The 72,089-nt window shown below is 38.3% G+C and overlaps 1 long non-coding RNA gene across 1 annotated transcript; it reads right to left on the bottom strand.

Annotated features, from left to right (window-relative positions):
* Window positions 1-7,012: 7,012 nt before the first annotated feature.
* Window positions 7,013-26,643, bottom strand: LOC103889959 (uncharacterized). The gene is made up of 6 exons (XR_654315.4): window positions 26,585-26,643; window positions 25,488-25,517; window positions 25,240-25,315; window positions 23,992-24,546; window positions 10,138-11,149; window positions 7,013-7,808 (listed from the first exon to the last, which is right to left on the bottom strand). It is a non-coding gene; the product is annotated as an uncharacterized LOC103889959 (long non-coding RNA).
* Window positions 26,644-72,089: the final 45,446 nt, after the last annotated feature.

Below are 72,089 nucleotides of genomic sequence, written 5' to 3' on the forward strand. Positions count from 1 at the left end.
AGTTTTTCCAAGAACTGCTAAGTCAAGTTTAATTCTTTCTTAAATATTATTACATATCCCTATCCCCTCATGTCTGTGCCAATGAACCAGCTGTTTTTGAGACGGCAAGAATTTTATCTCTAGATTTTATCTGAACAAGTTTTCCAAAAGAGATAGATCATTGTAGAATGAAGCATACCTGCTGGTGATCTCTTCATTTCTAAGAGAAGAATTAGAAATATTTTTTTGTGTGTGAATAAACAGTGGCTGACAAGACCTACGTCGTTGCTGAAATCCATTGTTTCAAATATCAGAGCAAGGCCTTATGGGTTTCCTTTCTGGAGGCACAGTACTGCCAGTATCATTTCTTTCTTGAGCACTAAGAAAGTCAATTTTCTTGACTCTTAGAGCAATAATTTTGGAGGATTGTGAACCTTTTACGAATGTGACGAGAAAAAATAGTAGGTACAAATACAACAATAAAACTTTGGAGGATTTCCAGGCTTTGGACAGTACCTTGAATACAGCATGCATTTTTAAATATGTACAGACCAATTGTCACAAAAAGAGAGAGACAGAAGAGGTTGTTTCTGAAATTCAGTTTTAAGAACATACCTATATTTTTATAAAACTGAAATAAAGGGCCTGGCATGGTGGCTCACACCTGTAATCCCAGCACTTTGGGAGGCCAAGGCGGGTGTATCATCTGAGGTCAGGAGTTTGAGACCAGCTTGACCAACATGGAGAAACCCCGTCTCTACTAAAATACAAAAAATTTGCCGGGCATGGTGGCACACGCCTGTAGTCCCAGCCACTCGGGAGGCTGAGGCAGGAGAATCACTTGAACCCGGGAGGCAGAGGTTGCAGTGAGCCGACATCTTGCCACTGCACCAGCCTGGTGACAGAGCAAGACTCCATCTCAAAAAAAAAAAAAAAAAAAAAAAAACTCACTCTCAAATAAAGACACATACATACATTTGTTTTATTTATTTATTTATTTATTTATTTAGATACAGCATCTCTCTCTATCACCCAGGCTGGAGTACAGTGGCATGATCATAGCTCACTGCAGCCTCCATCTCCTGGGTGTGAGAGATCTTCCTGCCTCAGTTGCCTGAGTAGATGGGTCTGCAGGGGCATCTGACCACACGTGGATAATTGTTAATTTTTTTGTACAGACAGAGTCTTACTATGTTGCCCAGACTGATCTCAAAGTCCTGGCCTCAACATATATTTAATATTTTAGGAAACCTTTTCATTTTAAGTGAGTTCTTTTTTGAAATACAGATAGTTAATTTGTCTTGTTTTGAAATTTTGTAGAATAAAATATTTTTTTAAAAAGTATACACACACTTTAACCATATATGGAGTGATTTTTTTTATATTTATTTATTTATTTTTAATTAATTAATTAATTTATTTATTATTATACTTTAGGTTTTAGGGTACATGTGCGCAATGTGCAGGTTAGTTACATATGTATACATGTGCCATGCTGGTGCGCTGCACCCACTAACTTGTCATCTAGCATTAGGTATATCTCCCAATGCTATCCCTGCCCCCTCCCCTCACCCCACAACAGTCCCCAGAGTGTGATGTTCCCCTTCCTGTGTCCATGTGTTCTGATTGTTCAATTCCCACCTATGAGTGAGAATATGCGGTTTTTGGTTTTTTGTTCTTGCGATAGTTTACTGAGAATGATGATTTCCAATTTCATCCACCAAATGTCCAACAATGATAGACTGGAATGATTTATTAAAAGGAAAAACCCAGTTTAGAAATTATGATTTTCAAGCTCCAATGGGTAGAAATACACAACACCTCTAAAATGGCATCAGTTTTCATGAAGGGGAAAAGTGATAAATGATTTCAATAACTCTTAGTCTATTCTTTGAATATTTCATGAGAAAAGGTAAATGAAGGTTGGGAAGAAATTGTCCTTATGAGTCCAGAAGGGTATTGACAAATACTTATTTTGTATTTGATTTCTTTTGTTCTATTTCCTAATTTTATAAAACCATCTGGAAGAGTGCTGCTAAGGTAAACTGAAGAGTTCTAATGATCTATGTTGTAGTTTAGATATCTTAATAGTCACCATAGTTGTAACTTAAACCAACTGAATTTTAGCTTGAATTTCATGCTTTTTGTTCTTATATTTCACTAAATATCTTTAGTTTTTTTAAATGTAAAATTCCTTATATCTTTCTATGTTTGAGTTCCTCTCATTCTAGATTATTTAATTTTCCCCTTTTATATAGTGTAGTTCATTTCAGAAATGAGATTTTTTTCTTTTTTTTTTTTTTCTTTTGAGATAGAGTCAAGCTCTGTTGCCCAGGGTGGAGGGCAGTGGCTCCATCTCGGCTCACTGCAAGCTCCACCTCCTGGGTTCAGGCCATTCTCTTGCCTCCGCCTCCCAACTAGCTGGGACTACAGGCGCCCGCCACCACGCCTGGCTAATTTTTTGTATTTTTAGTAGAGACGGGGTTTCACTGTGTTAGCCAGGATGGTCTCCATCTCCTGACCTCATGATCCGCCCACCTCAGCCTCCCAAAGTGCTGGGATTACAGGCGTGAGCCACTGCACCTGGCCTTGAGACTTTTTCTTAATATTTGTCTGATTTTCAGTATCCAACAGGTGCTAAAATTGCAAATTTGATCAAGAGAATAAGTGCTGTAGTATAAGGGGAAGTGTGTTTAGTATAAAATAATAACATCTTCAAAATAAGTCTATTTTATGACTATTAGTAAAGCTACCCTGATGTTATTCTCTATAAAAATAGCTTTTTCATTTTTAACCAAAGTTTACTTCATTTATTTTATTATAAAATAAAATAATCAATCATACTAAGAAAAACATGTAAAGAGTATTGTTAGCCCACATAAAAGGAATGAGCAGGAAATAAATGCAAGCAATGATAGATACCAAATTTAAAATGGTGATTCTTGGCAGGGAAGTAAGTTGGTATAATTGGAAAAAAGTACACAGGGCCTTCAATTATTTAGACAAAATGTTATTTCTTAAGTTAGTTCTCTTTGCAATACTGCATTTTGTATATATCCTAATATTGCACAAACTTGTAAACACACACACACAGAATCAGCAAAGCATGTGAAATTTAGAGTAGCTCTGATTTTGCCACATTCCTATGGTTAACAAGGAACAAAGCCAGACTTAGCAGTTAAAGACTGTGTAGCTTCATATCTCCTGCATGAGCAGGGGTGGCGCTGTTTGAAGGCAGTAGTAATGTTGCTAAAACCTAAGAGGCCACACCACTCAATATGGGATGGTTTGGACCAGTGGAGAAAGATGGGTTCTCAGTCAGCAAAGTGGAAGCACAAAAGGAGAGTTTATGGAGGTGGGACAGGGAAGTCTGAGTTGCTCTTTCTCTCCTGCTTTACTCTGTCAGGCTTGGATTTCAGAATGGATGAATGCCCTAGGTGGTGAGTGCAACATGTCACCTTCTATGGTAAACCAACCCAGGAGCTACAAAGGAGGGAATTACCTTATGCCATTCCTTTTTTTTTTTTTTTTTAACTTTATGGCAGGAATAATCTCTGTAAACATGTGAGATCCATTACCTAGTTTTATGTTACAGTTTGGGCTTATTTCTTTTTATTACCTAAAAGCCTATAGTAAGGTATTGTTTATTCTCTCACACCCTATGCCTAAAGGTGGGATTGGAGCCAAATCTTAGCATCCCTATATTATTTGAAGACTATTATGTCTCCATCTTGTCTAAATAAAATGGCTAATACGAACCCATTTACAAGAATTAACACAAATATCTTTTTAATAATTGTATTCCTTGAAAGTTGTGGATAAAGGAGATTTTTGTGAATGTAACTTTTTTAAATACACTGCACAATAGCATTATTTAATAAATCAAGGAAGAGTGATCACTATTTGTAAGGTAAATAATCATATCTTAATCTATCTTGTCTGCGAAATTTATGTTTGTATATATTTATTTTCAAAATGCTTTATAACTATGTTGGTGATGTTGACCCCAATTTTTGTGGGCAAGTTGCCAGAACTTGTCAGCGGAACTTCCTAAGGTAGTGAGCAACTCTGTAGTCAATTGTGTTAATACAAAAGCTTAACCAGTCATGCCAGCAGTCTGCTTTTACTGTGCATTATCCAGTCAGAAAAATCTATACTTTGTATGTAGACTGAACAATTGACAATTTGCTATTTTATTCTACCAAGTGGGTATGAACCCAAGTAGTAAGGATAGTAATTCTTTTCTGTTTAAAAGCTAGAATCCAAGGAGCAGCAAGTAAATTGGTGAAGAGACCACAATATAGCCCAGACCATCTGACCATTTCACTTGACCTCAGCCAAGAGGCCGACAAGCAATTATCTGACCATTTCATATCATTGAAATATGGATTATTCTCTCACCAAATAGATCTTGTGATCATATGCATTTGTTGTTCAACTGTCAAAAGAATTATATTTATTTTTAATTTATTCATTTTCTAATTAAAGTTTAGAAAAAAGCTTTTCTAAATGCTCATATTTCATGACGTAGGGTATTAGGCTGTGCTAATGAACTCGGAGTTAATCACATTTCTTAAAGTACAGAACTTGACTTAATAAAGTTTTTCTCTCTACCAGGCATTGTTATGAGAAAAGTCATTTTATTTTCATTCTTAAAAGGACTTCATGCATGAGATTGCCACTTCACAGAGTATTTATCAAACATGGACAAGCTTATTTTTAATGATGTGTTGAAAGGTAAGTTAAAGTAGCATATAACCTATACATAAGAAGCAAAATAAATATTCCAATTGTAACCTTACAGAAATATCCCACTATATAGGGCAAATGGTCTTCAAATGGAGTTTTTGCCCTTAATGGCTACCTATGCAAAGTGTCTAAAAAGTGTCTAAAAAGATAGCATCTTCCAGTTAAAATTATGGTACAGACAGTTTGTTGATATTTTAAAAGTAATAAATTACACATATCTAACATTTTAAAGAAGTTTTATCCTTCTTAAGCAGTTTTTGATTATGTCCATCTTATACATTTTAGTAATTACCTATATACACTGCAAGCATGAACATTCTTGTGATCAAAAATCCTTCAAAACTACCTCTTATTGTGATTATTTACAGAGAGTTACTGGAAACTGGAACTAGAGAATGATAAATTTAGGAAAACGTGGTGTTGTACATATCTATATGTAATAATACGATCAATTTTCACAGTTAACATAGTGCATCTTGTTATATGTTATAAATGTTAAAAACATTAATTTTCTATTAACGAGATTCTTGGGCAAAAAGTTAAATTGTAGAAATGTCATAGACATTCAAAACTTTCCTTTTTTACTTATGTCCCCTATTTACTCACATCTCTTCTTTTGTTATATCCATGGTTAAAAACACAGACTTTGGCTGGGTGCGGTGGCTCACACCTGTAATCCCAGCACTTTGGGAGGCCGAGGCAGGTGGATCACAAGGTCAGAGGTTGGAGACCAGCCTGACCAACATAGTGAAACCCTGTCTCTACTAAAAACACAAAAATTAGCCAGGCGTGATGGCGCTTGCCTGTAATCCCAGCTACCCAGGAGGCTGAGGCAGGAGAATTGTCTGAACCTGGGAGGCAGAGGTTGCAGTGAGCCAGGATTGCACCACTGCACTCCAGCCTGGGTGACAGAGCAAGACTCTGTCTCAAAAAATACAAAACAAAAAAATCCACAGACTTTGAGTCAGGCAGACAGACCTGGGTTCCAATTCAGCTCTTTCTGAGCTAGTTTCTTTACCACTCTGATCCTCTAAGTCTGTAAGTCTTCATCTGTAGAACATTAATAATAATGCCAACATCATAGGGTTATTGTGAGAAATTCCTGCCTGAATACATCTGAAATGCCTAACTCAAATCCTGCCAGGTAGAACACAGTAACAAGGGGCTCTCCGAATCATACTTTAGGAACAAAGACCCCCATCTTTAGGAAGACCACAGTGGCAGGGGCAGTCATTGTAGAAGAAGTTGGCAGCAAGGACAGTAGCATCACTTCCACCCCTCCTACCACATCAGGTGCTTTTTTCTCTACCAAAAAGTGTTCACAAGAAAAATTTCTGATATAATTCTGAGGGTATACATAATATATGGACTCAGGAGTAATTGCTATTCTCAGAGATATTTATATTTGAATGAGTAGAAACCGAAAGAATGACATGAAATTAAAAATGACATGAAAAAAATAAAAACCTAATATGGAATTTCAGGCATCAATGAAACAAATAGCCAAGGTACCCTGTAAATTCATGCTCTAATATTTCTAATTGTTTGCCTATTGTGGCAATCTTGGTTAGGAATTATTTCATTACAAAGAACAGAAAACTACACGTGATATCAAGAAAAAAATCAAAGGTAAGGGATTTTTTAGGAGGAATCTATGATATCTCATACAAACCAAGTGCAAGACACATTTCTCTACTCATATCGGTTTAATTTTTTCTTTATGGAATCTGTTCTCAGTTTTTCTTGGCAAATGGGCCAAAGATGATCATCCCTGTCCAGGAGTATTTTAAGATACTCTGGGAGAGTCATTTTTGGGAGCTTGTACCTCTCTCCTTCCATCTGCCACCTTGTAACAAAGCTTTCTGCCTTAGGTCACCAATTATCTGCAATAGTAGTTGAAGCCCATCTGCCTTAAATGTAAGACAGGCAATCCCAACTGAGACTAAATATTACATCCATTTTTGGCATACACTATAATCTTCCTGGGAAATAAGAAGCCACAAGATTTTATTTCTCTTAAGCTAGTCTCCTCTTTTTACATACTTGGCTTGGGGAGTGGTGTTAACTTTTTGTTTTACTCATACTATGTGGGTGTGTTCTCTGTAAAGATACCTTTACCTGTATTTGTATCTACATCTGTGTCTACACCTATATCTGTATCTATATCTAGGTCTATGTCTATCTATCTGTAGATCTGATGCAGGATTTTTTGCTTCTTAGTTGAGCTGAATCCGGGTTCTTGTCTCAAATCAGGAAAAATTAGGCATGTGGACACATTGACAGGTGAGGAGGGTGGAATTTATTAAGCGAAAGGAAAGCTGTCAGCAAAGAAAGGGGTCCTGGACACAGGTTTCCATCTCACAAATTGAATACCAGGCCACCACACACAAGCTGGAGGCCAGGCTCTTCCCCTGCATAAGGAGCGAATTTTTGGTGACTCTACCCTGTCTTTCCAATGTGCCTGCAGGCCCTTAGTCTGAGCCACTGTACACTGCATGTGTTAAGGGATGAAATTTTTCACCATGGGCATGTTTAGGCAAACCCCTGGTGCACAATGACCTGGGCGGGTCAGAGTTTCTACAGGGACACCCCTTATCTGCCTAGGCATTTGTCTGTCTCTTGCCACTATCATATCTACATATTTTAGTTCCAACTCTGGGGCTAGAAAATTAATCTTTAATCAAAGAACATACTGGCTTTCTGTTGCTTCTCAATGCCCAGGAAGACTCACCAGCCTTTGGGTCTGAATGACAATTCACCAGTGCGGCTCATGGGCCCATGTTGGTTCAGGGGTCATTCTTCATTCTAATTAACCAGGGACAATTAGCAGGGGCAGTGGGACTTAGACTCCTTAGGCACGGAAAGTGAGGAGAGAAGACTGGAAAAAAAATTTACACGAGCATTCTCCAAACAACAATAATCCTGCCACCTAGGACATCAGGATTGCATTTTCAGTATGCATTACCTGGGGCATTTGTTTAAAATGCAGCTTCCAGTGCTCCATCTTTTGACATGTTTGCTGATGTTGAAAAAATTAACATGACACATTTTTACTTGTTGGTAAGGTTCATACTCTTAACCTGGGGTAAATAAAAAGATATCTGAAATTAATCCTTTCAGTATAAAGAGGCATTTTTAGTAACATTTTCTGAGTGTTTTTGTGGAACTAACAAAATGAGAGTGGAAATTCCTTTTTTTTTTTTTTTTTTCGAGACAGAGTGTCGCTCTGTCACCAGGCTGGAATGCAGTGGTGCAATCTCGGCTCACTGCAACCTCTGCCTCCTGGGTTCAAGTGATTCTTCTGCTTCAGCCTCCCGAACAGCTGGGACTACAGGTGTGAGCCACCATGCCCAGCTAATTTTTGTATTTTTAGGAGAGACGGAGTTTCACCATGTTGGCCAGGATGCTCTCGATCTCTTGACCTCATGATCCGCCCACCTCACCCTCCCAAAGTGCTGGGATTGGAAATTCTTTAAAAAAATGATACATGAGGTTACACATTTGATTAAAGTGAATCATATAAGAAGTAACCCAAAGCTTAGTTACAGGGTTATTAGGATTTTATTATTCCTGGTAAATATTATTTAAAATTGAAACCATCTTTCATAAGATGTTTTCTTGAAACTTCGAGTTTCCCTTATTATAACCTAAGAGCAAGAATGAATTATATCTAGCTGTGGACAATAACCCAAGTAAGTCTTTCTGGTGGGTACTTTTCAGTGTCATCCTCGTATGACAGCTTGAAAATATTACTTGAAAAACATTACCTGCTTGTTATGAAAGATCCAAAAAAAAAAAAAGAATTACTAGCTCTATTTATTTCTGGTTAAGAAATATAGTTATAAAATTAATTATGACCATCACCTACATAAAGAACTAAAGGGATTCAGTAAAGTCAGTGCTAAAGTTACACATTCATTTGGCAAGATTAAACAATGAAAGATAATCTCACTTTCCAAAATATCAATAAGTTGCCTAAGATCACGCAGCTAAAAAGTGGTAGAGCCAGAATATAAACCCAGGCCATCTGCTTCCAAAGTCCATTAACTCTTCAGCCCACTAGGCTTTTTCGTGCATTTTTTTCCTCCAAATCCTCTAAAATCTCTTTCTTAGGAACTATGAAGATCCATTTACAACATTACTAGTTATTGAACAAACTTGGATAAATCTAGAGTCAAATCATTTATCCCCTGAAACATGACACATGGCTATACTTAGTGGGCCTTTGCCAAGTTGTTTCTCCAAGCCTCAGTCTCATCAACTGAAAAAGACGATAATAATGAGCTCTATCTCACTAAAATTCTTATAAGGATCAAATGTATGATATATGTGAAGTGCCTTGCACAGAGGCTGGCAGGTGAGAACCACTCAATAAATCTTAGCTACTACTTATGTACTTACAGAAGATAGACATAACTCAGTTAGCAATAAGGTGTTTAATGTGTGCTCTATCACAATGTGTGTTTTCATTTCTAGATGAATAACAGAGATTTATTTAAAAACACCTAGCGATGTCATAGAAACTTTGTATGTAGTTATGATTAACACTATTATTTCCCCTAATAATTTTTCTTATAGCTGTTCCTTTTCCAAGGATAACTAGGTAAACTAACAAGGAGACAGATGATGATCATGAAGATAGATAAGTAGATAGATAGATAATAGACACAGATGAAATAACAAACACATAAATAAATAAAAATGAATGCATACAGTACAATTTATAGTCATGCAACTTTTAGTGGAGTGTCTTATGTTTTTCTAGTTGTTTGCACACATTTTTTTTGAATGACAACTTGAGTCCTTTTCTAGTTAAAGGAGTACGCATTTCCCTTCTTAAAAAGGAGTGTACATTGTTTCTCTTCTTAAAAAATACATTTAGAGGCCGGGCGCGGTGGCTCACGCCTGTAATCCCAGCATTTCGGGGGGCCAAGACAGGCGGATCACAAGGTCAGAAGATCGAGACCATCCTGGCTAACACAGTGAAGCCCCGTCTCTACTAAAAACACAAAAAATTAGCCTGGCGTGGTGGCGGGTGCCTGTAGTCCCAGCTACTCGGGAGGCTGAGGCAAGAGAATGGCGTGAACCCAGGAGGCAGAGTTTGCAATGAACTGAGATCATGCCACTGCACTCCAGCCTGGGTGACAGAGCTAGACTCCATCTCAAAAAAAAAAAAAAGAAAGAAAGAAAGGAAAAAAAATTAAATTAGTATATTTATATATGCAGTCCTGCAACCTTCACCAGACCTACTTTAAATTTATTCTCTGACTGGAGCCTGGACCCTTCTTACAGCTGAGTAACCTGGAGAAATTTCTGCTTTCTGGAGGGAAGCACTGCTTGGGATATAGAATGTTTAAATGCTGTTACACCTCTCTGAATTTTTAGAGTTACTGGCTATTTAACACTTACTTCTCCCTGTTTCTGTGTGCTGTCTTCCTCTCCCCACACATCTTCTTTGAAGGATTCCTGAACTGCAACTCCTCCCCCATCCTCTTCTCCAACATTCTGAGGTGGATTCCCTATTATTTCCACTGCCAGCCAGCAGATTTTCCACTTGCAGAAAGGAGACGAGAAAAACTGAACCGTGGTCTAGCCAGCTTGCGTTCCCTGACTAGTTCTTTGTGTCTGATAGAAGGGAAACTTCTGTCTGCTATAGCATATTATTGTGGAATTGTGCTGTAAACATCCTCCTCCAAACTACACCATACAGAAACGCATCTAATGTTGACTCCAGTCTGTATTCCTTGGTACCTGGGCTGCTTCTTGGCATCACAGGTTGAGTTGACAGTGGCTTCCCTTAGTGGGGCTGAAATACATGGCAAAGAGTTGTCATGAGGACCATGTGTTTGGAGAGGGCTGTGTCTGCCTAGGAGTCATAAATGTGACATGTAAGCTCTAAAGTTTCCTAAGAAGTGTTAATATTTGAGAGTAAATCCAGGAATTTGTAAATCAGCGGTTTTACTTTGAACAGAACTCCAGCCAGTTGTGACATTGTTGAGTAAATTGGCAGCCTGTTTGCTGTTGTTTCCTCTTTTTGAAATTTAACCTCTTAGAAAAACAGCAGCTTGGGCTGTTGTATGTCTCAACACAGACCACCAAAATAGACCACTTAAAATTGTTTTTTGATCTGGAGTACCAGTTCCCCTCTAGCAACTTTCTTTTTCTTCTTTTAAATTATTTTGACAGGACATCTTTGCTGGGTGCAATTTCTGTGTCCTTTGAAAAGCTGGGGGTAGAGCGTTTACAATGGAACATCCACTCTTGGGCGTTTCCTTGAACTCACATTGCAAAGAAAGAAAGTTCTTCACATTTTCATGCCACGAATGGATACCTTTTTAAAGCCAGTTCCATGATGTTCCATACTTTTCAAATGTCAGACTTTTTAATGTTGTTTTCTGAGCACTTGAGGACTTAGAATTAGCTGTGTTTGAATGATTAACAGTGATAGAGGTAATGATTATAATAATTCAAGCCATTGTTATAAATAATATGTGTTTAATATATCACAGCTTTATCACTTTTACATTACAAACAAAAGCTTACCATTTGTTTTAAAAAGAAAAAAATTTATCATTTTTACATTACAAAAAAAGCTTACCATTTGCTTCAAAAGAAAAGTTCATAGGGAAGAAGTAGGCTTTGCAAAGAAATCAGTTCTAGGATATTCACACCCTGAACAATATGATGACTCCTGATATTTCTCTTGGATTAGAATTGATTTGAATCTTCCTTTACCACAAGCAACACACTATACAACTAGCCAGAACCTACATTTTTGGCTTCCTTTTTTGTCTCAAATATCAGTTGGTAGAATTCAATAGAAAAGAGATGTTTGAGACACTCAACCATGTTGGTAAAGTACTGTTTTGTTTGGAAATATTACAAACTGCTGCTTCAAAGTGCTTAATGAATGGGTATGTGTGTGCTTCTACATATTTTTAACGATGCTAGAAGACAGGAAATACAAACCTACAGATGAAAGAGCCATGCCAAATTAAGTGCTCTGTCCTTTTTTATAAAGAAATTCTCTGTCAGGAGTTTGCCAAAACCCTATGGCAAATGAACATCACAACTTCTCCTAAACAAACTGAGAAATTCCGTGAATGGATGCCCAGTGTTTGCATGTGAATTGCCAAGAAATCACTGCCCAGGGGATAGAAGTAGGAGAAAAAAAATACATTGAAATGTCTGTATATGAGTATACCAACATCCTGTAGTTCAGACCATAAAATCATGATGATCCCTCATTTATAAAGCCTTTAAAGAGTAGGCAAACAGTGGCTCAGACAGAGGAGGAATTTCATAACATCTAGTTTCTTGTGGAAAAAGAAATGGTATCTCTTTTCCAAAAACCTGGAAAAATATTTTTTAACTTATTTTTCTATCTAGAGTTAGTTCAGTTTCATTTGGGGGCTCAGAAGCTAGAAAATTCCAACCATTAGAATAATAATCTTACGGATTTTTATTTTTAAGGCCTAATGAGAAAAAAATTAGTAAAATATTTTTAAGCAGAATTTCATTGACCACGCTTGTGATAGGCAGTATGCTAACTGCCTTTAATATTAGCCAATAAACTTATTATTTTGGATCCTTATGAGCTAGGTAACTTAGTTCCCATTTTACAGCAACTTAATAAATTTTTAAGGAGTTCAGGAAATTTGTCTCAAATTATTTAACTAGCCAATGGCAGGTCTGGATTTTGAACAAAATTCTGTCTTACTCGAAATCCTGTGTTGCTGCTCTTCATGATTATATTCTAATGATTCCCTTATGTGAATAATAAGGAAAAGCATAATCTTGCTTAACTCCAAAACAGAAATTAAAAATTCTACTTATGACATAATTTTATCCATGGAACCAAATTAGCATGTATTTGAAAAAAAAATATTTTATACCTTCTTCTATAATCTCTCATGCTATTGTGGTGGCATAAATGCTTCTACGATCTTTACCCTTAATCTGACCAGAGGCCTACAAATATCAGGCATAGATGTGCTGCAACCTGCTTTCCCTTGCTCATGTCAGGCATCACGAGTAGAAAACAGCACGTCTTATAGACAATAGCCTCAGCCTCATACTTCTCATCACAGTGCTCCAGATCAGCATTACCAATAATCTGAGTTTGCACAATCCTCAAAAACATATTTGCCATTAAAGATCCATCTCATTCTGCACACTGTTATCAGAAGAATTCCCTCAAAATATTGCTTTCATAATTTCACTGTTCTGATCAAAATTAGTCAATGGATCAATACGGCCTACTACTTATAATCAGGTCCTTAGCTCTTCCAGATCTTTCCAAAAGCTTCTTCTGGGCCTTTCCTTCTCTTTTCTTTACTCTTATGCATGGATTTTTACCTCTCCTGCTCTGAAGTTTGCATTGTCTTGCCATTTGTGTGTTTATTCTTAAGTAAGAATGTTGCTTCGGGCCGCGCGTGGTGGCTCACGCCTGTAATCCCAGCACTTTGGGAGGCCAAGGCGGGTGGATCACCTGAGGTCAGGAATTCAAGACCAGTCTGGCCAACATGGTGAAACCCCATCTCTACTAAAAATACAAAAATTAGCTGGGTGTGGTGGCATGTGCCTGTAATCCCAGCTACTCGGGAGGCTGAGGCAGGAGAAACGCTTGAATCTGTGAGGCAGAGGTTGCAATGAGCTGAGATCATGACACTGCACTCCAGCCTGGGCAACAAGAGTGAGAGTCCATCTCAAAAAAAAATTTTTTTTGCTTTGTTCTTCTATAGTGAGAAAATCACACCAACAATTTTATAGTCAAGTTCCCAACTATTCAACAAAACTGATTTTATCTTTTCCCAAATCCTCAATATAGTAGAAATTCTCTAATTTGATGAAAGCAAGACCAGTAGTTGATTTGCCAATCAACTACAACAGCAAAAAAAAAAAAAAAAAAAAAAGAAAAAAGTGATCAGAGAAGGAATCTTAACAATGATACATACACTTTATAAATACTCCAATTTAAAATGTTTAAAACTGTACATTATTTCATTAAGCTTTTGATTCAGGGGCATGTTTTCCTGTGATTAAGAGTCTGCTAATAGGAATTCTACAGCATCTTGCATACAGTTCACACGTAATGCATCCTCCGTGATTCCCAGTCTTGGTTGATTTAAAATGGAGCAAGAACCTTCCAAGTATTGTGAGTGCGGAGTCTTCCTATAAATTTTTCTGATTTCTGCCCCTAATTTTTAAAAAGTTTTCTTGGCCGGGCGTGGTGACTCACGCCTGTAATCCCAGCACTTTAGGAGGCCAAGGCGGGCGGATCACGAGGTCAGGAGACCGAGACCATCCTGGCTAACAGTGAAACCCCGTCTCTACTAAAAATACAAAAAAATCAGCCAGGCGTGGCGGCGGGCGCCGGTAGTCCCAGCTACTCCGGAGGCTGAGGCAGGAGAATGGCGGGAACCCAGGAGGCGGAGCTTGCAGTGAGCCGAGATCGCGCCACTGCACTCCAGCGTGGGCGACAGAGTGAGACTCCGTCTCAAAAATAAATAAATAAATAAATAAATAAATAAAAGTTTTCTTGCAATATTTAATTCATTAGTAATTGTTTTTAGGCATTCATATTTAAAAGTCTTCATAATGCAATCAATTTAGTTTTCATACCAAAAAAACCCATACCTCACTTTCTGCACGATATTTCATCGATTTATGTTACATGATTTTAATAACAAGTGCCACTCACAGTTTGGAACAAACACACTTGGGCTGCACACTGTTCAAGTGGCTCTAGCAGAGGGGTGCACGCTAGCTCTGAGCAGACAGTATGCTATGACAAAGTTCAGCGTATTTGATGGGGTGAATGAAGAGCTGAATTTCTTCCAGAGTATTGGTTAAGTGGATGGTGAAGAGAGATTCTTCTCATTTATATTTATAGTCTATATCGTTACTCGACTTTGATTATATACTGCTTTTTGGGCGATAATTATCTTTCTCATGTAAACTGCTATAGTTGACTCCAGAGACATTGTTTACAATTCCTTTAGGGTCTTCCTCATAGCAAAGCAGGGTCTTCCTCATAGCAAAGCACAGCGATATTTTACAGAATATATGTGTAGTTATATATATAGTATTCATTAAATTTTTTTGGTCCTTACACTCAAATAGCCAGGTAGAAGTGAAGAGGCTTTTTAGAGCTACCCAGAAGAGAAATACTCCAAAGGTTCACAACTTGAAACAATATACCATAATTTGGACTGAGACAATCATACCATAGAAACTTTTAGGAAACTAAGGGTATGGTTCCTGCATTCAAATGTTGGATACATTATGGATATGATGTGGTGTCCAAAGCACACATCACAAAATGAATTAGTGGCAACTGGGGTAATTGTTTAAGTAAATACATAAATAAGATTTTTTTCTCTGCTAAAATGTGAATTAACATTCTAGGAGTTAAAAAATTGAAATAGTATTAAATCATAATTGAATTGAAATAATATTCTAGAAGTTAAAAAATTCTTTAAAACCTTTTTTTAATTGTCTAGTTACTGAAAAGTCACTCTATCATTTTCAACTTAATAAGAGAGAAATGGAAAGGCTGGGAGATTTGTCCAAGGTCACAGATCAAGTGATCTAAACATAGACAGCCAACCACAGGGTACCCAAAATGTTCTTACTCAAAAGACTTAATAGCTTTTACCAAAAATAACTACCTCAGTCAAAGAGAAAAGGATAATTGCTACTTCCACAGACAATATAACAAACCAGCATCATTTCAGCCCAGAAAGCAACATTAAATGACCACCCACACACCCCATCACATATTTATCCCCTCCAGCTGCAAGACCCTCTTCTCTTTGGCTTCTCATTGACCTAGAAAGAAGAACTAATGAATAAATAAAGTCTAAAACAGATGCAAAGGCAGTGTCTGCATAAAAAGTACACTGCTGTGGGTAAGCAAAAACGTAATCTCTGGGTCAGCTCTTTCTTGCTCACTACTGCTTTAGTCAAGAAGTCCAGCCACCTCTTGGCAGAGACTGTGGTGATGCCACATCTGCCAATGCAAATACCTGGCTGTGCAGGACAGGAAACCTTAGCCAGGCCTCAAAAAGTCCTCAGCTTACGCAACAGACAACCTTTGGCTAGCACTAATTTAACTACTTTTTTTTTGTCTGGACAACAAGCGGTTCCTGAGGCAGTCATGATTGAGCAGATGTGTAGTCATGTCAGATGCCCACACTTAAAAGAGTGCTCTGGCATGAGTGCTTGAGATTCATTCATTGTGGATGCATTTCTTTAAACCAGAGGTCAAGGGTCAGGCACGGTGGCTCACGCCTGTAATCCCAGCACTTTGGGAGGCCGAGGCAGGTGGATCACGAGATCAGGAGATGGAGACCATCCTGGCTAACACAGTGAAACTCTATCTCCACTAAAAATACAAAAAATTAGCCACGTGTGGTGGCACATGCCTGTAGTCCCAGCTACTTGGGAGGCTGAGGCAGGAGAATCGCTTGACCTTGGGAGGCGGAGGTTGCAGTGAGCCAAGATCGCACCACTGCACTCCAGCCTGGGCGACAGAGCGAGATTCCATCTCAAAAAACAAAACAAAAAAACCAGAGGTCAAAAACTGGTGGCTCACAGTCCTATTTAGCCTTTAGATGGACTTTGTGTGCCTGTATGGCTGTCTACTTATTCATTTTTTAAAAAATTTTAATTGCATTTAGATGGGCAGTTGTCAATTTCTGTGGTGTAAATACTCTAGATTTTGGGAGAGGTGCAGTATTTCTACCATACAGATGTGATAGAAATAAACTCAAATGCATATATAGTGGTCAAATAGAGTAACATAATTAGTGATGTGTTTTAAGTGTTACTTTTTTAAAATAAATGTAATTTCATTATAAGTTTGTATAATTTAAATTTTCATAATGGTCACGTTTAATAATCAGCTCTCAAAATTCCTGCAAATGTAACACTTGGCTCTTGTGAGTCAGGATAAGCCTGCTGCTTCACATGCTTGGATAACATATGACAATAGCAGCCATAGCATATAGTGGTTCAGGCTCTGGAGGCTGAATTTAAATCCCAGCAGTTTCATTTACTAGCTGTGTGAGCTTGTACAAACTACTTAACTACACAGAACCTTCAGTTTCTCAGATGGAAAAATAAGTTAATGTTTATTTTGAGAGTTTATAGTGAGGAATAAATAAAATAGTATATGTGAACGGCTTAGCACTAGATTTGGCACATAATAATCACTCAGTGAAAAATGAACATGTATTTATTTTAACTCTAGGCAGAAATTTCTTCATCAGATTCGTTTTGCTACTACCTCAAAGACCTAACTGCAGCGCCTCAAAGAAATGAGAAATTTCATGAGTAGAGGAAGGAAAGGAACCAAGGAGATCAGAAAAGACCAGGATGAAAGGTAAGATGAAGGCACTGAGAAAGAATGAGAATAAAATAGCATCAAAGATACAGAATTAGAATAAGAGAGAGTAAAAAATGCTGTTGTTTCTCCTTGTGCAAACCATGTCTATCCTATCCATTAGAGATTCATTCTCAATTTCTCACAAAGGTTTGTATAATCAATCTCTGCATAAATTACCAAAATCATTTCTTGAAAGAACAGCACCAAATACCAAACAATCCCATCCCATCTCTTTGGTTTGAATAATTAATGTTAGACATGGAACCCACACTTAACCAGCTAGATGCTCTTGTCTTAAAATTTGGAATTCATACCCAGAGACTGAAGTGAGTCAATGTTGAGTGCTGCCAGTTGGGCAGCTCTGACTGGCCATGAGCAAATGAGGAAAGAAAGCCAATCTTCAGAATTGGAGAGAAACAAAGTAACAACACACAGAAATGAACATCCCTTAGCCCCATACAGAAGAAAAGGAAAACAGAAGACAAATGATGACTTTTCTTTCCTGTGAAGCCTGGCTGTATCCTTTAACTTTGTTTCTATGAGATAAGCCATTTTCCTTACCATAAACTTCCTTTACCTAAGCAAGCTTGAGCGGATCTCTTTTCCTTATAGCCAAATGATTCCTGACCAGATCATCCGTGCTAGTTCCAAAGTTCTGTGAAAATATACAAAAATCACAGTATTTGTAAAATACCAGAAGCTTGAAGGCATGTGATTTTAGCTCCCTTGATTTACATATGATCAATGGAGTCCACAGAAATAAATGACTTGCACAGAGTCCATATTTAACTAGTAATTGAGCTATTCCAAACCTCAGCTCGGCTCAGCTGGGCCCCAGGCAGCGCCATACTCCTCTGCAGTAAAACGAAAATGGCATGGTTCTAATTTTGGAGTGGCAGCATGTTCAAGATGCCCTGACACTGTTCTCAAAGGCCAAATCCCATTTTCTTTTTGTCTGCTGTTTCACTTTATGAATAACATCAGAACAGAACAGAAGCAGGAAGCTGGTCTACTGAAAGACAAGGTTAAAACAAGGGCTTTGAGGTCAGATCAACCTGTGTTCAAATCCTCACTCTTTCCCTGACAGGCTGTTTGACTATGGGCAAGAGCCATGACCGCTCCAAGCCCCAGTTCATCTTTGAAAAATGGAGATCAATAAAGTTATCTAATTTATTTTTGTTGGAGGATTAAATAATATAATGCATAGAGGTCCCTCAATGTAGTGAACATTCACTGAATGTTAAATTGTTCTTGATCTTAGTATTGTCAGTGATAATTGGTCAGGCACGAGTCAAGAATCAATTCCAGTGGGTATTTTCGCCTTGAGGTTGCAAAGACTTCTTTCCTCAGTGTAAGTTTATATCATCAGTACCAACATCTACACATGTATTTTTTTGTTGTTGTTGTTGTTGTTGAGATGGAGTCTCGCTCTGTCACCCGGGCTGAAGTGCAGTGGTGCTATCTAGGCTTACTGCAAGCTCCGCCTCCCGGGTTCATGCCGTTCTCCTGCCTCAGCCTCCTGAGTAGCTGGGACTACAGGTGCCCACCACCACACCTAATTTTTTTTTTTTTTTTTTGTATTTTTAGTAGAGACGGGGTTTCACTGTGTTAGCCAGGATGGTCTCGATCTCCTGACCTCATGATCTGCCTGCCTAGGCCTCCCAAAGTGCTGAGATTACAGGCGTGAGCCACCACGCCCGGCCTACACATGTATCTTTCTACCTGTTACCAACTGGCCCTTCAAATATACTTACCAAACCGTTTCTTAAGGATGTGAATGACTTCAGTCGAGAATATCATTGGGATTTAATGTGCTTTGAAAATGGAAACTTTTACACTCGGTGATTAAAAATTTGGCACTTAATGTAATAAACCGTGAATGTTAACAGTCAGCATTAAAACACGCGATACCTATTTTGGAGCTTCTATAAGGCACAGCTAACAATAATCACCAGCCTAGCAGTTCAAATCAGGAAACACTGTGTAAGCACAGCTACACTTCATTAATGCAGAAGAACTAAACTGTTTTCAGCTAGAAGGAATGTATAATGCAACATAATTAAGTGGAGATTGATCCACCTACAAACTTTAATTGACATTATTACAGCTTTGAAATTCCGTGAAGCAGTGTTTATTAGCAAGATCAAGGTAATCGAGGGCAGTGATTCTCAAGCTCTTATGGCATAAGGATCAACATGAGGACCTTATAAAAAGTATCTTTTTCCAAATCTCCCCTCAAGAAATTCAAATTCAGTGATTCTGCAGTGCTGACCAATTACTTATATTTTTATCAAACTCTGCAGGTAATTATAACCCAAATAATCTTGGTAGAACTCACTTTGAGAAACACTGATCTAGAATCTCAGACTGAGTAACATTTCGCATAGGAAGGAAGAAAAGGCTTTGCAAAAGAGAGAGCTCTTCTCAGCAGGCTGGGATGGAATGCAGATCTAAGCCTTAAAGAAAGAAAAAAACCTAAACAACTCAAACTAGGCAGGTATTTTCAATTAGTTGTATCTTGACTCTCACTGAAACTTAGAGGGTAGGTTCTGTGGAAACACCAGGTGTTAGTGTTAGTTCAGTCTGTCCCAAGGGAATACAATGTCTCATGTGGAACAGCAGAAGGATAAAGGAATCCCAGTTTCAATAAATCATGCAGTGGACAAGAGACGTATTTTTTCAATAATCTGTAGATATAAATAATCAAACATACATTTCTGCAATAATGATTACCAAGTACTTATTTTAATAACATCTCAGAAATGAAGGGATTCTAAATTCCAGTGGTAATACATTTCATCTGATACACTGTTGTTGAGTCTACCCAAGTCAAGGGAAGCAGCAGTAAAGCTTTCTACAATAGTGGTTGGACTGGTGCTGGGGCATTAGAATTGTAATCTCATCCCTAAAACAACTAACTCTGCAATTTTAGGGAAGTCGTTTCACCACTCTGAATCTCAGAGTGTACTTGATATCTTGAAAGTTCCCCTCTCTTCCAGTGTTCTGCAATAAAGTGCTTTCTATGAGCTATGCACTGGAGCTAAGCATTCCACTTAGAAATGAACCTATTTAATCCTCACAATCATCTGATGAAGTATGTGCCCATACTTTAAACAATCTCCCTTTATAGACGAGCATAGTGAAGCACAACAAGGTTAAGTAGCCTGTCCAAGGTCATTGTGATGATTTATCTTATATGCCAACTTGGCTGGGGTACAATGCCCAGATATTTGGTCAAACTTTCTGGATGTTTCCATGAGGGTGTTTTTGGATGAGATTTATATTTAAATCGGTGGACTTCTAGTAAAACAGATTGCTCCCATAATGTGGGTGAGCCTCGGCCAGTCAATTGGAAGGAAGCCTCCAATAGCACAAAAGACTGCCATCCCCAGAGTAAGAGGGAACTCTGCTAACAAACTGCTTATGAACTCCAACTGCAGTTCTCTCCTGAGTTGCCAGCCTGCATCCTCCTCCATCAGATTTTGGACTCATCAAGCCTCCACAATCACGTGAGCCAATATCTTAACATAAATCTCTTTTTGCACTCTCTCTGTCTGTGTAAATCCTGTTGGTTCTGTTTCTCTGGAGAACCGTGATAAAAACAGTCACACAGTAGTATGGTGGTGGAGCCAGGTTTGGTCCCAGGCAGGCTAACTCTGCAGGTGGAAGATGAGGACTATTCTGTGCTTCCAGAGGTTAGCCAACCATCCCTTTTAAGAATTCAGATGCTCCAGTGAATATAGACTACTAAGTAGTATTTGTTCTTAATGGTTTTTCTCTGGCTGTCTGCACTGATGACATCATTCAATTGGGCATAATAAACTAATGTAAGCAGTGATTTGGAAGAATTTAATATCATCCATGTTTGATTACAGTAAATTATGTGTTTGGGGCACATCCCTATCTTTCAGAGTTAAATGTAGGAAGTAACTACTTTCTTACAAAAAGTCCCTTGTTGAAAGAGGAAAAAAAACTTTCTAGATACAAGATAGTCTGACTTAGTGTGGCAGTTTTTCTCTTCTTAAATGTTTACCTTTCTCTCCACTTAGTAGACACTGTTTTGAAACTCTTGCAATTCCTGTTTGTAGTGGGTAGATTTTAAAATACCATCACTTTAAAATCTTATCTGTTTTATTTCTATTTAATTAAATGATAGTAGGCTCTTTTGCTTCCTTTGTAATGTGTACATATATGTCAATACTCACTTTCCTTCTCAAGATCCCAATTTAATCCTTGACCCTTAGATAAAGGTGACCCTAGAAGCATGGCTGTAAACTACCTCAAAAATGGACATCTTCAACCAAGTCAATTAGCAGCAACTGTCCAAATATCCGGTAAGAAGGAAAAAAAGCTAAAGATATCCTGCATCGTTTTTTGTTGTTGTTGTTGTTGTTTTGTTTTTTGTTTTTTTGTTTTTTACTAGAAGTTAGTTTTGGAATCCCACAGAGAAGTCAACAAAGATTTAAGAGTCAAGAGAGGCTGGGCACGGGGGCTCATTTCTGTAATCCCAGCACTTTGGGAGGTCGAGGTGGGCAAATCACGAGGTCAAGAGATCAAGACCATCCTGGCCAAAATGGTGAAACTCCATCTCTACTAAAAATACAAAAATTAGCTGGGCGTGGTGGCGCATGCCTGTAGTCCCAGCTACTTGGGAGACTGAGGCAGGAGAATTGCTTGAACCTGGGGCAGGCGGAGGTTGCAGTGAGCCAAGATGACGCCATTGCACTCCAGCCTGGCAACAGAGCGAGACTCCGTCTCAAAAAAAAAAAAAAAGAGTCAAGAGAAGCCCCTGCCTTCAAGTGTACTCAGTGTTAAGGACTGCAGGGCCTCCCTGGTGGAGGTCAGCCGTGTCCATTATAGATGTGTCTAGTTTGAGCACCTAAAGGTTGATAACTCAGGAAAGGCAGAGTGTCTGTAAATGAAGGAAACACTTAGGAAGGTTCAAGATCAGTGAACTCTTTCTGGTTTTTATAAATAGGTTCATATGCTGTCTGTAGCCTCCTTGACCCAAACTATCAACTCTGAAATATGAAACAGTAGAGGAAGAAGAAGAGGAAGACTGGGTTGTTCTGTTTTAGACACAGGCTGAGTCATTGCAGCCAGATTCAATCAGTGCAAAAGAGAAGGATTTGGAACAATTTGGTTAGTTTCCTTCCACCCAAATGTCTAGACACCCAAAGGGCTGTGCAGCCCGGCCTCTCGCTATTCCTGTTAAAGGCGTCTCTTCATGGAAAATGTCATTGGTTATATGGTTTGTTTGTATTATCTTTGAACTTAATGTATACTATTCTACCTTTGTCAACATTCATTCCCATTTTCTGTGAGCTTTAAACTATCCCAGATGCTGAGTAAATGTGAATTTGCTGGAATGTGGCTGGCCTCTGTAATCTGGTTGCACAATCACTACTCTCCCTCTCCAAATTCTGTATAAAGTCAATTTTAAGTATGCATTGTCTGGGGCATTTATATCCTGTAGCTTAAGACAGATGCCAAAAGTGTAAAAAGGTAACCTTGATCTATTATTATTGGCGTCTATGCAACTTAAAAGGAAAATGGACTCTCAAGTATGAATGCTTATCTGCTGTTCTCAATCACTTAATGCTCCAAAGTGTATGCTCCGAATGTCAATTTTTTAGTTGGCTGTCAAGGTACTTCCCACTAGGCATTTAGCTTCCAGTATGTTCTGTTCAGAAAATACCCAGAGCTTCAAGGATGTCAATTTGGGTATCAAATATATGAATCCAGAGCAAAGTCATCTGATACATAGTTTTCTTCAGCACCATAGTGTGATCACCTTCCCTGTGTCCAAACTCTGCAGAGATAGAGTGTCTTGTTTCATAATATTGTGCTTGAAAAAATGACACCCTAAATTGACTATGCAATACTGACAAGACATGGGGATAATAAAAATGCATGGCCCATGTACCTTTTTGCTGAGATTTAGATATTCTTCCCCATCCTCAATCCTCTGCCATATTTTTAAATTTTTTTGCTTTTTTATATTAAGCTGTAAATATGAAAGGATGAGGAAAGTCACAACAAGGAAGAGCAAAGAGAACAAAGCTAATATAGGGAAGCATTAGCCTGGTCTCAGTAGAGGGACACAGTTTTGTGTATTGTTTATGAGTTACCCAGATAGGCTATGTTAACAGACCAAAGAAAGAAGATTTAAAGAAATAAATCTGATAACTTTAGAAAACATAAGGTGAGCCTAGGGAAAATATATTTGCTTTTGTCCAAAACAAGATCAATACCACCTTCTTAAAAGGAAGCTTTAGAAAAAAGAAAAATCTGTACATGATGTATAAGCTTTCTGGAGCTTCCCAGTATCAATGGCTCTGTCTTTATGCTGCCATTTTAATTGACTTTCTCTCGTTTTTTTTTTCCTTTTGTTCACCAATCTTTTTAATGAGCAATTTTGTGTAGTCAATTAGATCTAATTCTATTGATAAAGAAAACTGAAAATAAATGAAGTCCTAAAAGTTCAGCTTAAGCTGTTAAATCATTGATTAACCAAATAAAAACTACACATATTTTTGGTTTAACCACTTGTTTAAGTTATATGTCAGCCTTTCTTCTATAGAAGTTGAGAAACTTGATTAATGAAAGCTGTTCTCTGTGGAAAGAAGAAGTTAGTTGTTCCATATGTCATAGAAAGGCTTGATTGGAACTGAGCAGACTGTAATTCTTTCCTTTCTGGAGGGAAATAGGAAATTCTTTCTGCAGCTTTTAGACTCTGATCTCAAAGCTAAATTAATTATTTTTATCTTTAGGATTTTTCTTTATTTGAGACCCACCATAGCAGGTTGCACTCATGACTAGTGGAGGAGGCAGCTGCAAACCTTGTGTAAATTTCAGGATTTTGCACTTACCCGACTCCTCTGAGTAATACGCTACACACCTAAAACACCATTGTTAACAATGTGGGTCTTTAAATCTTCTGAGGCTTCAAAAGCTGTAATCAGTTCAAAACTGTAGCTTGATCAAAGGCTGTGTGTAAGGAAAAGAATGCTAAAAAAAGAAAATCTTTTGGAAAAATCATAATTTTGCCTCAGGCTAGATCTGAAGTACTAACCCACTGAGTTATACTTCTGAAGTTTAGGAGAGTGCTGTGTTTTCATCTTGGATATAGAAAGGTGGTGAATTGCCTTCGATTTCTCCTTCCTGGCTTGGAAACAAAGCAATTGTGAAAGTCTAATCCGATTGCATTCTAGCCAGTGCCCAGTGAGAAGATGCCCACAGGGCTCTTCAGCATCGTAGATTCATTCACGCCCTTAACTGGCTTGTTGAACAAGGAGGTGTGAGTTTGGCAGTGGGTGGTTAAAGTTAGTATATTTGGCACAGCAGAGAGTTGTCCATCACTGAAAAGAGAGATGATGAATATTGCTTCTAGGAATCTTCTCCCACGATACACAATGCAAGGAGGGCTGGTAATGGTGAATGAGGAATATGGCCAGGGATATGGAAGGCTGGACTACCCAGGACTTGAGGAATGGGCTATATCAGCCCATTCCTAATATATGCTGGGGATAAAAAGATGAGGGGACACACCTGGCTTAAATACTTACAGTATAGTCAGAGAGCTTTACATGCAAGCAGATGACTTTGCAAATAAATAAAACATGTACAATAATATTTGAACTAGGCCCAGAATTTAGAAGTAATACTGAGATAGGAGTAACGACTTCATTGTTCCGAAAACAAGTTCGAGTTTCCTATGCATTCAGGTAAGATGAAATGTTTATTCAGAATGTACAACTGACAAGAGATCTTCACATTAGTGTACTCTGTCCCTCTGTCCATTTTATTTAGACTCTAATTCCCTCATTTTCAAGTAGTAAGATTGTGTGTGTGTGTGTGTGTGTGTGTGTGTGTGCATGCATGTGTGTGTGCGTGTGTGTGTTTTAAGTGAAAAGGGTGGTGGAACAAAAGTTGTTTGTACCTCTGCTTCCCATCTCCTAAGAGAAATAAATTGTCCTTAGCTTTCTTTGCTATTACTTCCATTTGTTAGCAAAATTTGACTTTTACAGGCTTATGCTGATAACTAAGCCAGAATAAATGAAGTGAGAGCCATACAGATTCATAACTGAGATGTGTAAGGGATTTGCACAAAAGGATACAGTTTATGGTTTAATTCCTCAAGGAAAGTATCATAAGCAAGTGAGTCATTTTTGCATGACCTCAGCTGAGAAGAAGCTGGATTGAAAGAAATTCCAAAGACATGGAAGAATATCAGTTATTTTATAAGAGGTATTTGGAAAATCATATAGTTATTCATTCCGACACACACCAAACACTGGATTTCACAATGCAGGAGCAAATAAAAATAAAGAAAGAACAAAACACCAAAAAAGGAGTAGAATCTTACCTTAATAAGTAATGAATTATCAAGTGTATGCTACAAAGGAAAAAAAGGGAAATAGAACAATGCTGTTGAAAAAACTTTATGTGATGATGAAAATGTTTACACCAACACTATTCAATACAGTAGTCACTAGCCATATGTGGCTAGTGAGTGCTCAGAATGTTTCTAATGTGAATAAATAACTGAATTTTACCTTTTTCTCTAATTTTAGTAATTTAAACTTAAATAGTTACATTTGGCTAGTGCTTCTATCTTAGCCTGTCTCAAAAATAGCACTAAAGATGAGGAATACCAAATTCTTCTCTAAAATCTTTCACAATTTCATTGGCTGATCTCCACCAAAGATCTCCTTTGTATTTTATTTTCCTGTCTTTAAAATGGCACTTACAATTCATAGTCTCTAAGTAAAAACATTAGTGACATAATATGATTTAAATATAAGATTATTCAATATAAATGCCCTATTAGATTTCTATATATAGATTTCTAATCCAAGAGGTAAGATATTTGGAAGTTAATTTCAATTTGTATTGAATTACTTGGGGGTAGCATAATTACAGAAATGATTATGAAAAGTTGTCTCTGCTCAAAAAGCTTAAACAAACATAGAAAGATAGATGGTGGGCCAGGCGTGGTGGCTTATGCCTGTAATCCCAGCACTTTGGGAAGCCGAGGTGGGTGGATCACCAGAGGTCGGGAGTTCAAGATCAGCCTGACCAACATGGAGAAACTCTGTCTCTACTAAAAATACGAAATTAGCTGGGCATGGTGGCATGCGCCTGTAATCCCAGCTACTTGGGAGGCTGAGGCAGCAGAATCACTTGAACCCAGGAGGGAAAAGTTGCAGTGAGCCAAGATCATGGCACTGCACTCCAGCCTGGGCAACAAGAGTGAAAAAAAAAAAAAAGAAAAGAAAAGAAACTCCGTCTCAAAAGAAAAGAAAGATAGATGTTGATATTATTTCAATTAAGTAATAGGAAAATAGATGAGGGGGCAATAAACTCTGACTGGGAGAGTGTATTAGTCCATCTTCACACTGCTGATAAAGACATACCCGAGACTGGGTAATTTATAGAGAAAAAGAGGTTTAATGGACTCACAGTTCCATGTGGCTGGGGAGGCCTCACAATCATGGTGGAAGGCGAAAGGCATGTCTCACATGGTGGCAGACGAGAGAATGAGAGCCAAGTGAAAAAGGAAACCCCTTATTAAGCCATCAGATCTTGTGAGACTTTTTCACTGCCATGAGAACAGTATGAGGAAAACCACCCCATGATTCACTTATCTTCCACTGGGTCCCTCCCACAACACGTGGGAATTATGGGAGCTACAATTCATGACGAGATTTGTGTGAGGACACAGAGCCAAACCGTATCAGAGAGAATTGGGATATTGAAAGACAAAGTTGAATTTGGGCTGAGTGTGACACAGCAGGAAGAAAAGCCTTTCTAAGCAAAATAGTGTGGCATGAGCACAGGCATAGAGGGAAAGTCAGAGCCTTCAGTGCATGATGAATTAGTCTGGTCTGGCTCTAGGGCAGCACATTGCTAGTTAGGACTGGTGGGAAACGTAGGTTGAACTGATTTTCTAGGGGGCCTAAAATGCCCACTATGGATTTGTATTGATATTCTGGAGGCAATGAAGTGAAACTAGAGGGTTTTGGATAAATGAGAAACAAGATAAGATCTGTGATTTTGAAGAGTAACTCTAGTGTCAGTGTCAATGAACTTGCAGAGAAAGATGTGCAAGGATGAAGATTAATTGGGAGAATATAGAAAGTGGTCAAGCAAAAGGTGATAAGATTAACTAGGATCCTAATGAAGGATCAATAAAAAGCGACCTTATAAGGATCGAGTAAAGTCCACAAAATCTGGTGACCCAACTCACATGGGTGTTCAGGGAAGACAGCAAGACAAAGGTAACTAGGTTTTAAGTTTAGGTGGCTCAGTGATAACATTCATAAAACCAGGGAGCAAGGAGAAGTCTGGGCTTGTTGATTTTGAAGCATTAGCTTGGCATCCATTTAGAGATTAACAAATAAATACAGACATGAATGGGAGTCTTCTAATAGACATTAGGCTTGCATCAGAATCAACATGTCCAAACCTGAGCAAACATTTATTGGATGTCCAACTGGGTATTGGAAATGCAAATCTTGGGCTCAACAGAGAGGTCAGAAATAGATATCTGATTCATGTGAGTAGAAATGATACTGAAAGTTGTAAAGGTGTGACTTTAGTTAATAAGAGAACATTGTGTAGCTCACAAAAGAGGATAAGGGCAGGTCCTTGGGGGCAGGAGTCAGCAAGAGAGATGCAGAAGTAAAAATAGAATTTGAAGAACTCAGGAAGAAAGTAATCAAGTCAAGAAAATAATAGATTGTATATACTGGAATCTAAGCACCAATTAAAATGCAAACACAAAACATGTAGTTAATTACTTTCTGTAAATCACTTTCTACCTGAGCAGGCCCCAGAGTGGGACAAAGATAGGGAAACTCCATGTAAACAGGGGTTGTTTGACAGAAAGACCAATTTCTGGGGGTGGATAGGGTTTAAGAAGCAATAGATGCAGCAAAAGATGTGTTCCCTGCAATGTGAGATCTCATACAATTGAGGGGAAGATGGGAGTGGGGAGATGTTTTGGTGCTCACATCACACCCCTGGACCCACTTAATTAGGCAGTTGAGACTCTGAGTGAGCCAATGTTAGTTATCAGCAATGACAAATAATCAAAATAATCAATGATCAGCTGTTTCTTTCTATCTGGACCCTGAGCAAGTTGCATCAACTCTCTGGATCTCGGTTTCCTCCCATCGAAAAGAGGTTTAATTATAGGATTCATAGCAGTGAGGATTAAATAAGATGATGCATCTGACACAACTGGGGGTAAATTAATGTTAGTTCCCTTCCGCTTTTGCTCCTCTTCATGGTTTGCCCAGCCAATGAGTATTCCTAATGTGTCAGTGGAATGCAGTGTTTCCATGTTAGAAGAAATCTCAGGCCCCTGACAAAGGACAATTTTATCTCACCCGAAGCTGTTTCGATAAACACTTTGTTGCATAAATGAATGAATAATCACTGAATCAATCAATCAATCCTGTTCATTTAGCTCCCCCATCCAGGTCCTACACTCTTGAACCACCTCCGACTGCTTGGAAATCAGAAATTTTGGGGTCAGTTTCTCTCCATTCACTTTGAAGCTTATCAATTCTAGCTTTGGGGGCATACAATTTAAAAAGAGTGAAAAATAGACAAAAAGGTAATTACCTACATCAGACAATTTAGAAATTAACCCATTTTTATCCCATATGGCAGAGGTATTAATGACTATTTTCCAGGGTAACAGGAATAGGATGGGGTAGGGGTCAGGACTGAGAATTTTTTCAAGCATATGCCTGAATGGTCACACCATAGGGTCTATATAATCCATTGAAAAAAAAATCATGTATCCGAGTAATTTAAGTCAATCTGTGTACGGTGGTTAGGGAGAAGAGTTACAGGTTAGGCTGATCTATCAGTCTGATCTATATTTTATCACCGAAGGGGAAATATAAATATAGTTTTAAGAGGTATGTTCAAAGCTTATATCAGAATAGTGCTTCTCTATAATGAGTGAGAGAGTTCAAAATATATGCTCTACCTCAGAAAATTGGCACATACAGGAGCTAAATGAGGAGGATTGATTGAATGATTCACTGAGTAATTCACCCTTTTAAGCAACAAAGTATTTATTGAACCATACCATGTTCCACATTATTTACCAGGAGCTAGAAAAAACTGTGGATTAGATAAACAGGATCCCTGTTTTCACAGCGTGCAGTCTAGTAGGTAAGATGCGCACTGCATAAGTAACTGTAAGTAAGATCAGTTTTTTTTTGTTTTTTTTTTTTTTTTTTTTTTTTTTTTTTTAAGACAGAGTCTCACTCTGCTGCCAGGCTGGAGTGCAGTGGCACGATCTCGGCTCACTGCAACCTCTGCCTCCCAGGTTCAAGTGATTCTCCCGCCTCAGCCTCCCGAGTAGCTGGGACTACAGGCATGTGCCACCGCACCTGGCTAATTTGGGTATTTTTAGTAGAGACAGGGTTTCACCATGTTGGCCAGGATGGTCTCAATCTTTTGACCTCGTGATCTGCCCGCCTCGGCCTCTCAACATGCTGGGATTACAGGCGTGAACCACCGAGCCACCGTAAGATCAGTTTTATAAAGGCATTATAGACACACACAAGAAGGGACCCTTTACCTAATAGTGGGAGTATATTAACAACAATAATAATGATTAGAGATAACAGTTGTACAGTGTTTACTATGGACCAGGCACTGTTTAAAACACTTTACATATATCATTTTTAAAATGATTTTAAAAATCTACTTGTCAACACTATGAAGTAAGTACTATTATTACCTCATTTTAACAGATGAAGAAACTGAGTCCCAGAAAGGTTCAGTAACTTGCCCAAGTTTGCACGGTCAGTATGTGGCAAAGGCAAGATTTTAATCCAGATGTGAGGCCCAAAAGCGCACACACTTAGTAACTGGAATTTAGAAAAACAGACATATCTAAGCAATTTAATAAATTGATCTGTTTCATCTTGTGTATTTTAGGCCAGAAAGAGACACAGAGAAATCCATTTTTAACAACCTGATTTATGAAAGGTGTTATTGACCAGCTACTTTGGCAACTATAGTTGTAATACTTTTGACCTGTATTTTTATTGACTGCATCTAGTTTTAGTGTCTGTCTCCAACAGAAGCCTGATCAGGCCCTAACTATTGTGTACCTTCATAAGTCACATGGCTTGTGTTTGTTCTCATGGGAACAAGAACAGCAAGAACAGTAGCTGTTGCTCAGAACACAAAAGAGAAGATAAGCCCAAAAGATAGACTGTGTGAACTGAACAGGCTTCTTCACAGCCTTTCCCACACTTGCTGGTATCACAGAGGTGATGCAACCTGAGGCTCAAGCATGATATCAATGCCCAACTGATGCTGCATGAATTAACACTCACTCTTCTGTGGATACTGGAACAGATGCTTTTGGTGCTCACATTACATCCCTGGACCCACTTCTGAATCCTGCGCAGTTGTGTGGACAGTTCCATGTAGGCTTTTTGCTCTTCTGCCGCAGGGCTTTCATCAAAGTCAGGGCAGCCTAGTCAGCTCAGAAAGCGAGTGCAGAGGAGCTTTGCAATGAAAGCTAAGCTACCAGGGGCAACTCTCAACCCATGAGGAGTGGAGCTAAAACGTTATTTTAGTCTGCACAGTTAAGTCACAAAAGATGAAGCATAAAGACAGAAAGGCAAATATTAGGACAAAACACATAATCATCCAAAAATTGGATAGTGCCAGGGAAAGGAATGAGAAATGGAACGATATGTATTTTGTCATTGCTCATAGTAAGGAATTAACAGTCTTTCAAAAGAAATAGAGGATTAAGGATATTGTATAATGGCAATAATACAGAACAAATATGAAAACCTTTTAAGTCATAAGAATTAAGATAGCCACAAAGCAAAGCAAATACAGATCTTATAGAAAACCATACAAAGTAAGAATAAAAACTGAGATGAAGGTGGTGTAAAATATTACATATTTCTAAGATCAAACATTATTTTTGCATTAATAAATGTATTAATGGACAAATTTGCCTATTCAAAATCCCAAAAAAAGATTTTTTTTTGGAAATTGTAAAGCTAAATTTAATTGTAGGCTTTATACAACAGATACTTAAAACAAAAAAACAAAATAAGAAAAGTTATAAATTAAAATATGGGAAAATGCATGTGAGAAAAATGCAAGTAACAATTAGGAAAGCAGGGGTTACAAACTTAGTGTTAGAAAAAGTAAATAGGGGCTGCACGCGGTGGCTCACGCCTATAATCCCAGCACTTTGGGAGGCTGAGGAGGGTGGATCACGAGGTCAGGAGTTCGAGACCATCCTGGCTAACTCAATGAAACCCCGTCTCTATTAAAATACAAAAATTAGCCAGGCATGGTGGTAAGAGCCTGTACTCCCAGCTACTTGGGAGGCTGAGGCAGGAGAATGGTGTGAACCTGGGAGGCGAACTTGCAGTGAGCTGAGATCATGCCACTGCACTCCAGCTTGGGCGACAGAGCAAGACTCCATCTCAAAAAACAAAAAAAGGAAAAGAAAAAAAAGAAAAAGTAAATAGGGGAAAAAAGGCATTTGATGATACAATTATAGTCAACTTATATTGGTAAAGAATGAAATTTACAATGGTGTTTAGTAATTAGGAATAACCATATACCAAATAATGTAGCATTAATAATCATAAAGTAAATAGCACAGGAAACACAAAGAAAAAGGAAGAATCACACTGTGAGAAAGAGACTCTCACTATCTGTATTAGCCTGTTCTCACATTGCCATAAAGAAATACTGGGGACTGGGTAATTTACAAAAAAAAGAGGTTTAATTGGCTCATTCCATAGGCTATATAGGAAACATAGTGGCTTCTGCTCCTGGAGAGGCCTTAGGGGGCTTTTACTCATGACAGAAGGCAAAGTAGGAGTGGGCACACCTCACATGATGGGAGCAGGAGGAAGAGAGAGAGGAGGGAGGTGCTACCTACTTTTAAACAACCAGATCTTGTGAGAACTCAATAATTCACTATCACAAGAACAACACCAAGGGATGATGCTAAACCATTCACGAATAATCCACTCCATGAATCCAATCACCTCCTACTAGGCCCCTCCTCCAACACTGAGGATTACAATTCGACATGATATTTGGGGCAGGGACACAGATCCAAACCACATCATTCTGCCCCTGGCCCCTCCCACATTTCATGTCCTTCCTGATTGCAAAATACTATCATGCCTTCCCAACAGTCTCCCAAAGTCTTAACTCATTCCAGCACAATAATGACACTGAGAGATGATGCTAAACCATTCATGAAGAATCCACTCCATGAATCCAATCACTTCCTACTAGGCCCCACCTCCAACACTAAGGATTACAATTTGACATGATATTTGGGCAGAGACACAGATCGAAACCACATCATTCTGCCCCTGGCCCCTCTCAAATTTCACCTCCTTCCCTGATTGCAAAATACAATCATGCCTTCCCAACAGTTCCCCAAAGTCTTAACTTGTTCCAGCACAGACTCACAAGTCCACAGTTTAAAGTCTCATCTGAGACAAGCCTAGTCCCTTCTGCCTATGAGCCTGTAAAATAAAAAATAAGTTACTCCCAAGATGCAATGGAGGTATAAGCATTGGGTAAATACTTCTGTTTCAAAAGGGAGAAATTGACCAAAAGAAAGGTGCTACAGGCCCCATGCAAGTCCTAAACCTAGCAGGGCAGTCATTAAATCTTAAAGCTCCAAAATAATCTCCTTTAGCTTCATGTCCCACATCCAGGGCACTCTGATGCAAGGGTAGACTCCCAAGGCCTTGGGCAGCTCTGCCACTATAGCTTTGCAGGGTTCAGCCCCCACAGGTGTTCTCAAGGGCTGGCATTGTGTGTCTGCAAATTTTTCAGGCACAGGTTGCAAGCTGCCACTTGTTCTACCATTCTGGGGTCTGGAGACGGTGGGCCTCTTCTCACAGTTCCACTAGGCACTTTCCTAGTAGAGGTTCCTCATGAGGGCTCCACCCCTGCAGAAGACTTCTGCCTGGACATCCAGGCTTTTCCATACATCCTCTAAAATCTAGATGAAGGCTCCCAAGCCTCAACTCTTACACTCTATGCATCCACAGGCTTAACACCACATGGAAGCCACCAAGGCTTATGGATTGCACGCTGTTAAGCAGTGGCCCAAACTGTATCTGGGCCCCTTTGGGCCATGGCTGAAGTGTCTAGGATGCAGGGAGCAGTGTCCTGAGGCTGCACAGGGAGGCAGGGCCTGGGCCTGGTCCACAAAACCTCAAATGCCTTTGAGGCCTTTTCCCCATTTTCTTGGCTATTAGCACATAGCTGCTTCTTTTTACTTATGCAAATTTATGCAGCCTGCTTGAATTCCTCAATTGAAAATGGGCTTTTCTTTTCAATTGCAATGGCAAGGCTGCACATTTTCCAAACTTTTAAGCTCTGCTTCCCTTTTAAATATAAGTTCCAGTTTTAGGTTATTTATTTGCTCACGCATATGAGCATAGGTAGTTAGAGACAGCCAGGCCATATCTTGAATGCTTTGCTGCTTAGAAATTTCTTCTGACAGATACCCTAAATCATTCCTTTCAGAAGTTCCACAGATCCCTAGAGCAGGAACACAATACAGCTAGGCTCTTTGCTAAAGCATAGCAAAAGTGACCTTTACTCCAGATCCCAATAAGTTTCTCGTTTCCATCTAAGACTTCCTCATCCTGAACTTCATTGTCCATATCACTTTCAGCACCTTGGTTACAACCATTCAACAAGTCTCTAAGACGTTCCAAACTTTCCCTCATCTCCTTGTCTTCTTCTGAACTCTTCACACTTTTCCAACTTCTACCCATTACCCAGTTGCAAAGTTGCTTCATTTTCAGGTATTTTTATAGCAATGCTCCACTCCTCAGTATGAATTTTCTGTATTAGTTCCTTCTCATATTGCTATAAAGAAATACCAGAGACTGGATAATTTATGAAGAAAAGAGGTTTAATTGGTTCACAGTTGCACAGCCTGTATAGGAAAGAGGCCTCAGGAAGCAAAGCAGAAGCTTTGGCAGAAGGCAAAGCAGGAGCAGGCACATCTCACATGGTGAAAGCAAAAGAAAGAGGTGGGGGAGATGCTACTCACTTTTAAACAGCCAGATCTTGTGATAACTCGATAACTCATTCACTCACTATCAACACTAAGAGGATGATGCTAAACCATTCATGAAGGATCCACTCCATGAATCCAGTCATCTCCCACCAGGCCCCACCTCCAACCCTGACAATTACAAATTTACATGATATTTGGGTGGACACACAGATCTAAACCATATCACTATCATTTTATGGTTTTTTTTTTTTTTTTTGAGATGGAGTCTCACTCTGTCACCCAGGCTGGAGTGCAGTGGTGTGATCTCGGCTCACTGCAAACTCTGCCTCCCAGGTTCACACCATTCTCCTGCCTCAGCCTCCCGAGTAGCTGGGACTACAGGCACCCACAACCACGCCCGGCTAATTTTTTGTATTTCCAGTAGAGACAGGTTTTCACTGTGTTAGCCAGGATGGTCTCCACCTCCTGACCTCATGATCCGCCCGCCTCAGCCTCCCAAAGTGCTGGGATTACAGGCGTAAGCCACCGTGCCCATCCCATTTTATGTTTAATCAAGTTTTAAAAATAAGAATATAGGAGACCTAAATAACATAATTAAGAAGTCTCTTCTACTTGATTTTCTACTGTGAAGGCAGAACATATTTTCAGGTACCCATGGAACAATCACAAATCTTGGCCACAAAGAAAACTTGCCAAATCCTAAAAATAAATAACAATACAAGTAACAATCTCAGACCTATGTATTGAACTAAAATTAATGTAGTAGAAGTTAAAAAATAAACAAAAATACCATGCTACCTCTAAATTTGAGGAATCTCTTTTTAAAATACTCTTGGGTCAAAGACTCAAATACATATTAGCACTATGGATTTGGTTAGAGAGGTTCTTGGAAGAAAATACCTAACATGAAAGTCTTACATCAATAAACAAGAAATAATACAATAAAACAAGAAATAATATCAATAAAGTAATAAATAATACAAATAGATGAGTTAAACATTCAGATTAAAAAGATAGGGGAAAAACCCACAACAAATCTAATAAAAGTAGAAATAATTAATGAGATAAATATAAAAATATATATTAAAAATAATGAGATAACACAATTACAAAATTTGTAACCAAATTTCTGAGTTATTTTCTTGAAAAGTCTAAAATTTCAATCCATTAGCTAACCTAATTATGAAAAAAAGACAATGTAAAACTACTTAAACAAAAAATTACAATATGAGAAGTTCCCAAAAGCATATTGAAAGAAACTGAAGACATAACTTAGCTCAATACTTTGCACGTAACTTTGAAGAAGTTAATGGAATAATGGCCATTCAAAATTATCACGTTCTAATCCCTCAGATTTGTAAATGTTACCCTATTTGGGACAAGTGTCTTTACAGATGTGATTAAGCTAAAGATTTTGAGATGAGATTACCCCATATTATCTAGATGGCCCCTAAATGCAATGGCAAGTGTCCTTTTAAAAAAGAAACAAAAGAGGAGAAGGCAATATGACTACAGAGGAACAGACTAGACCTATGTGGCCACAAGCCAAGAAACACTTAGAGCCACCAGAAGCTGGAAGAAGCACAGTACATAACCTCCCCTAGATTCTTCAAACAGAGCAGGTTTAGGCTGACACCATGGTTTCAGACCTCTGGCCTCCAGAACTGTGAAAGAGTGAATTTCTATTGTTTTAAGTCTTCTAGTTGGTGGTAATTTGTTACGGCAGCCCAAGAAATTAGTAACAGAATGAAATATATGAATCATAAGTGCACAATTCTCCACATATTTTTAATTTAAAGTGTTGTATCTATCACTTCCATTTCCTTTTTTCCGTGCTAACTCCTGTCCCCATAGTCTCACCTTCTAGCCCCAATATATAGCACATGCAAAGGCCCTGGGGCAAGAAAGAAAGTAGCCTATTCAAGAAACTGGAAGAAGACCAGTGTCTCCAGAGCATGGTAAACAGGTAGTGCACCTGATAAAGGTTTTTCCTGACAAAAGACAATTCCCAGTGTAAGACAAATTCTGGTACCGGATATTAAGCTAATGTGTACTAACTCATCTACGCACTTTTTATCTGATGTTGTTGCTCAAGGTCTGGGTGAATTACACAATGAAACAATTAGAGGATAGCTTAAAAATGAAAACAATAAGGCCAAATTAGTGAAGCAGAAAGATCTCCTTTATAACAAGAGTAGCTACACTGACTTCAAATGCCTCAACCCAAGAATGGATTTAAACAAAGACGTACGACACATTAAAGATTGGTGCCACAAATGTGCTGTTTCATAAACAGTGGCAGTTACTTCAACATCTCAACCTACTCAGTATATTCAAATAAAATGAAAGGACTTAGAGCAAATGATTGCTTCTGCTTATTTTTATTTCATTGTTTGGCTGTTTGCATTACTATACACTCAATATTTTTCTCATGGATTATTAAAAGAAATCAGAAACAGCTGCTGCTGGCTGCAAGATTATTTGTTTGAAGTACCATGTCACTCTTCTTAAAACACACACACACACACACACACACACACTAGCACTAGCACTGAACCACGGTCAAGTAGGCAGTGATGAAAAATGTTCAATCAGAAATAATGTGCATCCCTCCCTCCCTCTGACTCCAAGATAAATACATGAAGTCTGTAAAGAGCAAAGAACTAACCATTGTTTTCATCCCCTTCTTTTCTATCTCCTTAAAATCATGGATACTTTTCTTTTAGTTTGAGATTCTTGTTGAATCTGCAAGTGCATCAAGTCTACTTCCAGATTAAATCCCCAATATCATTTTTTAGTGTTTTCATCTGCTTTTGTGGGTTAGCACTATCTTGCTAGCAGTTACTTAATGAGGTATATGGTAATATATTTGGTACAGACTACTTTGCCTACATAACTACTCAGGTGTAACTGTTTTCCTCTTCTAATAAGAACTTCTACTCTTCAGATCCAGGCATTTCAGATCAATGTTGTCTTCTGTTTTCTAGAAAGCTAACATACAATTCAAGGAATCTGTTATTTATTTATTATAATATTCTTATCATTTGGAGGTGTATTTGGAAAACTGCATCTCTTTCCCTTTGGTACAGCTTGGTTTAGATTAGAGAAGTATGTGGGAGCATGAGAAAAACAACCCCATTAGAAAGTGGGCAAAGGACATGAACAGACATTTCTCAAAAGAAGACATACACGTGGCCAACAAGCATATGAATAAAGCTCAATATCACTGATCATTACAGGAATGCAAATCAAAACCACAATGAGCTACCATCTCTCACCAGTCGGAATAGCTATTATTAAGAAGTCAAAAAATAACAGATGCTGGAAAGGTAGTGGAGAAAATGGAACACTTATACACAGTTGGTGGGAGTGTAAATTGGTTCACCCATTGTGGAAAACAGTATGGTGATTCCTCAAGGAGACAGAAGCAGAACTGCCATTCAACCTAGCAATCCCATTACAGGATATGTGTCCAGAGGAACATAAATCGTTCTACCATAAAGACACATGCATGTGAATGTTCACTGCAGCACTATTCATGATAGCAAAGATATGGAATCCACCTAAATGCCCATCAATGACAGATTGGATTAAAAAATGTGGCACATATACACCATGGAATATTATGCACCCATAAAAGAGAACGAGATCATGTCTTTTGCTGGAACATGAGTAGAGCTGGAGGCTATTATCCTTAGCAAACTAACACAAGGACACAAAACCAAAACTGCATGTTCTCACTTATAAGTGGGAGCTAAATGATAAGAACTCATGAACACAAAAAAGGAAACAACAGACACTGAGATCTACTTGAGAGGGGAGGGTGGAGGAGGGGGAGCAGCAGAAAAGATACTATTGGGTACTGGGCTTAACACCTGAGTGATGAAATAATCTGTATAACAAACCCCCAGGACATATGTTGACCTATGTAACACACCTTTATATGTACCCTCAAACCTAAAATAAAAGTTAAAAAAAGAATTTACCAAAGTTAAATTATATAGCATGTTTCACACAACCTTCATCTTCATCTCCTTGCTCTAATTTTGTTTTCTTTTTGAGACGGAGTCTCGCTTTGTCACCCAGGCTGGAGTGCAGTGGCACAATCTCAGCTCACTGCAAGCTCCACCCCCGGGTTCACGCCATTCTCCTGCCTCAGCCTCCCAAGTAGCTGGGACTACAGGCACACGCAGCCATGCCTGACTAATTTTTTTTTTTTTTGTATTTTTAGTAGAGACGGGGGTTTCACCGTGTTAGCCAGGATGGTCTCGATCTCCCGACCTCATGATCTGCCTGCCTCGGCCTCCCAAAGTGCTGGGATTACAGGCATGAGCCACTGTACCCAGCCTACTTCTGATATAATTTTATGAGAAGTTGGGGAGGCATTAGTATCACATTTGACAAATGGGAAGTGTGAATTGACAAATGCTGAAGTGGGTGGGGAGAGAGCCATGAGAATTGGGTGGCCTCACTCCTCACCTGGGCCTTTCCCCATGAATTATGAACCTCTGCCTTCAGTTCTCACATCAACTGCCTAGGGAAATCTGACTATGCTCATTCCGCCTCTATGAGAAACTGTTCAGGAGGCACAAGGCAAGTGACTTCCTTCACAAGTGAGGGACTCTTCAATAAGAAAAGATATATATGATAAAAGTCACATCTCATTTAAGTATTCGTGGATGCTTTGTGTGTTCAAGGAGCTTTTCCAGGCACTGGGAATGGAGTAAAGAGTAAACAGGTGCAATTTCAGGCCTGAAAGAAATCAGAAGCTTGTAGGAAAATAGGCAATGAATTCAAAATTATACCAATAATCACATAATGAAAAGTATTTGGGGATTCTTTCAAAGATAGGCACAGATTTTATGAGGCACAGATTTTACGAGTAAGTATCTGAAATCAAGTCTACGTCACCAGGGGAAAACTCATTGAAGATATGATACTTAATTTGAAACCTGAAGGCCAGCAAGTTGGAATAGGGCATTTTAGACAGCACATGTAAAAGCTCTGCAAGAAAGAAAGTGGCACTTTTAAAATGCTGGAGGAAGATCAGTATGTCGACAGCATGGTCAACAGGGGTGTAGGTCATGCCTACCTTCAGAGGTAGTCCCAGGCCAGTTCATAGAGCCTTGTGGGTTTGCTAAAAATTTTGGATATTTCCAAAGTGAAATGGGAAAGCACTAAACAGTTTTATGTAGAGGATTAATATGCTCTAACTTCTCACAGTAAACAATCACTTTAACTGCTCATTATAGAGAAGGATAAAAGTTGAAAGAAGAATTAGGAAGCTCAAACTAAAAATGTAATAGATAACTGGTTGATATGATTTGGGTCTGTGTCCCCATCCAAATCTCACCTTGAATTGTAATAATCCCCAAGTGTCAAGGACCAGGTGGAGATAATTGAACCATGGGTGTGGTTCCCCCATACTGTTCTCGTGATAGTGAGTGAGTTCTCACGAGATCTGATGGTTTTGTAGGGGGCTTCCCCGTTTGCTGGGCACTCATTCTCTCTCCTGCCACCCTGTGAAGAGGTGTCTTCTGCTATAAGTTTCTTGAGACCTCCCCAGCCATGTGGAACTGAGACAATTAGACAACATTTTTCTTTATAAATTACCCAGTCTTGGGAAGTTATTTATAGCAGCGTGAGAACAGACCAACATACTGGTAGATTCTTCTTTTTCCTGGATGACTTAATCTTATTTTGCTAACTTTAATAATCTGAGATCTCAGATACCTTGCCACATAAATAGCTATTTTATTCTCTATCTAAAGTTGATTTCTTATTAATGTTATTACTCTAGAAAGTGTAAGTGCCTTCCTTATATATGTGATTTATGCAGAGACATTTTGGTTATTAGAGATGCTATTAGGAAAATATCCATTTTCCAGGATTTTTGGTTAACAAATGCAATGTAGGACTCACATTTTTGTAGGGTTCACAATTACCTCTACCATATTTCTCAAGAGGCTCTCTGGTAACTTTCATTCCAGATCACTGACAAAGATGACAGAAATTGTTGCTATTGTAGCTCATTTACACACAAGATGAAACCAGCGGGACAGATGTTCCTAAAAAGAATAAAGTGCAATTTAAGAAAATAACTCTCTTTGAACTTTGAAAATGACATGGAGGAAATTTGGATTCTGATTTCAAGAGGTAGAATTTGTGAAGAGTAATGATTTAACAGCATCCCACCCCACTCCCTTCTTCCTGGTTGAACTGATGGATGCTCCAACCTACAGCATTTGTACTGATTCTACATTGATCTTTTTCTGCAATGGGCCTGACTTAATGGAATCTGACAGCACTGGGCCAAAAAACCAGTAACATTTATTAGGCCCTTGGTTACTGAACAAGCACAGAGACAAAGAAAAACTTAACTGAAGATTGTGTTTATACACTTGACACGTGTCAGGTAAGATATTTGGTTCACATGCAATAAAAATGAAATGTAGATTTCTCTGGAACTTGCGACTTACAGGACTTACTCAAATGGGCATTAAAAAGGTGCAACATGACTGCTTTTCTCTATAAAGGAAGGATATTTAAATTGAGACAGTGGAGAAATGCACATTATACAGGTACATCTTCCATCTAGAAAAGAATTCTTGCCTTTTTTCTTTTATTGGCACAGACAGAGAAAAGAAGCGGTGTGTCCATTTGTTTGCTTTCCAAATGTTTAAATGTCACTCAAGAGAAAGTTTTTCCTATATTTCTATGAGACTCGTCTTATCACCAGAATTCAAGTCTACAATCTCTTATACACAATTCCAAAATTGAAAATTCTGAAACTATAAATGTTTTTGCAATTTTGGCTCCAAAGCTCTTTGAGTGGCAAAATCTGCCTTAATCTGATGTAAGGCTATTTATAGACTTTATTCTACTAAGAATATTTATTTCACTGTATAAATTTTAATATATTTATTGTGTGGTACACCCTCAGGCCTGTATATGCAGAATATTTAGAATATGCACTGTATTTCCTTTCTAACATCTAAAATATTTTGAATTTTCATCTAAGAGTTTTGGATAAAGGAATGTGAACCTATGCCACAGAGAAAAGAAAATTCATTTCATTGAGCCTGATTACCTCCAAGCTCCTATCACTGTGGGCAAGTGTTGAAAGACTTGTCATATTGGGAAATGAAGTCCTTGTCCAAATGACCCGATGAATCACTTCCTTCCTTTTTGGCCAGTCTGGTCTGTACATGGGTCACTGAAGACAGGAGTCAAAGAATCACTGTGTTTTAGAACAGACGTGCTGATCTAAATTTTAGATTCTAAAATATGCTCTGTTGACTAAGCTGCATTGCCTGGTAACAAAGACAATCACAATGAGGATTCATTCATTCCATAAATATTTACTGAGCACCTATTATGAAATGTCAAACATGTTGTAACAGAAAAAGAACCTAGATACAAATCAGGAGCCCTGGGTTCAAATTGGTTTAGCCATCTAACTCCTGTATAAAGTTTGGCAAGTCATTTAACTTCTCTTTCTCTCTAGATATTTATGATAATTAAATTTAATAATATACTCAAAAGCACATTTGTACATTTTATTGAGCTTCTGTGCTAAATGCCTTATATGTACCATATAAAGAATTATTATGTGCAGAGAATAAGATTAGTGGGCATACTAGGATGGGTAAAACATCCACCCTCAAAGAGCAAACTAATAGAGGAGTAACATATGCACCTACAGAACTATGCCAGGCTTTTATTTTTTTTTTAATCACTGATAGGCAGCACCAAAATAATTTCAGAAGATAAGCTGCTCTAAGTCCTTGCAAGAAAAATATGGACGGGGGAAGGGAGAAAGAAGCATCTGAAAGGAATTTCATCTAAAACAGCTGCCTTGCTAAGTCCCTGTTTCAAATTGCCTGTTAGCTGATCTGACTTAAGACTTTTTTTTTTTTAATCAAGAAACAAAATCTGTGGGGTTTGCTAGTTCAATTCATTTGCACATTTCTCACAGCTACATATGGCAGGACTGGAATGATCAAATTTCCTTCAGCTTTATCATAAATCACAGAGATTCCAATGTGTCCTTCACAGCTTTAAGTTTTCAAAACCATCATGACTAATGAAATATTTATTCTGAGACCTACAGCCACTTGCATGGAGTCACGTTCCTTAGAGGAGAGACTTTGACAAAAAGCCCATCAAAAAAGCAGCTGGGGGCCCCCGACCCTGGCCCCACCACCATCCTCCACTTTTGGCCTTTGCATCTGCCACCTTCAGGTTACCAAATGGCATCTCTCATAAACTGTGAGCACAGGCGTTTTGCTCAACCCGACAGCTTTCAGTTGGAAACTAATCAAACTTTAAGGATTCGACTTAAGAGCAGAAAAAGGCTTTCTCAAGGTTTTATTACTTTGTAAAATGTATTAGGTTACAAATCAAGTTAATTTTAAAAGAGAACCTAGTTATTTTTTACTAGATGGTTTAAAAGTTTTCACTGTTATATAAAGCCAAACAACCAAAATCAGATAAATTTCCCTACAAATTGGCTGTTGGCCAAGTGTTTGCAGAAAAACTAGGATGAACCCATTTGCTGCAACAGCAACAATGACGCAAATGATGAAGAGGCTGGGCTGACACAGAAATGTTGTCCTTCCTCGTTGAGATTGTTGACCGAACATAGAAAAGCCTTTACAAACAACCTACGGAGATTTCTACCATGCTCCTTTGCAATGTTTCTTGGCTATTCTTCCCATCAAGAAGTGAAATCCATTTCTCCTTCTCTTATCTGATGTGTCTATATGGCCGGCTTTCACCAACAGAATGGGACAAGAGTGGCAGTGCCAGTTCTCCCCCAGGTTTTAAACGTTCTTACAACTTTTGCTTTTGCTCTCTTGCAACACTGACTGAGACTGCCATGTAAAGGGAGCTGCCCAGCCCCCCTGAGGACAAGAGCCCATTGCAAAGAGAGCCTATGTGCCCCAGCCAGCAAGACGAGTGAAGCCATCTTGTTCCTTCTGGCCAGGATAACATTCTAGCTAAATGCAACCATGCAGGTAAGCCCAGGTGAAACCAGCAGAAAAGTCAGCCAATCACCTCACGACATTATGAGAAATAAATTATTGTGGTTTATGCTTCTATGTTTTAGGGACACCTGCATTCTGGTTTTGACCTTGGCACTAATTAGTTGTTGACAAGATGTTTGATTCTATGTACTTTATCTCACATCTGAAAGGTGGAAACATGAACTACATAAAAACTAATGTCCCTTCTTGTTTCTATGTTACGGAAACTTCCCCCAAATCTGCAAACTTCAATCCATCCTTGATAGCAGAAAGCTGTAAAGGTTCAGTAAGAATAACCAGGTCGGGAGCAGTGGCTCACGCTTGTAATCCAGCATTTTGGGAGCCTGAGGTGGGTGGATCACGAGGTTAGGAGTTCAAGACTAGACTGGCCAAGATGGTGAAATCCCATCTCCACTAAAAAAAAAAAAAAAAAATTAGCTGGGCATGGTGGCAGGTGCCTATAATCCCAGCTACTCTGGAACTCCAGAGGCTGAGGCAGGAGAATCGCTTGAACCCGGGCAGCAGAGGTTGCAGTGTGCTGAGATTGCACCACTGCACTCCAGCTTGGGTGACAGAGTGAGAATCCGTCTCAATCAAAAAAAAAAAAGAGAGAATAACCAGCAAGAAAAATCTTAGATAATGGTGGCTCCTGTTGTGGTGGGATAACAAGCATCTCAAAAAACATGCGGGAAAACACATAAAGTAATTGTTACATGCATCATTGAAATGTAAATTAGAAATTCGTGCTTTTGGGAAAAGTAAGCGGCTTGGGTAGACAAAGTATAGAAGAAATAGATTCTGTTTGAACAAGAATTGTTCTGCTTTGTTTTCTATTATTGTGGTTGAAGGGCATTTTGCAAATGAGTGTGGGTAGTTGGCTGTTACCATGGGTCAGGTGCATACAGTATGCACAAGTCAACTGTCAGGAGCCAAAATGAGTCCATCTGCTCCCTTTAAAAATCTTATCCAGTTATTCATTTCTGCTTTTTTATGCACCAACAACATTATCTCTTGCATATACTCTGCATAATTGGTGATTTCTGATTGCCTGCTGAAATTCTATCTTGATGCTGGCGGTAATCATTGCCTGATGGGAACATTTCATTCTTCAGCATGTGTAGTCATAATTATTTTAGATTCCTATGTAAAGTTAATCAACCCTGAAGGGGAATCCCTGGATGTCACCACAGAGATAACATCTAACATTTCTGCTATTTTACTTTGTCTGATCTTTGTTGAATAAGTAATCATCTTCTGTTTACAAAACTAGCCTAGTAAAATTGAAAGTATTATGTGAAGCATACTGTGTGTCTTTGGCAGATAAATACACCTAGTTATTGATATGTGCTGAATATCATTATTAAAAAAATAGAGTTACACTGAATGAATGAAATATGCACCGGGTAATGTATTTCATTCTTTCTTAAATTGCCTAGAAAGGCTAAGTTAAACAAGGAAGTATTAGCAGTTGCCTTCCCTGGTACTTTGCTCAGATTTTTCTTACCTGCCGTGACTGTTACCAAGTAATGCTGAATGGAAAATCTGTGACATTTTCTATAATAAGACAATTTTGACACCAACATAACATATAAACTCAAAGATAGTTCTAGTCTCAAATACCTGCTGCTATGGAAACTTCCAAAGAACTCACTTTTCAAAATATTTGGATATACTGAGAGCACGTTAAAAATTTATTGACTTTTCCAAAACTCTCTGATTTGAATTAAGGCCTATTTTTATCTACCTGTTAAAAATTATTTCTGATCATTATAATTTTTGTCAACTAGTTTTAGAGGTTAAACCCTAGGAGATAAGAAACCAAATAGATCAGGATTTCAAGAAGTAAAACATGAAATGATTGAAAATTACAGGTATATTGATGTATGTATGATGTTTGTATGTATTCTGATGCAATTAAGGCTAGTGTTGTTTGGTGTTCTCTGTTGGAAGTCATGCCCAATAGATGTAAACTGTAGGATACTATATTATGGTTTTATGGGTTTTTTTTTGAAGATTAAATATTGATCCTGTGGCTTTTTCTCAGCAAATATAGGCCAGTTTTGGGAAGTAACAACAGGTGTAGAAATTACAAGGGAATACTCTGTTCACATCTGCACATCGTCACGTTTGAATGGTGTTGGGCAGTATTAATTGCTGGAACGAACGGTCTGTTTTTGCTGCAGTGGGAGTCATTTGTCTCATCTCTTTGAAAGAAGATGTGTATGTTTAGGAAAGAAAGCAGACTGTAGGATGTTGTCATTGCCCCAGTATGGCTGTATGTACAGCTAACATTCACAAGATATCAAGACCAGGAAAAAAATATTCCAGAAAACTAAATTTTCTCCATAACTTTCTAAAGAAAAGCATTTTATGAAAACATTCTGCTTAGTGGCTGAAGCTTGCTGTACATAATTGTGTTAATCAGATGAAAGAAGTTAACCATAGGAAACTTTCTCCATCTCAGGAAGAGTTAATAAGCTTCTATGCTATTTTCAATTCTGTTTCTCATATATATATATATATATATTTTTTTTTTTTTTTTGAAACAGAGTCTTGCTCTGTCACCCAGGTTGGAGTGCAGTGGCATGATCTCGGTTCACTACAACCTCCACCTCTCGGTTTCAAGTGATTCTCCTGCCTCAGCCTGGGGTTACAGGCGCCTGCCACCACGCCCAGCTAATTTTGGTATTTTTAGTAGAGATGGAGTTTCACTGTGTTGACCAGGCTGGTTTTGAACTCCTGACCTCAAGTAATCTGCCCGCCTCGGCCTCCAAAAGTGCTGGGATTACAGGTGTGAGCCACCATGCCCAGCCAGTGTTTCTTTAATCTTTTTAAAAGCCAATAATAAACCCAGATCAGATATTATATTTTGCCCTGATATTAAAAAAATAAGTTTACTTGAATTATGTATAAAGTCATTATAAAAGACACGGACTTTAATAAGAATCTCTTCATAGACAGAATTTCATTGATTTTTCTTCCAAAGTTCAGAAAACTTTATTTATTATCTGAATTGTTACTGTCTTAGAGTTACAGTTGAAATTAGCTAAAATAGAACTGAAAAGCTCTTTAGAATGTTCTGATTCTCACTTTGTTGAATAAAACTTGGTCTTCAAGGAAAGCCTGGCCTCTCAGGACATTTATATTTCCATTATACTAATTGGAGGTCAGTATAAACCTGACAACAAAATGAAAAGTGCAAAATCCACAAGTGAGCTCAAACTCAGAGGGCAGATTCTGGGCTCACCTACCCCATTCTTCATTCTATATATCTCGCTAAAACTCTCAGAGCCAGAGCTTCGTGACACAAATAAATTGAAAGTCTGAAGTGACCTACAACATCATCTATTCCAATCCTTTCATTTTAGAGATGAGTTGAGGCTGAGAGATGGTAAAGAACTTGCCTAAGATCACATGTCTAGTTTGAATGCGTGCTAGGACTAGAATCCCAATCTCTAGGGCCTGCTTTTCTCATTTATCAAATGAGGTTGGATTGGATATACTCAAAGGTCCAGCTTTATTCTTTTATATTGTCTCCAAATACAGTAAGTACTGGAAGAGACCAAGGAGCTGAATATCTCTGGTACCTCTGCTCCATCTCAAGGGACATTTCTATCCAAGGAGAGGTGGGAAGAAAGAGAAAATTCAAAGTGCACATTTTGTCCTGGAAACTCCTTTTGTAACCCACTACTGATGTAGTCAGTACTAGCAGGCTCATCCTGAATATTCATGAGATTAACTCATTAAAATATAACCCTAGCTTCTTAGGAAGAAAAGCCAAAAAAGCCCTCATTAAAATTGCATTTCTATTCATGCAAATGTCTGGTTTTGCTTCAAAAACCGGCCAGTCCATGCTGAGTTTAAAGTTTGCATCGTGGTTGCATGATGGATCATGGATGAGTGAACAAATTTCAGCTCTCAAATATTTTTGGCCAGAGTTGAAAGTTAGAATGTATCGGGTAATATGGTACAAACATTCCTCCCCAACCCCATGTCCATTCCACCCTTTTTAGTAATAGAATCTCTAATTTTTAAATAGGCATTCAGCCTCTCAGAATATAGGCTTTAATTTCCTATCTTCCTTTCAGTTAGTTACGGCCATGTGACTAACATGACTAAGCTTTTCAGGATTTCTCAACGTTGCCACTATGGACATTTTGGGATGAATAATTCTTAGTTGTGGGGGGCTGTTCTGTGCCTTGTGAAAATTTTAGCACCATCCGTGGCCTCTTCCCATCAGATGCCAGTAGTCTCCACTGCCTCCCACCCCCCCATCCCAGTTGCGACAACCAAAAATATCTGGAGACATTGTCAAATATCAGCTAAGGGACAAAATGTACCCCAGTTGAGGACCACTGAGTTAAAGGAATGTAAGTGAAAGCATCCTACTCCACTTCTAAGGAGTATCTTTAAATAGGATGTTCTTTGTGACTTCATCTTTCCTGCTGTGATGGCTGGAGCTTGAGCAGCTATTTAGGACAAACATGAGGCAGTGCATTATTAAAGACAGAAGTGGAACACGATATAAGAAGAGAGGTTCCCTATGATCGGTGGAGCCACCCTATAGCCATAGGTCTGCACACCTCTAGACATTTTACATAAGAGCAACATAAACTTCTTTCTCCTTTATTTCCTTGTTATGTTGGGTTCTCTAATAAGGAAACGGTTTTCTCCACCTTATTTTCAATCCCTTTCTGGTTTTCTAGAACACAGTTATGTAAAGAGGGAAATATTTATAATCACAATTCAGAAGCAATTGACTGGTCATTAAAGAATCTAAATTTAAAGATCCCTCCTTCCTCACATAAATTTTTTGATAAGCCAAATTCAAGGTATACAAACATAGATCAGTGGCTTAGAAACTTAGCTACACATTAGAATCATCTGGAGAGCTTTTAAAAAATCCTCATGCCCAAGCTGCACCCCAGACAACTTCCAGCAGAATTTCTGGGAGTGGGACTCAGGCATCAGTGCTGTTTGCAGTGCTGTTTGGGTAATTCCTGTATGTGCAGCCACATTTGAGCACTGCTTGTGTAGAGCATTTTTCTTCAAGTTCTGCTTGCAGTTAATTAACCTTGGCTGCTCTTATTTGCCTTGTAAAGGTAAGGCATATGTTACATCATGCACTGGAAATATTCTACAAAATATTATGTTTTTGCTTCTGGAGATACTCACATTTTAGGTGCAAATGGTTAGAGTGGGCCAGATGTAATTTCGTACGTCAGCAAAATCTGGCCGCAGAAATATTTTGATATCTCATGTTGCTGAAAATAATTGAGCTCATTAAATGGTAAGTTCCATCCCCACTGTTCCCTCAACACACACACACACACACACACACACACACACACACACTTTAACATAATCAGTAAAGGCCGATGAACTTGGGAGAAAGTAGTTTTGCTCTGATGGTTAAAAGTTCACAGAATGAAGCCTTCTGGAGGTGGATGTGCGGCTGCTATTGTGCTCAGATCAATTTTGAAACCAAATTAGATTCATTTTAATTTTCCCCAGAAGAATAAGAAAAACAACTGTTAGGTTGGTGCAAAATGAAATGCAGTTTTTGCCACTACTTTAATGTAAATGCAGACCTAGTGTCATCCATGGTGCAGTTGTGCAATAAGAAGAATTTTCAATATCATCACCAACTCCATCTATTTCAATGAAGACAATCTTGATTAGGGATCAGGAGGACAAATGACAATTTGCACTGTTCTTCTTTCCTTTTTGTCCATTATCTTCAAAGAATATTTTATTCAATGTCTACTCTTAAAAGGTTCTTAATGAAGCTGCAATATATGCATGATCTGAGAAATATTACAACAGGCTGTCATCACAGAAACCATTCTCCAATAATGGGGTTTCTCTTAATGCTAAAGGAGGTGAAAAGAGGGAAGAAAGAAGAAAAGAGAACAAACATGCATTGCACTTCTACAATAAGTCAGTCACTGCAGTAGGCAAGTTATCTGTATTATCTCTAAACAGTAATTTAAAAACATAATAACACATCAAGGTACTGTAACTGAGAGTTACAGTAAGTTGGAAGTGAAATAAAACTTGAAAGATCATCTACAGGTTAGAAAACTGATTACATACCTGGGCTCACTTTGCTGCCTGGGACAAAACTGGGTGCAAAATGATGATCTCCTAGCTCAAGGTGGGCGTTCTCATTTCCTGCCTCTGTCCCTACCCACTCATTATTTACAGAATCTAGTGAGCAGAGGCTTTTCATCTTCATCAAGAACAGAATAAGGAAATTGGTTTAAGCTGCGATCCAAAAGATTTAAGATGCAAGACAATTTCCTGATGCCAACATCTGCTTACCATAAGAGGACACCATGGAAGATCTCTTCTAAGATGTAATTGCTTGTCATCTATTTATGAGAATAAAGCTCAGTAGATTTGGCTAAAGGTAAAGAGTGCAGGGTCTAGTGTAACAATTCTATGAAATGCCTTCAGCATCCATAGCATGTACAGAGAAGGTTGAGAACTCTGCTTGGGTTCAACTTTTCACCACCTGGGTGGCAACGGTCAAGGATGGCCTCCTCATCATAGTTTGTTCAAGACTAATAGCAACAATAGCCCATCTCATCTCACACTTACTGTGGATGAGCATTGCCCATGGCACTTAACATGTCTTTGTATTATTCCCATTTTGTAGATTAGGAAACCAAGAAATTTATTTGCTTAAGGTCATGTAATGCCATCAGCAAGTGGTAGAAGCTGGATAAAAACTCACATGGTTTTCTTTCTACAGTTCTGACTTTAAACTGCTAGCGGTGAACTCTGTGCCATAAATACAATGACTGGTATTTATATTATTAATGTGGTTCTAAAAAGGACACATGCTCCAAATGCTATATTTTAGCTTCTATCAAGAAAATCAAGGCATCAGATTATTTCCAAAATCACAGTAAAGGGATTCTCAGAAATTGCCAGTCAGAAGTGAAATAGTCAATGGAGGCGCTAAGGTTTTTACTATCATGCTAAGGTTTGGGTAGGAGATACTGTCCTGTGACCATCATCTGACCAGCACCTGGGACAGGATTACTCATAGGGTTCAAACCTTGTTTTATCAAGGCTTAGTAGGAACTTTGGAAGTTAGCCTCTAGGAGGAACAAAAATGGGAGGGGGAAGAAGCATACAGCATACAGACTGGAAAAAGGGCTCCTTGTATATCAAAGCCATATGTTTCTACAGTAGGTAGTCTCATTTTTGAGACTTGAGAAAATGGTGAGCCCAATTTTTCTGGCTTACAGAAAAATTATCTGGATCTGTCTAGAGCTGTGTCTATCTAGATCTGGAACATTTTGATATTCAGCAACTCAAAGGTAAGTAAGTGACAGAGAAGTAGGTAGTTCATTTAATGTGTGCTATGATTTGGATGCAGTTTGCACCATTAAGTATCTTGTTGAAATTTGATCCCCAGTGTTGGAGGTGAGCCTGGTGGGAGAGGTGTTGCGTTGTTGGGGCAGCTACCTCATGAATGGCTTGGTGCCATTCTCGTGGGGAGTGAGTTGTTGAGATTTGTTGTTGAAAAGAGTCTGGCACCTCTCTCTCTTCCTCTGGCTTCCTTCCTCTCACCATGTATGCCTGTCCCCCCTTCACTGTCCATCATGAGCGGAAGCTTCCTGAGGCCCTCACCAGAAGCACATGCTGGTGCCATGCTCTTTGTACAGCCTACGGAACAATGAAACAAACAAACAAACAAACAATAAAACCTCTTTTCTTTATAAATAACCAATCAGATAGTCCTTTGCAGCAACACAAACAGACTAAGACAAAGTGTTTCCCTCAAAATCCGCTATTTGCTGAACAGGTTGGGAAATTCAAGGAGGGTATAAAGATTTAGCACCAGATGGTGGATTGGACAAAACAACATCAAATCTTCCTTTCAGCAAAGAGTCCTATAAGCCTAAAGGAAATGGAGAATTAAAGTATAATGTGGCCAATTCTGGACGTCACACAGCAAAAACGACAAAATAACCCACATGCAACACCTAGGAAATGGAATGGATGTGTTTTGTGGTCCAGGCAGCTTCCGTGCTCTGTCACTGCTTGGGAACCTAACGACCATCAGAGCTAACAGTGAAATGACTGAAAGCTCAGGCACTTCAGTACTGTTTTCCTGAGCTAGCTGCGTACTGATTTAGACACATGTTTCAAAAGTGCTAAATGAAATCCTATTCCCAAATTATGAAACTAAATATTTTTCTTAGACATATCTCACATTGTTCTGTATACCAGGGAAATTTCCCATGACCCCTGGAGTCACCCCTATTTATTTGCTCCCATACACCCTTCTTCTGGGATGTAAGATAATCCGGTTGAAGGCTAACATGTAAGTATCCAGTGGCATGTCAAACAAAGCTGTTATTTTATAAGGAAGAAGTGAAAGCTCATTTCAGAAACTGAAGCTTCCCAGGAATGAATTAAATGGTTTGGTAGGCATTCCTTGAAGCCTATCAGAAAATTACAAGTATTGCTTAGTTAGGAGATAGGAATTAACTAGTTTCTAAAATGCCTGAGTTTGGGATCAAGAATTTCAACAACTTGATGCATTCATGGTGGAGAATCCAACTAAAAAAAAAAAAAGTGCCACCTACATAGTTTTATCACCGTGAAAACAAGGAATAGGTTTAAGCTATTATGTTAACAGAGATTTTTAAGATATACCATGAAAAAAATTGCATTTCAAGCAGCTGACACGTTAAATTTGGTTTAATTGTTGATTGCTTTGCAGAGTCAGAGACAGAAATTAATTAAAGTCAATACTCAGTAGACTTGGTTGCTATTAAGTAGCATTTGAAATCTGATTTAATTCACAAAATGACTGATGGAAAGCATAACAGCCCAATTTTTCAAATCAAGCAAAATTTATTATTTACCTTACTGATAAATGTTTAAATCTAAATGAGCCAGAGAACACAAACAGGCACAAGTGGCAAAATCAATTTAAAACTCACAAAGACCCATAGCAATTATCAAAGCAAGTGACAATGGTAAATATTTTAGTGGCATAACAGCAAGGGGTTATATTGCTGAATACACCCGGTTCAAGCTGTCCCAATCACTTAAATTCATCATGTCCTTTCAAAGTATCCAGTATTCTTTCTGTTTTCCTATTTTTCTTCCTTTCTTTCTCATTACCTTGAGCAAAAAAATGATTTGTTTTCATCTCTCTGGCAAAGAAACCAGACAAGAAGCAAATGATAATAACAATAGTGACATATTTAGTCTTGGGGTGGGTGGCGGGGGATGTTAAACAAGCGTAGAAGACTAATACAAATATAAAACATTTTAAAATATGATTCTATATATTTCTGTCTTTCTTATTAGACTCTCATTTCTACATCATGTTGGCCGACAAAAGCATCTCTCTTCCAGCCTCTAAATGTCTACATCTAAATTTTTAAAATTAGTTTTCTAATGTTTTATGTACTGGATTTCACTATTCTAGATGTATTTTGTCTGCCTTGCCATTTCTGTGATGACTCCTCTGAGTCTTCACTATGACAGGGTAACAAAAAATGAATAGGCGGGGCCCAGTGGCTCATGCCTGTAATCCCAGCACTTTGGGAGGCCGAGGATGGCGGATCACCAGGTCAGGAGATCAAGACCATCCTGGCAAACACGGTGAAACCCCGTCTGTACTAAAAATACAAAAAATTAGCCGGGCGAGGTGGCGCACGCCTGTAGTCCCAGCTACTTGGGAGGCTGAGGCAGGAGAATGGCGTGAACCCGGGAGGCAGAGCTTGCAGTGAGCCGAGATCACGCCATTGCACTCCAGCCTGGGCGACAGAGCGAGACTCCCTCTCAAAAAAAAAAAAAAAAAAAAAGAATGAATAAAATTTTTGCATTTTTACATTGATTTTTCTATTTAATTTGTGTACCATTAGGAATGGGTAAAATTTTTTTTTTTTTTGAGACAGAGTCTTGCTCTATCACCCAGGCTGGAGTGCAGTGGCACAATCTTGGCTCAATGCAAGCTCCGCCTCCCAGGTTCACACCATTCTCCTGCCTCAGCCACCCGAGTAGCTGGGACTACAGGCATGCGCCACCTCACCCGGCTAATTTTTTGTATTTTTACTAGAGACGGGGTTTCATTGTGTTAGCCAGGATGGTCTCGATTTCCTGACCTCGTGATCCGCCCACCTCGGCCTCCCAAAGTCCTGGGATTACAGGCGTGAGCCACCGTGCTGGGCCATAATTCCTATTTTTAAAAATTATGGTCATGATGATAATAAGCTGTACGTTTTAATTTTATTGTATATTGTAAAATACATACTCCCTATTGAGGATTTTCTTTAAAATGCTGGAGTTTATATTATTCAATGATTATAAATTTTTTTGAATATTGCTTTTTGAAATACTGACCTATAGGTATGGTAGGTGCCATATATTATTCCCTCCAGCCTACAGATTCATTTCTTTATGGATTACTTTTATTTCCATTATTAACCATTGCTAGATCAGCTGGAGAACCTCCATTTGCAGCCACAGGGCCACTCTCCACCCGTCTGTACGCTGTTCTGTGCCTGTTGGCAGAGGCTGCTCCACACGCTGCATCAATGGACTCTGTGGCCCTCCATCTTCCTGTTGGGTTTGACATCTGGCAGGAGATCAGAAGGCAAGAAAAGAGCAAAGTTTGGGTGTTTATTCCCTCTGGTTCCCTCCCTGTGAGGCCTCTTTACATTGGCAGAGCTACAGCCAAAGGCCACACCTCTTGCCAGATGGCCCTTTCCACACAAGGCCCCTTTCTGGATCCCAGTAAAGGCTCCTTTCACTATCACCTTAAGCCTGGAGGTGGAAAGCCTGCTGCTGCCACTACCTCTGAGGCATTGCTCCCTCATTTTCAGGCTGCTTATACCCTCTTTACAACTTTGTAAATCATTCTTTATATTAATCTCCTTAAATTACCCTTCTTGGATGTGCCATGCATTTTTTGTCAGAGCCTGGTCTGATAATCAGGCTGAGTGTATTTCCATTTGTTAGGATATTTTTCTATGTGATAAATAACTTTTATGTATCATGATTTGTTCTCTAAAGGATTTGTTGTATTTTAAAATAATCCACAAAATGTACAAAATAAAATAAAATGAATATTGGTAAGAAAAGGAAAAAAGAGACAAAGGGAAAAATAAGCGCAAGGACTTAACTAAAATTGGGAATTATATTAGCATGTGAAGTGGAAGCCATTTTGTCTCCAAACTTGCTAACAGACAAAGCCAAAGAGAAAAAATATTAAAAAAAGAAGTTCAGGCCGGGCACGGTGGTTCACTCCTGTAATCCCAGCACTTTGGGAGGCCAAGGCGGGCAGATCATGAGGTCAAGAGATTGAGACCATCCTGGCTAACATGGTGAAACCCCATCTCTACTAAAAATACAAAAATTAGCTGGGCGTGACCTGTAGTCCCAGCTACTCAAGAGACTGAGGCAGGAGAATCACTGGAACCCAGAAGGCGGAGGTTGCAGTGAGCCGAGACTGCACCACTGCACTCCAGTCTGGCTACAGACGGAGACTCCATCTCAAAAAAAAAAAGTTCATAGGAGAAATACAACATTACAACATTCTTCACATCAAGAACGGAGAAAACTCCTTTAAGGCAAAGAGGAAACGATAATGCAATAAATGGCATCTTTAACTACATTCTGAATGTCCCATTCAATCAGATGAAAATATTTTCCCCAAAGCAACAAAATATTACTATCTGACTTGTATAATGTTTGCTAAGAGGAATCTTTACTAGTTTAAAAACAAAGTCATGTTTTCATTTTCTAGGGTGATAGGAGCTAACTTTTAATGGGTTTTAACTTTCAATGAGTTATAATGAGTGAGTTTGGAGTCTCATGCTTTGTGTCTGTTTTTATTTAAAAATATGTTCAAATAATTTCAGAATTTGTTGGCAACCATCAAAATGATCAGGCACTAAGAAGAACAAAGCTAGATTAAAGATAGATTGCACTATATATGTTTATTTAATCAACCTAGCATTAAAATGATTATAAATGAGCAGAATTTTGGTGTTGGATTGGCATATATAGATTATAAATTGAGAAACCCTAAAAAACATTTTTCCCCTAATAAATTGTAATTATCACCACAGCCTATTGGTGGCACTAATCTGGAGAGATGTTAACACCACTAGAATATCATCATATTAATAATAGAATCATATAGTGCTTTACAATTTGAAGAGGATTATGGCACACACACTGTTTTAACCCTACCACAGTTTGGTGAGACAGTCACTGCTGTCCTCAGTTTTATAAATTAGGAGAAAGAGTGCAAAAGGGTGAGGTGACTTGCCCAAGGTCTTACAGATGGTGTATGTCAGAGCTCAGAGTAGAACCCCAGAGATCTTTCAACAGGGTTCTAGTGTGTTTATTGTATCATAGTCTATGGCTCTATGCTTACGGAAACTGAGGGGAGAGGGAGGGAGGAGGAATCCTCATGTGGAAAAGCAATATTATATCTACAAGTAGAAAGAAAAGACCTGAGTGTATAAATTCCAGTGATCGAAGTTTAGAAAGGACTTTGGAAACCATTCAGTTCAGCCCCATGTTTTGTAGCTGTACAAACCTGAAATGGCTAAGATCCCCCAAATGGCTTCATTTTCATTCCCTCTGATTTGTAATACTTTTCTCAAAGGAGTGCTAAGACAAGTGAAAGAATCTTTCAGTTAAATATATGTATAGCTTTGAATAATAAAGCTGGCAACTTGGAGTATAATTTTTCAAAAGGCATCTTTTGAATTAAAAGCAATCAGAATTCATTTTTGGACAAGTCTTAAACTCAAGTGACAATATAGTCTACAGCCACCATTCCCAAGCTGCACTTAGGTGTCCCAGGGTGGTGCAGAGAACTCACAGGGGCTACAAGGTATTTTAAACTTTGGAGGGAAACATGGTATTAACTGACATCTGCCAATAGCATGAGAACTGCTAGCTCAAGGTAGTTTAAACATTTAAACATAGTTTAAACATTATTAGGTCATGCTACATTCCTTTCCATGACAGCTTCTTATTGTAAAGCTGAGCTTTTGGCAACTGACATAATAAAAACAAATATGGCACCACAATCAGTGTGAATTAGGAAATGAGGATAGCCATACCTAATCTGATTTCCAGGATTTGAAAAGCTGTGCAGTGCCCAATAGGTGCACACAACATGTTAGTAACTGATTGTGGCTATGTACCAGTGAACTAAAACATATTTTATTTTAATGTATGTGTATTATTTTTTAAATGGCTATTAAGTTGTTAGGACATAAAACTAAGTTGTTTTGACTTAGCTACTTAATAAATGATACTCAAATATCTCTTGGCCTTGGGACAATGTGAAAAAAAATTACTGTAATACTAAAGGTACCATGAACCAAAGAAAGTTTGGGCATCTTTGTCCTAATGGTTAAGAATGTGGACTCCAGCTTCACCACTAACCAGCTGTGCTACTTTGAGCCAACCTCTCTCTGTCTCCGTTTCTTCATCTATAATATGGAGCTTATAATGGGGACATACCACAATAGTTATTGCATGGATTAGTAAGTCAGCGTATGTAAGCTAGGTAGAATAAAGCCAGTCACAGAGCAAGTGTTTTTTCTATTAGTATTAGCCATTATGCTTATATGACCGGCTTTCACTACAGGCCTTCCGATTGCAGTTATGTGCCTGCTCAGTCAAATAAAGAACATCCAAGCTTGGGAAGGCTGTGCATGTGGAGCCTGTGACCTAGAGAACTTTCTTCCTTCATTTCTTTTTTTGTTTGTTTTACATGGAAGGAAGCATACCAGAAATTTTTTGGAGAAATTTCAGCTGGCGTTCAGTGCTTTCTCAGTCAGAATTTCAGAGAAGGTAAGGCGTTTTAATGTTCCATCTACAGCTTCCGAAATTTTCATGTGTACCTTTTGCTTGGTAAACAGAACTGAAATAACTTTAGTCCCTGGCAAGGTGAGTGTCTGTACTGATCATCCCTTTGAGGAAATGACCTTTGAAACAATGCTATACCTATTCCCACATCAAAAATTAGCTTTCACTTTCTTCTCTGTGGATCTTTATAGCTGTTCACAGCTATATTTCAGAAATGTCACATCTCTTGAGCTGTGTTTTGTCTCACTTCCCATGTAATTATTAGTTTCTAAAGAAGAGGTGTATTTTATTTCTTTTTAAAGTTTTCTCTTTTTTTCTAACAATTACTGTGTATCTATTTTATGCCCTGAAAGTAGCATAATAGCTTCTAGAGAACAAAAGATTCTGTTTCAGATATTAAATAAACAAAGATTTAACAATATGCAAATTAATTACTGCAGATTCATACTATTTTAAGTTATAGTTTTAGAGATTATTCAATGTTCTTTTTTTTTTTTTTTTGAGACGGAGGCTCGCTCTGTCACCCAGGCCGGAGTCCAGGGGCGCGATCTCCGCTCACTGCAAGCTCCGCCTCCCAGGTTCACACCATTCTCCTGCCTCAGCCTCCTGAGTAGCTGGGACTACAGGCACCTGCCACCACACCCGACTAATTTTTTTTGTATGTTTAATAGAGATGGGGTTTCACAATGTTAGCCAGGATGGTCTCGATCTCCTGACCTCGTGATCCACCCGCCTCGGCCTCCCATAGTGTTGGGATGACAGGCGTGAGCCACCACACCCAATTCAATGACATTCTTAAACACAGTATACTAATAAGCAAAAAGAATACAAAATTGTATTATCAATACAATTTTTTAATAAAATTGTAGTTTTATAAAAATGGAAATTAGATATATTTAGATATATGTATGTACATCCATTTTAGAAGTCTGAAAAAATACAGCAAATATGATTAGATATATGCAAAAACTTCATTTCACTTACATTTTGGTTTAAATAGTTATTTCAACTGAAAGAGATAGAATATACAACTAACGTTAAATAACAAAGATATTTCATCATCACAGATGTCTAGAGAAGGCTTACAAGCATTCCAAGGAACTAATATAAATATGTCATTTTATTAAAATTGTTTCTAGTGATGGCCAGCATAAGTATATGCGAATACGTGATCCCTTAAGAAGTTCATGTGTAAGTCCACATGCTTAGGTTTGCCTAAAATATAAACTATAGCAAGGTGCCTGCTCTGTAAACTTCTCAGGGAAATGTGTGGCAGAATGTAACAAATAAATCAGTTTATAAACTAGATATTTACATACTTATTCTCATATAAAATCATAACTAAAGTTAATCCTCACGTTCTGTTTGAGCACTGAAGCATAAAAACATGAAATTAATGGTACATGAATGATAAGGCATCATGACTTGAAGTCATTGCCAAATTGTCCCAATAGATGTTAGTTTTAATAAGCTTGGAGATTTTAATAAATATTTCTTTGGCCAATTGGAGATTGTGTATGATAACATTAAACTGGTCATATTAATTACATGCTTTAATTATTTCTAGACTCTCATAGCTTTTGTTGTTACCTGGAATACCAGAAAATTTCAAGATAATAATTAAATGTGAGGTTTAATATCATCTCCAGAGTAGGGACCTTGTGCAGCATGTGCTTACAAATGATAATAACACTGAATAATACAAATAATAAATGATGTTAAAGTTAGTTAAAATCAATTTTTTTTTCAAAATTTCTCAATATAGCACATAATAAAATAAGCCTAGTCATTTGGTTAATTAGCCATCACTCTGATTTTAAAAAAAGGAGAGAAGGGATTAGAAATATAAAGGATAAGAAAATGTAATGAGAAAGCTAATGAGTATTTGGCCAAATAAGATCAGAACTGAGTCATATCTCATGTAACCATATAATTATAGGTGGGTTATAAGGAAATATCCAAAGTGTGGCCTAGTGTACTCAGAAAAAATAGTATCACCCCCACGTTCTATTATGAACAATTTCAAACCTAAAGAAAATTTGCAAACTTGTACAATGAGCACCTGTATGCCCACTACCTACATTCTAGCAAATATTATTATTTTTTATCTGAAAGAAACATTAGAAAACAGAGAAAAGAGAAGAAATCATTCAGGGTGGCATTTAAAAAAAGTATAATAAACAACTATCCTTATATCAAAAATAAATAGTAAGAAATAAAATTAAATATAAGATCCCATTCACAATAACAGCAAAATATTAAAATATCAAGAAATCAACAAGAAATGTGAAGGATATATATAAAGGGAAATATTTATATTTTTCTGAGTCACATTTAGATAGTAAAGCATACACTCTTGATTTTAAAAAATCACTCAACATCATAAAGATGTATATTCACCTGAAAATAATGTTGAAATTATTTGCAATCTCAATTAAAAGTAATCAAATTACCTTTTACAAAAATGCTATTGAAATTTGTTTGAAGGAATACACTTGTGTAAAGTGAGGAAAAATATGAAAAAATCTAACAAGGGAGAAAAATATGCAACATATTAAAATGTTTCAAAAAGCAATGTTCAAAATGGTGGTACAAGAATAGACAAGGAAATCAATGGAGCAATCTGTAAGAGCCGGAAATACATTCATTCCTAGAAAAACTGGAAGTTTACTGTGTTAAAATGGGGTTGTCAAACTGTTGGGGAAAGATGTACTATTTAGTACATGTTGTTGGTTCATATGTGTAGCTATTTGGACAAAATGCACTTACTCTTTACTTCATAATAAATTCTACACAGATTAAAGGTTTAAGCACTTTTTAAAATGTAAAATAACCAAAGAAAAAAACTTTTTCGGTAATCTTGGACTAGGAAAGACATTTCCCAGTATAACAAAAATCTGTAAGTAATAAACTAAAATCTAGACAAGTTTGTTTCAAACACTTATGTTTAATGCAAAGCACTGTAAACGAAGTGAAACAATAATATCAATGGCAAAGAAAAATAGAGTTGTTACATATATGACTGAAAAGATTAATACACAAAAACTTTCATGTAAATCAATAAGAATAAGGAAAATTACTCTGTAGGAATTTAGACAGAAGATATGAGAATGGAAAGAAATACAAATCAACAAAAAACACTAAAATTGCATGGCCTTGCTCTTAAATAAAAACAAGATACATTGCTTAAGTCTTTTAAGAAAGACTTAAAATTTAAAAATAATACTGTGCGTTAATAAAGCCTAAAGAAAATGCATGCATTAGCTAAGAGGTTAATGAATTATATCTAAATTATTCATGATTAAGAATGAAGAAAACCTAAACACACGGATATAAATAGTTGCCCAAAATATATTGTGAAGGGAGAAAGCAAGTCATAGAACAGCACATAGTATGAGATGATTTTGTTAAAAAACAAAAAAAAAGTACATACACACATGCTCTGCATAATGACATTTTGGTCAACGATGGACTGCATAGACGATAGTGGTCCTGTAAGATTATAATACTGGGCCGGGTGCTGTAATCCCAGCACCTTGGGAGGCCGAGGTGGGCAAATCACTTGAGGCCAGGAGTTTGAGACCAGCCTGGCCAACATGGCGAAACCCCGTCTCTACTAAAATATACAACAACAAGAAAATTAGTGGAGCATGGTGGCGCAGGCCTGTAATCCCAGCTACTCATGGGGCTGAGGCACGAGAATCTCTTGAACTCAGGAGGCAGAGATTGCAGTGAGCCAAGATCATGCCACTGCACTCCAGCCTGGGTGACACAGGGAGGCTCTGTCGCCAAATAAATAAATAAATAAGATTGTAATACTATAGTTTTACTGTACCTTTTCTGTGTTTAGATATGTTTAAATACACAAGTACAACTGTGTTGCAATTGCCTACAGTATTTAATACGTAACATGCTGTACAGCTGTGTAGCCTAGAAACAATAGGCTATCCCATCTATTGTAGGTGTGTAGTAGGCTATACCAGCTAGGTTTGTGTAAGTGTACTCTGATGTTTGCACAATGAAATCACCTATGATCTGTTTCTCCAAAAGTATCAAGTATCCCCATTTTAAGTAACACATCACTGTATACTCATATATATGTATGTTCATATATTTATATGTGTAGAAGTCCATATACCAAACTATTTTCAGTGTCAACTTCTCAGAAGTGAGATGATAAAGAATAGGAAAAAGAGTCATAGGGACTTTTATTTTTTTCTTCTATAAAACTTCACATTTTGAGATTTTAAAATTTTAACTATATAAGAATCTTTTTTTCGATAATCATAGGCTAATAATTTTTTTTACAAGGAGCATCTATTTTATAATTAAAAAATGTAAAAGAGTAAAACACTTTAAGTAAAAAAAATGATAAAAAATACTTGACAAAAGAAAAAGAAAATCAATTCTGCAGCTTCTTTAGTGAGAAAAGACTGGATTTCACAGCCCCATGCTTAATGTGTCTTATTATATCTGAGTTAACTGTGTAGTTACACTGTTATCTCTACACTTGATACTTATAACCTATATATAATTTTCATTCCATTAGGTGGGTCCAGTCGTTTTCAGCTAATAATGTTTCTATCTTCACAAAGTCCTCATTTAAGGAGCATGCCAAGCATTATTATAGATAGGTATCAGGAATAAGAGAACTCCACCTGCCAACTGTGGTCTAGATTATGTTGCTCAAGAGAGGCAGAACAGATGCAACCCCCCACAGCATAAGGCTCTCAGAGCCTCATTTGTGCCTGAGTAGACCACAACTTTAACTTACAGCAGACATTTGTTATAGCTACCTTTTGTTCTATACTATGTGCCAAATGCAGCTCTAAACTCTTCACATTATTAACTAATTTGAATCTCATTAACAATCCCATAAGGTTATTATCCCTTTTATTATTTTCAGTGTACAGATAAAAAAAAGCTCAAGTCTAAAAGGCTCAGTAACTTCCTTAATGACACATATCTGGAATGATGTTCATATGCTAATTCAGGATTTCCTAATTCTAATGTTCATATGGCCATACTATACTTAGAGTAGTGGAGTATCTAGTGAAGGGAATTTTCGGGGAGAGGATGGATAAGAAAACAACTATTGATATACAAGCTTGTATCGTGGTTAGAGAGAGGTTGGGCAAATGTATGCAAGATCACAGGCCATCTGAAATTTCTGCTCAATTTTCAAAGCTACTGTGACCTGTCAGTGTGGTCTTTGCCGATGCCCAATGGCTGGGAAGGACAACAAAAGCTCCGAAGATAAAATTTTCTTGATGGCAAGAAAAAAATAGGGTCAGATCTATGTTATGAGTGTCTGAATACCAGAACCTGACCTAGTTTTATTTATGTTATCAGAAAGGGTTTCTGTGAATATAAAGACTTTTGTAGAAGAGGCTATCTTAGAATGAGATGCCCTTAGATGACATTTCAAGTATTAAAATCTCCAGGGCCAAAGTCCTGCACTAGTGGAAGTGGCTAAAATATGAGTTTCAGACTCAAGCAGTCCTGCTTCAGATATGAATGACATGCAGAACATGCTGCTTGAATAGCAGCAGCAGATCTCTTTTGTCTGGGTCTTTAGATGTTCAGCAGGTTTCTGGCTTTGCCAGCAATGGTCATGATGAAAAGGGTGGGATCCAGTCTGTTACAGCTGGTCTGTAGAATTGGTTATGATGTTCCCATCCTGAAGAGAGTGTGTGGGAGTCACAGTCCAGGGCAGCTGGGAGCAAAGAGGACCATCCCTTTGCACAAGTATAAGCATCCTAGGGGAATTCCTAGAAATACTGGAGAGGGGGAATACCCTTCAAGGAAGGGTGCTGGGTTTCCTGTTACTCTGGGCTGGAGATTACTGAGTGATGTACTCTGAGGCAAATTATTCACAAACCACATTGTGAAACAGCATTTCACCAGATGCATTTTCATGGCAAGATTGTTGAAGGCAGAAAAACTGCCCAAGATTGGGACATCTTCAGGAAGTTTTGAAAGAAAAAAATTGGTACCTGAGGGCCAGGAAGTATGACTATCAACATAATTCCCAAGCAGTGAAATGGGTTTCTGATTTGGTAGAAGTTCTAGGATACTGATCGTGACTGAAACATCACACACAAGCAAATCTAAGTGAAATTTAACTATGGCCACTGGCTCATGAGCAGTGAGTAAATAATGCCCACTGTCCACCATACAATAGACCTTAATGGAGTTAGAGCAAAGTGGCAAGTAATTAAAACCCACTTCTAACAATTAAGTGTGAATGCCCCACGGGAAGGATATGTTCTGGACAGCTGGCCACAAAAGACTGGGGACCTCTTTCACTAAATGACAAGCCAATATACTTACTCTGTAATAAAGTTCTTCCTTCCTAGCCATTTCCATGGAAATACAATCTGAAGATTTCATGTGGTGATCTCTGATTCAAAGATTTCCTTAGTTAAGCAAATTACTAAAGCAAAAACTTTCATGACCTGGAAGGAAAAAGGAAACACAGCAATCCTTGGTTTCCTATATATGGCAGGATTGAGCCCATTCCCTCATGGCTGTGGAAATCACTGAGTGTGGACAATCAGTGTTGTGCTTCACACCTTCACAAGCATGAAGAGTAAGCCTAGTTTTTTTCCCAGGTTGACTAATGTAGATTGCAGCCATCCCAAATATAGAAGGCATTAACTAATTGGACTCACTTCCTGCTATTACCAAGCACTGAAACTTGCAATTGACCTTGATGTAAGTTTTAAGGGGTGGAACACCTAGCCTTTGTCTTCCACATATTACCTTCTTCTAGTCCCAGCCCTCATCACCAACATGAAGATGTGGTTCACTGAGTGTTGAACACCTCCTTTTGTGGTAAGTACAATGACAAGTACACCCATCACATTGAATGCAAAGTGGCCCATTGTGAAAATAGGTCACACATGCTGTTTCTATGTCATGAATACCAAAGCTACCTGGACATTGTTTTTAGAAAATAGTGTTTATTGTCATTTTTCTTGTGTAAGTCTTTCATGAAGCCTTGATCATTTTCTGCCCTCACCTCTTCCTCAACATTTAGAGGAAACAGCTTCCAACTACTTCTCATCTTTTCCTATTTTCTAACACCACCACCCCCAGAGACTTTCTTCTGCCCCATAGGATTATTTTATGCCTGACATCTACCCCTACCATCTTGAGGCTCCATGTCCTGTCATAACATGAAGCCTCTACTATCATGTAGGCCCACACTCCCAGGCTCCTCTTCTTGCAGCCACCATGGGAAATTTAGCTTCTTTTTTGATCTGTTTTCCCATGAAAAATTGACTTTTAACCTTTCTTGGTGATAGGCAAAATGAAAGGCTCAAGCAGAGGTTGGGAAAGGATGTGAACCCCATCCAGGCTAATAATAATTGTTATTCTATGATACCTGTTTGCGATCTTTAGTGCTATTTTTTTTATTTTTCATTTTTTTCTATTGATGTTGTTTGTTTCATTAACTGTTTTGTGGCCAGGCGCAGTGGCTCACGCCTGTAATCCCAGCACTTTGGGAGGCCAAGGAGGGTGGATCACCTGGGGTCAGGAGTTCAAGACCAGCCTGCCCAACATGGCGAAATCCTGTCTCTACTAAAAATACAAAAAATTAGCTGGGTTTGGTGCCATGCACCTGTAATCCCAGCTACTCAGGAGGCTAAGGCAGGAGAATCACTTGAATCCAGGAGGTGGAGGATGCAGTGAGCCAAGATCGTGTCACTGCACTCCAGCCTGGCAACAGAGCAAAACTCCATTTCAAACAAGAAAAAACAAAAACAAAACAAAAACAAAAAAACAAAACAAAAACTATTATTTAGCAATTATTAGTCTGTAGGTTTTCTCAGTATATTTGTCTTTTTACCATCCTACCCTAAATCTTTAGGAACCACATCATATCACAAGAGTACAAGATTTTGCATTTGTCTTGTGTAAATGTTTTCAAACTGGTTTAGCCTTTGAGTTATTTTGGCTTCAAAACAAGAATTGTGATTTTCTTTCCTTTGGAAATATCTCTCGCAACCTTACTCTTTCTTTTGACTTTGCTGGATTCCATGGTTGCTAACTTACTGCATGCTTAGGGTGCAGAATACAAATCATTCCCTTAATGACTCCAGATTTCACATGGAGAACTCAGACACATGTTTTCCATTTTTCTCCCTTTTATGCTGCATATTTGTGCTGAATCATTTTATTGCTAATGGGGGAGATGCCAGAATATTTACAGGATCATGGTCATGGGAGTGTGCTGTTATTTGTACTATGTCTGGATAATACCAACATAATCAATCAAAACGGAAACATTTGGTCAAATAAGCATTTTCAAAATCATTAGTGTAATGCTAATAGCTTTGAGTATTTAACCAAACTTACAGTTATTTGGACATGATTCAGAAACAAACTTAGCAGAGTACCTTGTGAACACTTCTATTTCCAAAAAAATGAAGAAATTTTGTTGGAATTTTGTGTAGTTGCAGCATTGCTCAGGAAAATAGGACTCCATCACCAGCACCACCACTGATGTTCTGAAGGAGACATAAGCAAGTTGCTTAACCATGCCATGCCTCAGCTTCCTCCTTTGCAAAATGAATGTTACTAAATCTTATTTATTTTGGGGGACCTTTGGGAATATAATGAAAACTGTGAACCCTCGTGGATAAATACAACATGAAATTTGCAAGCGACTTCTAGAAGTTTACAAATGTTCTAAAATCAATTCACACACCTCGTAGGGGGTTGTTAAGAACTCTTACAACTGATGACCTTTGAAGTTTTGTTAGTTGAGCATTTTATGATTCTGTGAATTTTCTACTATATCCTCAACCATTCCTTTACCATGAACTCCTACAATGCATATTATGTGGAAGTTGCAGATGTGCTAAAACATGCTTTGTTGCCAATACAGTAATGCTTCTACATTCTGTGGCTTCTTTTCATGAGGAAAGATTCTCATAGAATTAAGAAACACGAAGAATCAGGATCTATTCCAGTCTCACAACCATCCAGGCGTGACTGACAAGCACCACCTTCTGGAGGAAACAGGTAGTAAATGTCAAAGTTGATGATCCTTGACACAGCTATGCTTTTCTCAGGTACCCAGGGCCCAACCTCTCCCTGACTTCAGCATCAGTCTTACCCCACATTTCTTAAGCAATCTCTTTTTCCTTACTCTAACCAATGATGAAGCTACCTTTTGCCTGGGGAGCCTACAAGATGGTTTGAGTCTAAAAATTAATTCTATCAATTGAAAGAATTCTACCTTTCATTAGAAATCTCATAGTAACAAAATTCAGATCATTTGGAAATACTAGGCTAGAGTTCATATTAGAGGCCATATGTCAAGGGACTTTCATATGACTTGTCATTAAAATGTGGTGAAGTAGTTTAAAGTACTTAGTGGGAATAGAGAAGGTACTATGAAAACAACAAATGATCTTGGATGTAACAATGATGAATTAATTTAAATAATGCTCCACTCTAGCCCTATGCATAATAAAGCAAAGGGCTTGAATTTTAAAATAAATTCAAAAGATTTATTTTAAACATGCAAAATAGTTTTGGAAAAATAGTTATTCTTGTTTTTTCATATGCATGGTAACTTTTTATACATACTTTGGATTAATTGTAAGATACAAATTTATTAAATAACAGAATTGCCAGAAATTGTTTGTGGATATCCTCATTATGACTCAAAACACTTAATTTTCTGTTACAATTTTTATAGAAGATTTTTTGTCTCAAAAATTTTTCTCTGGTTCCCTGGGATCAGATCAATGTTTAGATGAAACCATTTGCCATGTGGGAATTCCTGGGAGTGGCAAGTTCTATAAGGGTTTTCTCCATTGTCAAATTGAAAGACCCCATCCCATTTATATCTTCTGTTTTAATCTAAGAGGCAGGAATGACTATGTTTCCTGAGAAATGATCCTTTTCTTTAAAATAAAACAAATTATTTAAATCCTATTCACAATGTATCTTAGAAAACTTTGAGAATTGAGTCAGATAATGAAATGTTCCTTGAGGCCAATCATATCCCAGAACAACATTGGTTTTCTAGGGAGATAAATTGAGTACAATGAAGTTTACTGTGAAGGAACTGCAAAAATGGAACCTTAGAAATATAGACTCTAGACATATTGATATAGTTTTCCTGGAATTTAATGAAAAAGTAGGCATTGATTGTTTACTCCTAGACAAAATTTCTCTGACCTACCTAAAAATCCTCAGTCTGTGAGTGTTTCGGTCTTCCCAAGGGGCTATTTCATCATTCTGTGGAGTTATATTTATTTTTTGAACTTACTTTCCAGATGGGCATATGTATGGCTTCATTAAAGCCAAATGTGGTTTATGAAATACGAGAATAATAGCTAATCATGCCAGTGAGAGCACCTGAGTTAGGCAGACTGAGGGCATTTTCAGGAAAATCAATAATAAAGTTAAAGTGGCTACCACTTGGGGGGTACCGACTATTTTCCAAGCACTTTTTATATAGAGATGTATCTTAACTGCAATCTTGCATAATAAATATAGTTCCTATTTTATAAATGGAGAGATGAGGCCCTGAGGGCCATTAAATGGTAGAACCAGGATTTGGATCCAAGTTTGTCTGGTCCGGAGTCCATGTACTTTCTATTCTGCACTACTGCTTCTGAAGGTAAGGGTTCAAACTTGACAACCTTGGGGGCTTGCTAAATTGCACAAGTTCTCTATAACTGATAACTGGAAAATGAATAATTATGAAAATTCTGCTTAGTCTATCCATGCACAAAATTTTGTCTTTAAATAATATGCCTTGTTTGTAGATACTTTTTAATTGGTACTATTCATCAAGCATCTCAGATGTTTGTTTGTTCAGCTGAAAAATCATCAACACAAACATACACAGAGGTTCAGCCTACCTTCCTTTAGGAGCACATTTGGAACAACAGGTTCGAAAAGCATGGCAATATCAAGAAGAGAATTATTAGGGCAGCTATGCTGCCAGGGTCTTATGCATAGACAATGAAAAGAACAAGGCAGAGACTGATAAGTCAATCCAAGACAAAGCATTGGTGCAAGACAATGAAAGCAATGATACAGATACTTCAAACTATTTTCAAAGAAAGGGGAAAAAGCCTCCCATGTATTGGGGAAGTAAACCCAGCAGAAAGAAATCTCTCCCACACTCCTGCCCTCATGCTGTTGGGAGAAGTGTTGGTAATGACCTCAAGGAAAATCTTGGAGGTTGTACTGTTTTAAAATAGGCGCTTGGCCAAAGAGAAGGAAGTCTGCAGCATGCCAACATCCAGTCTAGTACTGGGTGCTCCTGATAAGGAACAGATGTAAACACAGACAACTGTTCAAATTTGCCAGGAGAATTGATCATCCTTTAGCCAGTAATCAAAGTCTAGAAAGTAACCGGAAATGCTTTCCTATAAACAAAGAGAATTGGAAAAGGAATGGAAAACTAACATCCAGGTTTTGAAATTGCTGAAAAAGGTGAGGACGTGCTACACGTTCACACAAAACAAAGACACACGTGTCAAAGATGCAATGTGGTGAATGTTGCAGAGAGGGTCCAGGTGCAGTGCCCTCTCTGTGATGGGACTTGGGGCTGGGACCTAACAGCCCTGCAGGGAAGGGCATGGGAAATTAATGGGCATCGATGATGGAATTGTTCACATACCTCATCACGTACAATGAAGAAGTTTTACTGAAATGCTTCCCTGGGAATGGCCTGTAAAACCTCAGTGTGTCTGTTTCCAAGTTAAGAACACAGAAAGTTCAGAAACTAGAAAACAAAATGCATTTTTGTTGGGATACTTCATGTTGCAATCTTGAACATTTGGGTTTCCAAGTTCAAGGCTCAAAGGCTGCCTTTTTCCTCTTAGGTATTTTGCTTTAGTTCTGTCTACAAGTTGGAATTGCCAGGATTCCAACAGAGCCTGGGTTAACTGGGAAAAAAGATTAACAGCCTTTTTACTCATCATTTAAAACTCAAAAGAAGAATTATTTAATAAAGTTAAACAGCAGCACTAAAGAGCACTTTAAAAAGATGCTATAAAAATATAACCCTAGTAAAACTGGGCCTCTCTGTGACCTACCTCAGCAAGCGTCCTACATAAAAGAAACACCTACCTGACCTCCAAAAAGGTATTGAAAAGCAATTTAAAACATAGTGACGTCTATAGAGAGGCAGCAAAGAGGTCTGCCATTCACAACACATAGCAAAACCTCCTAAAAACCTCTTTTCTCCTTTCTCTCTCAAGAGTTCACATAGCACAATCACTCTCCTAAGTATGGCTCCACACACGTTTAAACTTGGTCTCCCCCAGTTGAGCCTATGTTGACTTTCCTCTCTCTCCTTTCTACCCCATCCTCTCTCACACATTTGCACTCAGGAGCAAGAAGAGCAATTATTCTGTATAACAAAATGATACGTGCCTTTTAATTGAAATTAGCTTAGCCCTTCACCTGTCAGCTCTGTATTTGTCTTTCATGTCAGATTAGAAAAGCAAACACCGAAGAACCAACATGATCTCTTCCTTCACTGGAAGGATGAGGTATGGATATGCATTCTTTAGTGTTTTTGTTGGTCCTTGTCATATTTAAAAAGGCTTAAAAGGACCCAAATCATATACAAGTCTTAATACTTTCGTTCCTGTAATCTTTAAATCACCAGTTATTACCTAATACACATCCTTCGTTCTTGCTGACCCTGAATCTTTGGGTCAAACTTTTAGAAAGACAGCTGTACTTGAACAACATAGATTCAACTCTCTGGCTTTTCTTATGATATAAAATTGTTATATGCACTTCCCAAAAGCTCTCTCACATTTTGGGAACTCTATATATATTAAAAGATAATGGGAGACTTCTAAACAGAGCCCAGATAGTCTGCTTTTCAATTCAATGCTGGTTCTATTTAGAGCTAGCTGAGAAGAAACAGCAGTGACATAAAGGGAAGAAGGAGGGGTAATAAGATCAGTGACCTCTGAAGGAGTGGCCTGAGCAAAAAAGGTAAGTGTGTCAGTCCCTGACGTGCTTGTCTCGCACCCATTTCTAGCCCTTTCCTCCTCCTCTCTGTGTCCTCAGGATGCTTATTCCACACACTGTATTTCCCAGGATTTCTCACCTGCTGGTTCGTGGCCAGTAGGAGCCATCAGTAGAAGGCTGGAGAACAGAAAGAAGAGAGCAATCAGAGTATGTCTCCTACTACTACTCATTTCATCCAGGCAGCAAGTTATTTGGTGGCTGAACTTGACCAGAACTAACAAGAAGCCATTTCTTATCCTTATTGATCCTACTATTGGTGACTATGTGCATATGTTGCTGAATTTTGTTAGATGGTGCAGAGCTTAAAATACTGGGGGCCATGGCATACTCTATGATAGATGTGCTATATTTCCTTTCTAAAATCTGAAAAATTGTGAGTTATGAGACTTATCTACCCCAAGAAGTTTCAGATGAAGGACTACAGGCATATAACTTACAAATTCCATATGATTTTTAATTCATAAAAAATTAGACATGTAATTGGACATTAAATTTGACTTTTCTTGTTGCCTTGGATTTTCAACAACAACAAAAAATGCAGTAGTTTCTCCCACAGCTTAAAGAAGATGCTCTACCACCTAAGTGGGACACACTTGGAGATTATGTTGGTTATTCCGCCAAAGCTAGCTGATCCTCCACCTCCAGACTACAGATGATGTGGCCAAGAACTCATTCTGGGGATAGATTGATGATTAGATTTCTTTACAGAGAGAGTTGTTGCAGTGTTGGTCACCCATCCCTCTCCACTTGTGAAGCATCTAAGGAGTCCTCCCCTCAGTCCAAAGGAGGGATGGCTCTAGGAAGAACCCTGAGAGAAGGACCTATGAACACCTAGAAGATGCAAGGACAGGAATCTGGCTCATCCCTGAAAGAAGGTCAATGCATGAGGCTGTATATGAAGTTTCTGTTGCTTGGTGGCAGAGAGAAGGGACAGGTCTGATTTGGGACAAGCCTGCACTTCCACAGTTTAGAAGGGCAAAGGGAAAATTTTCATTTGGTCTAGATCCAGCCCATAAAAGGGGTGCCCTTGAGAGGGATTCTGCAGAGGTGAGGAGACCTAAGGCTAGATTGCTCAAAGCTTGAGGGGGTCTCAGCAGGTGGGAAAAGTTATAAAAATGCCCAGGTGAGACTCATCATTGGATATGATTACATCCAGAAGTCTCCAGTGAAAGGTTATAGCATTCTCAGTCACAAAAGACCCTTTCATATCCTATGCATTAAAAATGAGATAAACTCTGGGTATGTGGTAGGGTTATCAGAAGAGAGGATTGAATACACCTCTCTTTTGCACTGTAAGTTTCCTAGCCTGAAGGAGGCTTAACCAAGGGAGAACTTTAAAATTGAATGACAGTGTAAATTTTGAATGAATGATATTTCTCTGGAACTGGCATTCTGATGCTGGGAATAAGAAACAACTTGTTTCAAGGCAGACATGCAAATAAGCAACAAGAAGCAACAGCTCATAGGCTCCCTGTAGGCAGTGTATGTGGGATTGCCTGTGGTTCTGGGCAGGGGAGGACTGTGAGCCATGACTAGGCCGAGTGGAAAGATGTTCCATGACCACAGGGACTTGGGAGCTGAGAGCAGAGGCACATAAGCCAGGTACCTGTCATCTGTGGGTTAGGGAAATGGTGATAGTAGACCTGGTATTCTCTCCACACCATGAGAACCCTTAGGAGTGAGTCTGAGATAGGGCCAAACACACAGTAGGCACTCGGTAAATTTTTGTTGAATGAGGATAATGTAAGTTGTGGAGCAAATCCACTTTCCTCATGTTCTAGAGGATTCTTTGCACATTTGAATGTGAGCTTCTGCTAAAGAAAAAAAAAAGGCTTTGATCCATTGCTTGGCTGTAAGAATAACTACTTCCACCAATAGTATGACATGCCTGAAGGTCAAGCAGACCCCCCATCAGTAGAGACCTACAACTCTCTTGAGGAGCTGTCATTAAAGGATGACTACTAACTTTCCA

Source organism: Pongo abelii, chromosome 11, assembly GCF_028885655.2.
Source record: "Pongo abelii isolate AG06213 chromosome 11, NHGRI_mPonAbe1-v2.0_pri, whole genome shotgun sequence".
Taxonomy (NCBI): Eukaryota; Metazoa; Chordata; class Mammalia; order Primates; family Hominidae; genus Pongo; species Pongo abelii.